At 41.8% G+C, this 60,948-nt stretch overlaps 1 protein-coding gene across 1 annotated transcript; it reads left to right on the top strand.

Annotated features, from left to right (window-relative positions):
* Window positions 1-3,563: 3,563 nt before the first annotated feature.
* cd82b (CD82 molecule b) lies at window positions 3,564-25,403 on the top strand. Its single transcript, XM_070907430.1, has 9 exons — window positions 3,564-3,625; window positions 9,128-9,200; window positions 10,445-10,517; window positions 16,224-16,348; window positions 17,362-17,436; window positions 19,618-19,716; window positions 21,137-21,310; window positions 22,423-22,506; window positions 23,380-25,403. The coding sequence occupies exons 2-9, from the start codon at window positions 9,138-9,140 to the stop codon at window positions 23,455-23,457; spliced, it is 771 nt and encodes a 256-aa protein (XP_070763531.1). The 5' UTR covers window positions 3,564-3,625; window positions 9,128-9,137; the 3' UTR covers window positions 23,458-25,403.
* The last annotated feature ends 35,545 nt before the right edge of the window (window positions 25,404-60,948 follow it).

The raw sequence follows: 60,948 nt of genomic DNA, 5'->3' as shown, positions 1-60,948 counted from the left end.
GATCTTACAGAAAGTATTTAACATTCTGACCTTTACTGTAAAGCTAGTGTCACAAGCTGAGCATGTAAGTGTGCAGCGCAAACAAACCTGAGCTGGTTCCTCTTTAGTGATGTAGCACAGTTTTTTTTTACACCATATCCTTAGCCTTGCCTTAAAACTACTTAAAAGAACAGTCATCAACACTGCATCCTACTTGTATATATGTAAATAAAAGTATTTACTATAATGTGGTGTTCATGTGAACCGAACAGGGAACTTGTTCAGTATTAGTTAAATGATTTTCAAAGGTTGATCTTTCTCTTGGCGTGTCTTATTTTGTTTTTGACGTCATGCATGCAAAATAATCCAGAAAAAAAGAAATGGCTCAAACTGCGTAGCAAGCTGCCACCAACTAGAAGGCAAAGATGATAAATAAAGATGTTAATGGCGGTGATGGCAAAAAGCCTAAAAAGGAAAATTGGATTTATAAGGCAGTTAAACTGTACATGTTTCAAAACAGATGTAACCCAGCGCTTGACAGTTTTCACAAAATTGGTAAGTTCATTTTCTACCTCCCAATACTTGGCACGACTTCAGGTAAACTCTGCTAATCTCTCAACTCTGATCTCCGCAACTCATACTCGTCAGCACCTAAGGCCAGTCAAAAAGACACTCTAAGATAGTTGACGGATTTTGTAATTTAATTTCGAGTCGAACAAGAAACATACCGTAGGTCTCCTCCAAAGGTGGTCCATAGTGTTGCAAATGACCACGTTCAGTCCTGCCCAAGAAGGGAGTGGTCCTGAGGTCAGAGTGATTGAGGGTTTGCAGTTGCGAGTCCAGCACTGTAGGCAGATGTGCTTGTTACTTGGGTGAGCTTTCAGTTCGGATAGGGAACGTCAAACATGGGTGAGGTCTCCCGTACTCCCGAAAAGTTGTAATTATCCTTTTTTCCAGTGTTTAATTAGATGCAGCTCTCCCGAGTGACATTGTGTGCCCCAGCCTACTGCTCTGTCCTGACTAGCATGGTAATTATGGAGTTCAAGAAAAATGTCATTCCATTTCCGTCGATACTACAGGCCTCAAATCATCAGCCTTGTGAAATGTTCAAAGGTCTGTAAAGCAGGTTATTTTGGGAGAGATGGGCAGTTTTTCGGGGGACGGAAAGAAGAGGGGAGGCAAGGAAATCGTTCTTTCATCCTCCTGGTTCTCTGACGTAAATCAGTCAAAATATTACATTTGTAAGTTGAGCTATTCATGCCCTCTGATGTAGATCCAACATACGTATATTTGTACTGTTGTGAATAGCATACCAGGTCAAACTGTTGCAAGTTGTAGCATTGTGTTTTTATGTATATATGTGCTATATTGTACCTCAACAATGAATTGTTATGGATTTCCACTATCTAGTTTGAAATAAAGGACACTATTGTTTATTTTGAAGACTTCAAAAGTAGTCATCTTTGTACCTTGTCCTTTCTGATAGAAATATGTAGGGCTGCTGATTATATTCTCAATTAATCAATTAATTGTTTGGTCTATAAAATGTGAAAATAGTGAAAAATCACAATTTCTCACAATCACAATTTCCTGAAGCCCAATAGGATATCTTAAAGTTGCTTGTTTTTTTTCTGATCAACAGTCTTAAAACCTGAAGATATTTTGTCCCATTTTACATTTTACTGTCACATATGACAAAGAAAAACAGCAAATCCTCACTTTTGAGCTGGAACTAGAGATTCTTTGGCACTTTGTTTGAAAATTGACTAAAACGATCGAATCCATTATAAAAATAGTTGCCGATTAATCCTCTGTTGACCAACTAATCAATGAATTGACTCGTTTCAGCTGTAGAAATATACTGCTACATACCGGTGTGATGGCAATGTAAGGATGTGGTGATTTCTGATGTAAATTGTATCACTTCTGCAGCTACATGGAACCTCAATTTTCTGCTGGAGTGATAATGTATTCATCTCATTTGAAAGGTATTAAACTGACTAAAAAAAAGTTGACAATCAACTACTTGAAACGTACTGAAATAGCAGAAATACTTAACTCACACACTGGAAATGAGGTTAGGAAAAGCTTTACACTCAATCAAACCATCCAGTAAGTCCACCCATGTTTCACCCTGTGAGATGAGTCTGAGTGTGCTTTAAACTTGTTGTATAAGTGATGCCCAGCAGCAAAGGTGAGACTACACACTCAATAATTTGATAGGCGACAGCCTAGAGCAGCCTCGAACAGGATAGCTTCCGCCTACCTGCAGTAACCTTGGAAGTGGTGAGCCTTAAGCAAAATGTCCTATTAAATTCAACAAAACATATCGCTCCACAAAACAGAACCCACAACTTTGTTCTAACATGTCTCAACAAAAAAACAAAAACAAGATCTGTTGTGTAACCTCACCCTTTGTTTAGTGTTTTCTCTTTGGAAGGTGTTGAACATGTCACAGCATGATTATCTCCAGGTCTGCACAAAGATCTTTTCAGTGAATTTAAATGAATCTACCTTGTGTAGCCTACCACATGTGCCTGCTAAACTTTTCCGATCCCCGGTGCTCTCTCTCCTTTTTACGGACATTGGGCAAAGGGTGAAAAGGAGGATTGTGTGACACAGGAAATGTGTGTGGCTCGGGTTGTTTATAGGCAAAAAGCTCCCATGTGTCCCTGTGTATGCATTCTCCCCATACTTTCCACTTAATATACTGAGTCCTGGTTTATTTCGTAAGGCATAGAAGTAAACAGTATTTTACAATGGATCATTTAAAAGGCAAAAGGTTTGTGATCAACATACATGTAAATATATCCAATCAATCATCTTCATATATAATTTGGTAAATCGGACAGGCAATTGGCTATAAATATTTTTATATTGTATTTTCTCATGAGCAAAGAATGATTATTTTGAGCTCTAAAAGGCCTTTGTTTCCTCGCATTTTCAAAGAACTTTTGGATCATCTCAACATAAACCAAACTGTCTTCATGTGATCATCTATAATCAGAGGATATTAGGCAGTCTCTACCTAATGTTGCTGCCCACATTTCACATCAGCTGATAATTGTTATTATAGGCTACTGCAGCTGCAACCACATGAGAAGTCCCTGTCACATCCTGATACGGACCGGGGCTGACTTCCACTAATATTTTATCAACAATAGGTTTACTACACTGAAGAGATATAAAGCAATGTTTGGCAGAAATTGCTCAATGTCTGCTGATTATTTTTCACATCACAATGTCTGTTTTAATGATGAGATGGTGAGGAAAAAGTATGTTTTGTTTAGTTGAGGAAGTCATTTTATTTGAACACAAAAAAACCAGCCGTGACCATGTTGAGATAATGACATTATTATTATTTTCTAAAAGCTTGTCCGAAAATTAAGTGCTCAGTTGTCACAAGAAAATACACCTGTGTGGCCTCTAAGATCTGTACAGTTGTTGGGCTTGGCAGGGAAAGGGTTAAAAAAAAAAAAGTCACCCAGTCTGCCGCACGGTAGGGGTGTGAACATTTGCCCAGACACACACACAGATCGGCACGGACATACACACATCTTGTCTCACCAGAGACAATTTAGTCACTCAGCAAGCAAGACAGAAGACGGTCAACCCCTCAGCAACTCTTACCACCTTTGGAGAAGAAGTAAGTTTTAGCGTTTATCACGTTCACATGTATCTAGCTAGTAATAATGATTACGCCAGAATGTGTAAAGTTTCCTTTGTTAGTTAGTCGCCATCTGCTTTGCCTGTAGAAAACTTTTTGTCTAGCTCCTGGAAAAAAACGTTAATGTAAAAAAATCTCCTTAGTTAGCTAAGTAACAGAAAAGTAGCTAACGAACATGTTACAACAGTTAGCTACGTCAGTTTACGTTGACGTTACGGTAAGCTGACGTTCTTTAACGTTCGAAGTCTTTAACACTATTAACTGAGCAGATTTAGTTTACCTACGACAAATTGTTGAAGTCCCTGAAATAAATAAACGAAATAGTAACTTGTGTAAGTAACAAAGTGTTAACATTTTGTCAAGTTTAGTGTACAGTAGCACCCTGCCTGCTATGGTCACGTCTCAACTTTTTGTGAATTTGTGTACAGTTGTAGCTATCTGTTAACACCGGCGTAACGGCTTAAACTAACGTTAGATATGTTGTGCGGCATTTATAATATGAATTACATTGAGTTATGTCTCTTTAAAGAATCTCACACGAGTAAACCGCAAACGTCAAAGGAGATGTCAAGTGGTCCCTAAAATGAAGGACCTCCAGGATTAGCTTTACTTTCATGGGTCCAGCATATGAAGAAATCGTGAAATGATTTAATTATTAATTGAAGTATTAGCCCACTTAGATAATGTACAGTTCAATTCAGTTCAGGATAACTGTTCTCATCACAGGGTCAAGTGTCTCAACTTTAAAGTGTATTGTAATCTCCTCAGAGACAGTTTTTCCTGAGTGATGGAACCATCAGCTTTGATAAAGTGTATTACTAAAATATGTTATGTATTGTATGCTAAAACAGCATGAAAATAAGAATCACCCCCCCCTACTTTGGACTAGGTTTGATGCAGCTCAGTTATTGCATTCTTTAGCAAAAGCCCTGGTTGTTAAGAGGGTTCTGTGGGACACAAACTTATTTTTGTTGTGTGCGTGTGTGTGTTTAAGAGGGCTTGACAGGAAAAAGGTTGTGAGCTGTACGGAGGCATTTCTGTGGCAAAACTGAAAAGAAGCAATGAGTAAGAGACCTACTCGCCCCACTCGAGGCAACATCCAGTTACCACAGTGCTCTTGCATTAGGTGCAAGCTTTCTTGCAATATTGTAGAAGCAGAAATTCATATCTGAGCAGGCACACGTAGTGGAAAATTTGTTCTCAAATCTGAGTTACTGTCTGCTCTTACAGTTTTATATCTAAGTAGATTGATCAGTTATTCAGTGACAGAATTTGAAATGGTGATTTGTTTGCCTCACGCTATTAGTGACTGAAGCCTCATATTGCTGCTACTGATGATGGCCTTCAAGAGGTTAATTTAGTGGTGTTTGCATCACTTTTGAAGCTGGTTGTGAAGGAAACACAAGTTATTTCTGTGATTTAAATCAGCTGAAAAAGTCCAAAAGATTTACCCTGTTGCTGGGAGCTGATGTTTTCATACTATCACCATCTCTCTGTTTTATATCATAAATAACAAATACTTTTGTGCTTGGTTTTAGCTGCACAACTAAACTCAGAAGTCATTTTGCCTCTGGTAACTTGTAATAGGTGTCATCATGTTTTGTATAGAGACTAAATGATTAAAAACATGACCAGTAATTTTGAAGAGTAGTAGTAGGTCAAAACCAGTTGTGCTCTGTTTAGTTTTGTTGCCACAGATGCTTCATCATTTCCACTTGATGGTGGGAAGTTACCTGCCACTGGACCCCTGTGGGGGATTTCACATCTTTGTGTCACAGTGCAAGAGTCCCATCAATTCTAAATGGGAAATCCCCTCCATCCCACAGAATTTGTTGAGGCTTATCTGATGAAGCAACTCAACTGTTGAAACATTGTCTAGACTACAGATTTTGAATGACCCAGATGAATGAAAACCTTTTATAGACGTAAACAATATTTTGATAGTGAAAATTATCATTACAAGCCGGGCTAATCCTCACCCTTGCAAGCTGCAACATTACTCACAAAACTGAACTTACACCAATAGCTGTTTCTAGAAATCTATGTATGATGAAGCTGTTTCCTCTTACTCAAACAAAAATGCAATTATTTTCAGTTTAGTCACCAAAATGACACTGAACACAATGAGCTACATCCTGTCTGAACAGAGGGATAAACAACATTGATGCAGGATTCTGGCATGGTATTAAGGGCTTTATTACCAGGATGGTGTAGGCAGGTTCATGCCAGCGTGATGGCCTCACAGATGTGTAAATGGGTCATATATGAATATGATAGGAGTTGGTGGTAGATGGAGGTTGGCACATCGCCTGCCTTTTTGTATACAACAGGGCTGCAGTTGATCCATGCTGGGTCCATTACAGACGCAGTCGATGCCATCTGCCACTAATGCTATTTTCATAATCATCTCTGTACCCTATGCTTCTGTACTGGCTCTTTATACAATAACCAAACACTAATTTCAGTTCCTTTAGTGCCCTCCAAAACACTATTTGATGGTGATGATCACACATTATGCTAAACCACAGGGAGGGAAGTGGAGGCTACGATAGGACAAAAAATGGCTGTGTGAGGTCACAGAGTTTGGAAAGTTCAGGTGACTCATTTGCAGCTTTCTTAGAGAAAGTAATTTCTTTTCTGCACGTGGTTTTTGCACCATAAGTCTGATCTTACTCTCCTCTGATTCTGCCGTCCCATTTCAGATAAACTTTGTTGTCTTTTGATGTCGTTGCAGCGTTATGAATACTAACTGTTATACAAGGTTATAATGGCACTGTTTCTTGGAATTACCGCTTGGCTCTGCTTTGAATTTCCATCGCACAGTCCTTATTTTCACCTTGGAACAGATTTGTCATTCGCTTCCAGGGAGTCCAGTGTGATTGGGTTTGTCTAGGTAGGTTCAGCAAAAAATAAACCTATAAAATGGCCCCACAGTTTACAGAATCTGCTCCAAGTGTGAGCTTGCATGGAAGTTCTGCAAAAATGTTTTGAGTGTATTTATGGTTTGGTTTGGCCTCTCTGCCAACCTCAATATGGTCAGTTGGCTACTTCAGAATGAATTGGGTTGGGCCTGTTAGCCTATGTAATTTTTTGTTTGAAAAATATAATAAGTAGCATTGAGGCATTGTTAGGAATTGTTGTCAGATGGACCAGGCTCAGTCAACAAACAATGGTTGTCATAACTAATTCTTTCTTAATCCGCACTGCTGCTCACCATCTAGACATAAAGACCAGCAATCTCCTTTAAGGATTATCTACTTTGCAGGGGTATTTGCTGTGTGGTTTGGGTTTATACTGTGTTCAGTTTTGTAAACATCAACTTGTGTTGGTATTTAGGTTATCAAGTACATTTAATAGACTAGTATAAGTGACTAGTAATAATAATATTAACCTCAGTCGTCTTTTGACAGGCCTACTCTACAGATTGTGTCTTCCAAATAAAGCTGAAACCCAGATATTTACTTGTCCATGTTTGCATTTGGTTACTCTAAATAACTAGCACTCTTGTGATGGTTTCCAGTGGTTCAAATTTTATTACGTGGTGAACCCTAACTTTCAGTGTTTTATTTATCCTACTGACCCCACAAATCTAATTGGGAAAATTAGATTTGACGAAGAAAAACTGAAAATTTTATTACCAGTATTAATAACATGTTACAATAATTGGAACAGTGTGTTGCAATAATACAGTGTCACTTTAATCAGCAGACACAGGTAAAAGTCACACAGTGGTTAAAAAAAAAGACAGGCAAGTAAACAGCATGATGGCATTTTTAGACGAGTGTTGTTCATTTAAAGTATTTCTATTAGGCTATAACTCATTTGCTGTTGCTGTTTTTTTATTGCTCCACTTTTCACTTGAGTGTGCACACAGACACACCACTAACCAACTGAAGGAGAAGATAAAACTGTGACTGAGAGATGTCAGCAAAGTAAATAAGCTTTATTTGCGAGTTATTTGAGTGTTGTTTCCAAGGTAACTCAAAAGTAATTAAACCGGTAATACAACACATTAGTCTCTGTAGAAAGTTTGTTTAATGAAACATTGCAGTTTTTATTTACCCAGCTAGCACTCTGCCATGACACTATATTCATTTTCAGTGCCATATGCTTGTCTTAATCGAATCTCTAAACAAGGAATCCACCTTTATGAAAGTGAATCAAAATAAATGGAACCTTTTTAAAGGATTATAAGTAACTGTATCCTTTTATATAAAAAAATGATACACAACAAACAAGGTCATGGTTTTAGCTTCCAAAAGTAGTATACAATGTTTAAAATAGAACTAAATACACACCATTGTAGGCCCTGGCATTGGGAAGAACCTACAGTTTTGATGTAAAAGAGACAGGGAGAAGAACGGCTTGTCATCTGCTGCACGGGGAGTAGACTCTATAGGATATTTTCAGACTCCTCATATAACCACAATGGCTGGTTATATTTTCAGTGCTGCCAGTGAAGGAAAAGGTCTGGTTGTGGTAAATATTTTCTTTGGACTCGTGGAGCCAGGGCTGAATCACATTGCCAGAGAGTTTCATAAAGTGTCCCTACTGTACTGTATGTGTGATGCTGGCCCGGCCTACAGGTGTTTCCTCAAAGGAGCGTGTTACTCACAGAAAAGTCACTGAATGCAGTTACATGTGTGTAGCCTTGTGCCCTCGAGTATACATCTGTGTACATGGGAAACAGCATAGATGGGTCAGAGGTAAACTTAAACAATGCAGATGTCAGTGTAAAATGCCCAAACTTAAAATGTCATACAGCTACAGAGAGTCTCTTATGTGGTCATGTGAAATCAGCCAGACCTATTGAATATTGCTGGATATGGTTTTAAATAGGCTACTCTTGTTGTGCATTTGGTTTGAAATTGTTTGGAAAATTGACTGTAAAACACTTGTTGTGGCTAGTAAACACAGTTGTAGTTGTAGGCCTAGTTTCCATCTGCTTGTGATGACAATAGCATGCCTAACCACATGCTGTCATGGTCTCCACACAGTCATCATGACTTTACCACTCGTCACTTTGTGGTGGTCTTCCCTCCAATCTATCTCACCAGTATGGTTCTTCGTTTTTGTCGAGAATAAAACTATATTCGTTAACAAACTTGTTTTCAAAAGCATTGAATGCTGTCGTAAAATGTAAAAATATTTTAAGACAACAGGCCAATTGTTGTCTAATAAAAGTGGGGATTAGAGCAGGTTGGGCTGTTTAAGACTGGAGAAACGTGGCTGTTGAAAATGAGTTAGGCTGATGTTGCTTTGAAGATTAAAGCTGTGTTTAACCAGGAACCCAACTGTGCAGATTTTCCTGTGTCCTTGTTCTGTGGCTCATTATTAAAGCAAGGATATCTCAAGGCTAGCTGTCTTTGTTTTGTTACTGTGTCTGTTCTCCATCTTGTGTCTGTCTTCTCTTTTCATTATCATTCATTCCTTTTTTATTACTATCTGATGTTTAATTTAACCAATAAATTCTGTTTACAGAAGCGCAGCCATGGGGAAAGGATGCATCACAGTCACCAAGTACTTTCTATTCCTCTTCAACCTCCTCTTCTTTGTAAGTAATCACATTTCTTCATCACTGCTGCAATAAATGCAAACGCATGCACTGTCAGAATCATGTCACATGACTTCCACTTTGTCAGCAGCTTTATTTACCTAAGATAGAAAGATAGGTATGCTATTCTCCCTCAGCTGAACCAGACGCTCATGACGCACTGAGAGCCGTCTGAAGCCTTTCAGTGTTTTTTTATTTGAGCAAGTGTCCTTATTCAAATAGCACCAGAGATTAGTAGAGATACATAGGGTAATGTTGCTGTGGCTCTGCCTGAGGCGAGAGACTTTACAAAATACCTCAGCACAGCCAGGTCTAAACAACAGCAGATGGTTTCTGTGTGTTTCCTCCTCTCTCACACTGGCCACAACGTGAAGTCCAGTTGATATAACCCTAAAACTGACTCTGCAAGGATGTCCAGACTTTTCCAATGAGAATGCGGCTGTAAACCTGACGCGGACCTATTGATGTGAACACTCAACTGGTGTCTAATGGGAAGCGTGTGTGTCTGTGTCAGTGTTTGTCCATATGGACAGATTAGACTAGTGGAGGCTAGGGGAAGCCAGGAAGTGGTGGGCTAATGATGACTGCCGGGAGCTCAACAGTCCCTCTAAATGAACAGCTCTCAACCAGGGCTCTAATGACTGTTGTGGCGTTGGGGAGGGGTGGCAGTCCAAGGGGGGAAGCTGGTGAATCAACAGAGCCTCTCATCTATGGATTTTGCTGCCACTAGTGCCCCACAATGTCTAAACAAGGCCCCTCTTAATTACATAGAAGTTCTGCACTTCATAACCACATTACAAGGGTACATGAGGTAAAACTGATAATTTTCTGAGGTTTTCAGACGCCAGTGACAAAATGTTCCAGTCTAGAGGTGATGATTCTTCTCATTTCTTATTGCCTTGACCCCTTTATCCTTACTTAATACTGTTCAGTTTGCTGTTCTGACTGGGACATTGAAGACTGAGTATGATGGTAGATCTGTGGCTGGCTGGGTGTTAATTGTGAGAAAAACCTGCAGAGTGGGTCTCTTGATCCTCTCCACATCCTCTTTTCCTTTGCTCGTTGCTGTGAGAGAAAGAGACAATCAGACAGAGAGAAGAGTTAGGATCTGATTAATCCCAGATGTGACAGACTGAGGAAGCTAAAATAATAAGGCCCTCTGTTTATGACACACCAGCACAGATTCTTTGTTTTACTCTCATATGAGATTTGGTGCCTGATTCTCTTCTATTTCCCCTCCACAGGTCTTCGGAGCATTGATCATGGGCTTTGGCCTCTGGGTCCTCTTTGATAACCAAAGCTTCATTGCTGTTCTGCGTAAGTGTTGTAACAGTCACGCACACCCGCAGTCCTGCTGCCACGTCCTTTAGTGATAACACTCGCGTCAGCAACCATTCAGCACTTTTGACCCATGTCAGTTCAGCTGGTCTGAGTGCAGCAAAAGTGGAAATAGAGAATGGAGAGTGTGCTTGTCAAATCCTAAAAACCTCTGGCCTACTCTGCGTAGCTTATGTGGAATTTATCCCATAGGACTCATTCCCAAGGAACCACGAGGGGATGTTCGCACCAAACCAAAACTGTGACTCACAGATGGAACTTCATGACTTCCTCAGCCTCTCAAAAGCTGTCTGCCCTGCAGACATAAAGACACACAGATAAACACATATGTGGAGATCCAGGGGGGTCGGTTAGTCAGGGGAGGTGACAGGCTCACGATCATAAAGGCTTCTCAAGTTATTTTATCTTACGTTGGAAAATACCAAGTTTATTTTCCCCACAGTTTCCACAGAGTTGTACTTTGAACTTGCCGGTTCCCTCAGCTCCCCAGATGGCAGAGGTGCACACATAGAATCTCCCACCCTCGCAGATGTTGTCACAGATCTATTTGTAGACACTGCATTGTGAAAAAGAAATCAAGCCTCCAAATGACATTCTCCTAAGAGGCAAAGTTATTAGCTTTGTCACAAACAACAATGTGTCTAGCTTAGGTTATCTATTGTGAAGACACTAGAGAAAGCATAATGAAACCCAGTTCCAGCCTAGCCTGAAAAGAACAGGGAACCACGGATGGAAACTCTTAGTTGCCGTAAATCTCGTTATAAATGCTTTCAGTGTATTCATCCCAGATGGAGTATTGCCGAGAGCAGCAGTGAAGTTTTCTCCCAGCATCAGTCTATAAAGAAGAATTCTTTCAATTTATTATCTGGCAACATGTGTTGGAAGTCAAATATGGTGTTTCTTTCAATGAGACAGCAATATCGTTTTCCTATAGGAGATGAGCATATGACGTGGGTTGCAAAACTAGGTCTGATGATGAGTGTTAACTCATTCAGATCAACCTCAGATGAGGTTATAACATGTATCACTGTGCCAGATCTTCTGCTCTTATACAGACAATATTTGAACAAGAGTATTACTATTATTGATGAATTGTTTAAGTTATTCTTCAACAAAATGCCAAATGTTGGTTCCAGCATTGCAAATGTGAGGATTTGCTGCTTTTCTCTATTTCATATCACTGTAAACTAAATATATTTTGGTTTTGGACTGTTCGTCTGACAAAAGAAATGATCAGAAGACATCATCTTGAGCTCTGGAATATTGTGGTTGGCAATTTTCTGACATTTTACAGACATAACGATAAACGGATTAAACAAGAAAATCATTGGCAGATTAATCACTGGTGAAAATAATCGTCAATTGCAGCCCTAACTTTTTTTAGCTTCTGTTTGCAGTCTAAGGCCCACCTCTGAGGACTGAGCAGAGCTGGAATAATCTATATTTAGGCTTGGAGGTCTGTGCTGCTTTGACTGATGAGTTGTGAAAAGGCTGGAGTTTTGACGAAGACCAACCAGAACTGCCCTTGTGTCCTAAACTAGTCAAACTGAATCTTGTCTTCCTCTGGCTCATATTTCAGCTCTTGAGGTCACTACTCAGGGAGGACTCTCTCCAAGGTTATTATTGAGCTGAGATTGCTTATCTCCAGTCAGGCATCCAGAAAATACTGTATGCATCATTCCTGCCAGTCCCAGTCCTATTGTTATGGTAATCCATCTGTTCCTCCAGAGATAGCAGAGATCCTGCTTCACTTATACCCTGAGGATATCCCTTCCTATGTGGGGCTTGATGACCTTCTCTCCTCCATGTATTTTTGTGGCCTGTATCCAGGATGGGTCAACCTCAACTCCTCCCTGGATTTCTAACCTCACACTCTCTTACCACCCTGTAGAGGAACAAAAACCAAAGCTGCAGGCAACTCTGTTTGTTGACTCTGTGTGTTCCCCTTAGAAGTTGTACCATTGCCTGACCATAAACAGGATCTGTGTGTTTTCAGTCTCCATTCTTTATGAGTTATATTAATAGAGGCCCCTGCAGCTGTCCCAATGGCTTCAGGCAGGGGAACTTTGTAAATGTTTTGGTTTCAGGCCCCCTACTTTTCAGTTAAAGGACATCTTCCCCTCAGTGTACACTCTTCTATATCAATACAGTTAATAGTTTACCTCAGTGACATGATGCCTTGAGTTTATCTTGCTGGCACGTGCCAAAACACAGCTTGCCTTATGTTTAAACAAAAGTCAGCCCTAGAAAGGAGGTCTGGGAGCCAGAGAGTGGGCCAAAGCACAGTTTGGAAATATGCTGAAGATTAATTCAGAAACTTTCCAAAGTCATGAATAGAGAAAAGAGAACTTGGTTGGGAAATTATTTTGTTTTGGACGGCTTAAACTCTAGAAATTCAGCACAAAGTTGATCTACTTATGTTTACAATTTAAATCTGTACATAATGTCAACCATGACTTTTCTTCAGCTCTATACAAACTAAATGTGTGGCTCTGGTCATGTTTACAGAAGGAACTGCATCAGTCCCCCTCCTCCCTCAGCAGCTTTCTTGAAAGGCCCATCTTGCCCCTTTAAAATGAAAGTTCCATGGAAACCACCCGAGGAACTATTTTTGAAAATGTAGCTGAGACCTACATGGAAACTTGCCATATTACACGACAGAACAGCACAGTAACCAGGCAAACACATGCTGACTTCAGAAAAAGTGCATGTGAAATTACCACAGATTACCGATGCTAGCTCCACAGCAGGAGGACTGTAAAGTACAGTATCTTTGATACACCTGGCAGAGGGTCTGAGAGGATTCTTCTCATTTTAAGACTGAAGGATAGAAATAGCAACTAGAACGTAAATGTCCCCCTGTATATGTTTCATTGTGAGCTACTGACTCCACATGACATTAGAGGAAATAGTCAATCCAAAGATTAGATTTGCTGCCATACCATGCCAAGAATATTATAAAACTGCTTCAATTAAAACTTTAGAAGTGGTCACAGTGGAGAATTGTTTTGAGGTTGCATTAGTGACGTTTCCTCTAACTCCAGGGTGTATTTTTTTACTGGAACAAGTGTTCCTTTAATCACTGGGCTACAGGGAAACCAGACACAAACTTCTATCTCAGTTATACTTTCCACAATTAATAATCATAGAAAACTGGCTTATATTCTACATACTAACTAAATCTCTATTATGTTGATTTAATGTGCCACAAGTGCAGTGAAATAGTTCTGCTCCTTTCAACGAACATTGAGACTAAATTTCTGGCCTACTCGCTAAATAAAAATGAAACTAACTACTAAATCATAGAGTCTAGCAGAAAAACAATGATTGTGTATCATACAGTCCCAGTTCAGCACTGAAACTTGCATCACTGCTTCCTATCTCTAGATATTGATCTGTTATGCCACTAACTAGGCATCCGGAAGTCTCTTGCATGCATTTCTTGACAGTCACTGAGAATTCTGCTTAAACCATTTCATGCATCCTCCCAAATTCTTCAGGTAAATCCTGTTTTTAAGGAAGTTGTGGACATCTGCTCTTTTTGCAGACACTGGTTGTGTGTGTGTTTGAGAGAGAGAGAGAGACTGAAATAACATGCTTCAACAGAGTGCTGGATATAGAACATACAGTATGCTTGTCTGCCTCCCTTTAAATGCTACCCTACAACCACATAACTACTCTGCACATGTTGAGCTAAACGTTGAGTACCTTTAGCTTCCACTTATACTCAAACCACCACAACATGCGCTACTCTGGTAATGCAGAGTCAGAGACGTAAATGCATGTAATGACGTTTCAAGCGTGTGTCTGTATTGTAAATAAGTAGATTTATTATAAGTAACTAAATGTCTCAGTACACTACACAATCTCTGTACATAAATATATATTATATATTAGGGCTGCAACTGATTATTGTCTTCATTGTTGATTAATCTGCTGATCATTTTCCTGATTAACTGATTAAGCTTGGATCTATAAAATGAAAAAAAAAGTAAAATATGTCAATTACAATTCCCCAGAGTCCCAGGTGACGGACCAACAGTCAAAAACACAAAGCTATTCAGTTTAAAGTGATAAGAAAACAAATCCTCATAATTGAGAAGCTTGACTTCAGGATGGTTGTAGGTTTTGCTTCATAAATGTCTGAAATTATTACTCGATTGTCAACATGTTGATTCATTTTCTGTTGATTGATTATTCAAATAATCGTTTCAACTGTAGATTACATATAGAATAGGGTGTCCAATTGGTGGATAAGACACATGTGACTGCAATGTCCCTGGTTCAATTCCAGCGGTCCCCACTATCAACTGTCCATTAAAGGCTAAAATTAATAGGTTTTCAGTCTTGATTCAAACATCTCATTAGTGTTTGTGCATGTAATCGAGTGTAGAGGTTTATCCCAAATAATTGGAAATGATGAGAAAATGCTCTGCTGCCCTACAGATTGCTTTTATATCTTTGGGATGATGACACAGCCTGCATCCTGTAATAATTAGTGTACGTGATGGAATTTAAAGACTGAGGAGGTCTGCAAAGTAAGGTGGTGCCAAATCACAAAGTGTTTTGTAAGCAGCAACTTATAGTCTGACTTGTCTGTTCTATGTGTGGACATATGTTGGCTCAGTGTATGTATAGTCATTAAGTTTTACACAGTAGAGTTGTACTTGGAAAGACAAATTGTTTTTCAAATCTATGGGATAATTGATATGCATGGTGCATCTGCCAGAGGGTATACTGTATATGGTTATTACTGCATGAAGCATCAGCATGTAATATAATAAGGGAATTTGTAATAACTACATCTATTCAGCTTCCTAGTGACCAAGCCAAGAAGCGACATTGCATGATATTCATTGAGCAGCGGTGGAGGAGCTGCTGTGTCTGTCAGCTTCTTCACCAAATGGATGGGAGTGAGTTATCTGATAGCTCTGGCTGGTTCGCTTGGCCCAGGAATCTTTAGGAGTTGGAGCCATTTCACAGAGCTCAGATTCTGGCTCCATCTGCAGACCGAGCAGATGACTCTCTGACTCTCTGGAGCTCCTCCAGCCCAGATAACACACAGCCACATAATGGCTCCAGTTTATCTCCTCTCCAACCTTCCAATCTTCCATTTCAGTCCCTGTTCCCTCCTCCTCCTCCCCCTCCTTCTCCTCCTCCTGGAGCTCTCCCGCTCTACATACCAAAGATGGAAATCAATTAATCTCACCACACATTGACTTGTCTTGGTCCAACTCTCTCTGGTGGCCTATTAAAACAATCTTTTTGTGGGAGAAAGGCACTAGAATGCTCTGGATTCAGAGAAGTAGAAGGTTTGTACTGTGAATCATTTTTGGTTCGCTGTAACCATCTGTATGAGAAAAGTTTTGCATGTGAACAAGGCCTTCCTCTGAGCAGCATTTGTTTGCAGGCAGGCACTGTGGTTAAAGTAGAAAACAAGAGCAGAGATCAGGGTCCTACCTCTGTTACTCCATCATGTAAATTAATGTGTGTCAGTGCATTTTGTCTGCTAAGTGGTTATGTTTTTTGTTTAAAAAAGGAGTTGTGTTTAACTACAAACTGTTGCTGTAAAACTGTTGGAGCAGGTGTGTAGTTACCAGCGCCCATATAGGTTTCAGTGTATTGTTTCTGTGTAAGTTGAATTCTTCCTGTGTTTTTCTTTCTCTATACGTATGTTGTCTCCAGAGGAATCGTCAGACACGGTGAAAGTGGCCTCCTACATCCTCATTGGAGTTGGCTCTTTGTCAATGGCCATGGGCTTCTTCGGCTGCATAGGAGCCATCTACGAAATCCGCTGTCTGCTGGGTCTGGTGAGGAACTACTTTCACTTTAAGCTCCAATGCTAACATGCTAATGTTAACACCCTCCCCATGGCGAGATAAGGCAGTTTGAAAAACATCTGACCACAGTTCAGTCATTACCACACAGGAAACTAAATGTTCTGTTGTATGACAGAGGAAATACATCGGTTTAATTTCCTGTCATCTCTCTAATGTTGAACCTCTAATATAGGCATAAAATGCCCCAAAATAAAGCTTTCTCAGTAGTGTTTCCCTCTCTAGTCAGCTGGAGAAATTCGGTTTGTATTTATAGGACCTGCCAACTATGTATTTAAAGTACACTGTTTTTTGCATGAAACATTCACCTAAATGCACCTGCTGGAGATCTCAAGCTTGGCTAAGAACACATGATAGATTCCTGCTGACAGTAAAGCCCTTTCGCATTTCTGCTTATGTGTGGGCCGGGGGCCTCGCAGCATGTGTGGATTTACAGAGGGGAGGGAGGTGACAGGGATAAAGCCAGTCAGATGTAGGGGGTACAACAAGAGTGGGGATGGGTGCATGACCTCTACAGTGTTAAACCTGTTAGGGGTTAACTGAAGAACTGCTGTGACCTACTTCTCCCAGTGACAGTGACCAGCTGGCAGAGGACCCCCCCCCCCATCACACACACACACACACACACACGCACACACACACACACCACCTTTACACTCAGGGAGGACATAGATGAGGCTGTGGTAAGGATCTTTAAGGAAGGATCTTATATTATTCTTGCAGAAGGCTTTAGAGATTATGTTTAAGACTATAGAGCTCTATGCTCTAAGTCGAGGGGAGATTCTGGTGATTCTGTAGGTTCATCACAAGGAGCGACCTCTTTCATTTTCATATTGTCACTTGATTACAGCAGCTGATTTCCTTATTTTTTTCTTTGAATTTCCATCATTTGTAAAAGGAGACTGATTTCCTGCATTATTGTCAGTGTTTTAGAAGTTCTGATGTAAATGTTGTTATACTGACATTTTCCTTTACCCCCCCAACAGTACTTCACTTGCCTCCTGCTCATCCTCATCGCCCAGGTCACGGCTGGAGTTCTCATTTACTTCCAAAGAGATCGGGTAAGACACAAGCTCTAATGTGCTTAATTAATGTGATTTTCTCCCTTCCCTTTTTCTAAATTTCATTTCTTTATAATTTGTCCTCCCGTCTCTACAGTATTTATTTTTAATATTCTTAGTTGTTTTTTTCTTTTTTCTCTCTGTCCAAATTTCTCATGTCCTCTACCTCCCACCACACTTTCTCTTACTTGCACAGCTGGGGCCTACTGGGTGTTGTGCTCCCCCCCTTCACAGCTGTGACTGGCTGCATTTAGGTCTTAGCTAAACCTGTTAGGGAGCCCCCTGCATCCTGTGATGAAACACAGTTTCCTAACTCGACGAATGGAAAGTGACAGGATGTCGGTTTGTGACTGATGTGACATTTGATGCTGTTAAAAAAGTGAAATGAAGCAGGTGGAATGAAAGAGATGTGTGACGACCGTAGAGGAAGTAGAAAGCAGGCTGTTATACTGACGGTTTCCATTGTCAACTCTGTTCCACCTCTGTTTTTTGTGTTAGAGGGAGAGGGCTAACAAATTAATGGTGAATGAGTTTTGCTAAAGCTGCTGTCATATGCAGACATTTTAAATTGGTATGTCTAACACTGCCCAATCTAATACAGTAATTATCACCCCAGAAACCACTTTCTACTGAAGTCTTTGATGAAACAGTGCCCCCTACAGGCAGGATCACCAACTCACCGGAGTTGACTGAATATGTTTCCGTCTTTGCTGAGTTGAGTGTCAGCCTGAAAAACCAAACTGTAATAATGTTTAAAGGTTTAGTAGAGAGATAAATAAGCCCAGGGGGGAAACTTTAGTCATTAATAAAGAAAGTTAATTGGAAAACAAGTCAGAGAGGTCACAACAAACCACATATCGCCATTCAGTGAAAACCATGTGTCTCAAAGATTGATGCTTTGTCACAAAGCTAAAAGCAAGAATGTTTTTCTGAACTCATAAAAAGTTGACATTTTTGGAGATTTCACGACAGCGACAATATGAAACACGTGTGCTGACACTATAATACTAACACACTTTCGAGGCAACAGTTTGCTCAGCCTAGCCAATAAGTTAAAAGACAAATCACAAGTGGTGCACCTAAAACTAGACCAGATATAGAGACAGAGACATATATAGAGACAGAGACAGAACATATGAAACCAAACCTTAGAAGAAAAATAACATTACAGTCAGATGTCAAAAATACATCCAAATATCACATGTTGTTTGTGAGTTTTACATCAGTGGAGCATTTGGGCATCTTTAACAGGTCACACTTTTTACTGAATACACCATAACTGTGGGTGACCATCAAACAGAGGTCGGGTTTGAGCTACCTCCTGGGTTTTTCCTCTAAAACCTTTTCTATTGAATCAGGGTCAAATCAATAATAGCACTAGCCTAAACAATAGAACCAACCATGTGTGTTTGCAGTGTTTGCAGTGTGTGTGTGTGTGTGTGTGTGTGTAAAGGGAGTGTCGTGTTTGGACACACCAACCTCTACGACCGGTTTCATACTCATGAACATGGCCATTCCCTCCCAGGACAGAAACAGCCTTTCCCTTCACAAACCTCACACCTGCAGGACTCAGGATAGCTGGAGGCTGTTGTTGCTCTTTCAGCTGTTAGCCCTTCAGCATGCATATGTGTGTGTGTATGCACATGTATGTTTGTGTGTCTGTAGCTTTAGACGCCCTCCCTGTGTTTAAGGCTTACCACAGGGCAGGGTGGTGCCCTTTCCCAGAATAGGGTGAGGCTCTCACTCATCTCCTGCAGAGCTCTGAAGATACATCGCTGCTGCCGCCGCTCTGTGGTCTCACACACATAAACACAGAATCATGCTCCTACTGAGCTGTATTTGTGCAATGTTTCAGCCCAGCATGGGACTTCACAGGGCAGTACCATCCGAGGTGTTGGCCTAAGAAACATTAAGTTCAGATGTTGCGAGTAAATTACAGAAAAAGATTTAGTGTGGGTGTGTTTGTTTTCTTTTCTTCAACGCTGTCTCTCTACCGTGCATCAAAGATTGATTGCTATGTAGACAGTGTGTTGACTCTTTGCTTACATACAAACGTGCACCCACATACCATTTATGCACAGCTATTTATAGTATTTTGGAACAACCAAAAACAGTGTTTTCAGTGTTGGCGTGATGCATAAACCTTGCATTGTTGATTAAGATTTCTCATTTCATTTCCAGTTGAAATTTGAGATGTCCAACATCATAAAGGGCATGATAATCAACTACACAGGCCAGAACAGGACCACAGAGCACACCTGGGACTACGTTCAGAGGACGGTGAGTTGACTCTTCAACCTGGTTTGTACAAGATACACAAAAGTTTAATGTAAAGAAGAATTTGAACAGCCATTTCCTAAATGGTTCTTAACTGACATCGTGTCTTTCCATGTCTGTTGTAATAAACTGACAGCCAATAGAATATTTCCATAGGAATATATCCTACATAGATACATGAACAGCACCAGCTTGGCTCAACAGATGCCTTTTGGTCAGAGTTGCTATCTAAAGTGACTCTTACAGTAACTTGAGTGCATATATTTTTAGAATGGGTGTCTCCCATGTGAATTGAACTCTCAACCCTTCAGTGCTGGTCACGTTTGTTTCATTGTAATGCAGCATCCACACAATGTCGGCCGAATGGGAAGAAGAGGAAAACTTCCCATTACTTCCCATTAGTGTTAACCCCCACCACTAGCCTTGTAGTCACGTCAACTCGTAGGCTGGTGTGAATGTTTGTTCCTACTTGGTTGCTTGTAATTACCGTGTTAGTGATATGATGTGAACTCAGCATAATACACAGGGCCACGTTACAATGTCACTTCACCAAAATTAGACTTTTTATCAAGGATCCATTGTGGTATTTAGCCTTGCAGGTAGTTTTGGTTTTATGTGCCCAGATTGTGAAATTAGTCTCATAAGTTTTCTGCCTCCAGCACAATACAATAGAGGTGATTGGAATTTTGTTAAGGGTGCTCAAGACATTTGAAAGTGGCATTTAAATAGCTCAACAGAAACTTTGTCCCTCACTTTGGATAACCCACAGACCTCACAGTGAGCGGTTTTCTTCTCTACTGAAGAAATAGTATGTAAACTTCTGACTGTGAGGTCTGTGGGTTATCCTGAATAACTGAGGCATTGTTCCTGTTGAGAATTTCAGATTTAAAGTTTCAATGCTTTGCGGAGAACAAACAAAGCTCCATATTTTCTGGCTGGCAGCTGAAGTTTCAGAGAAGGATATCTCAGAATCTCAGCACATAAAACTGAAACTATTTGAAACTATGACTTTAAGAGTAAGTGAGAAAAGTTTTTTTGTACTTTGGATGAACTGACTCATTAAACTAATCAGCCCATATCAAACAAAAACAGGTCTGAAGCAAGCTGAAGTCAGATTGTCCCATGCTCTGATCAAGCCTTTTCTTCACTATCTCCTTCCTCCTCCTCTCTCTCTCTTTCCTGCCAAGCCTCTTTCCCCCTGATCTTTCTGAAGAAAACAGCAGCCAAGAAGAGATTGGTCTCCACAATAGAAATGCTCATTCACTGAGCCAGTGGATTTGCTTGTTTTGTCTTCATCTCATTTATTTTACCATTAATTTGTCTCTCTCTTTGTTTCATGTCCTTTTTTTCACTCCATCCTCTTCTCTTTCTCTTTGTCTCCTAATCTTTTTACTCACATCCTCCCTCTCTTTCATACCGCCAGATGAAGTGCTGTGGATGGACTGGTCCGGGCAACTGGTCTGAAAACATTTTGATCAAGAACAGCTCCCAGAACCTCTACCCATGTTCCTGTCACAATGTGTCCATGCATGGCACAGACGTCCAGCCAGTCGGCCTGTGTGAGCACCTGTCCACAGAACAACCCGTCTTTGAGAAGGTACATAACGCTAAAATCTGCCATGCTGTTTCTGCGCTAAGGTTGAAAATCAATTTGAAAATCATAATTGTGGATTTACTGAGGAAGCCAACAGCTGTTTATACACATTTTCTCATTTCAGTATCAAGGCTGTCACAGCAGACATTACTCAAACGGTATATGTGAATACACTTCAGTTAAAGAGAAGCATAATTCTGCGATTGGTTGTAAAATCCTTCTAACTGTGCCTCCGTGGTTCATAATTCTTGTGGTCACTCGCTCTCTCAGGCACCGTGTGAAACTGCTGTGTTGGAGCAGCTGCAGCTTCAGCCTGCCAGTCTGCCTCGCTGTGCTGAACCAAACTCTTCCATCAATGCATGTTTCGACTCTGTTGCCAGCGTTTAAATTTCGCCTGATGATCAGCAGTGATTCATTCACTACACCGACATGTTGGATATCACTTAGTTCAGATGTTTTTGGGTTAATTCACAATATCTTTAAGTGATACCACAAAGGCGAACATAACGTGCATTTTTATGTATTTTAATCTTTTGTTGGCATAACATTAAGTCTCTATGATGGGGTTTGCAACATCAGACAGTAAGTGAGTGCTGAAACATTTTGACAGTCTTACCTTTCACAATGTGTATTGTCTTCTGTAAATGCTACCCAGCCCCTCTGAGCTTTACGCTCAGTGTTACTTCAGCTCGCCTGCATTGTTCTCAAAGACCTTTTACTCATTACGTAAGTAGGTTTGACTCGTGTTGTGTAACTCTGCCAGCTCGGCGTGGCACTGCAGTCGAACTCAATCGGCACGGTGAATACCGACTGCTGAGGCGTGTTGTTTGTGCTGTGTGATTTGTTCAAACACCAGGGAAGCTCTATTGTTCTGTTGTTTGGTCTGCGTGTTTCAGAAACTTTACTCTCTCTCCACCGTTTTCCTCTGCTCAGCTAAGCCGTGTTATTCTTCCCCTCTCTGACTCAGTCCAAAGCCAACAGTTGTGTTTTGAAAAGGCTCTGTTCATGTCCGGCTGGGATCACATAGCCATTCATCTCTCCTGTGTATGTCGGCCAGCATCCCCCCTTTTTCCGTGTCTTTCTTAACCTCTCTCTCTTTCTCTTCTCTCCTCTAGGGCTGTATGTCCAGCGTGGAGAAATGGCTCCTGGACAACTGTGGAGTTATTCTGGGAATCTGTGTCGGTGTAGCAGTCGTGGAGGTATCTATCTATCCCCCTGTCAAGCCTTAAAGGATGAGTTTTTTTTAAGGACTATCTTAATACCATACTCTCATGCCATATGTACTGTACAAAAAGAGTCACTGCTATCATTCCTCCTGTTCATACTGGCCATGAATCAATCTCTCCCTGACGCAACTCCATCGCAAAAGATAGGCGACTAAATCCCCCCGAAACTTGAAAATTCTTAGTGTAGCCAAAGCTAATATGAGTTTGAAGCCTGAGTTAAAGGAATATTTTACCATTTTGAGAAATGTGTCTATTTGCTTTTTTGCCGAGGGTTAGTTGAGAAGGTCAATGCCACTTTCATGTCTGTTAAACATGAAGCTGCAGCCAGTAAGGGGAAACGGCGAACCTGACTCTGTACATAACCTCCCCGTTACACTTAAAGATGTATAACGTATTGATCAGTGAGCTTTAGAGGTGCTGGTAGACAGATTCCAGTCTTCCAGCCTTTATGCTAAGCTAAGCTAACCGTCTCCTGGCTCCAGCTTCATATTTAACGAAAAGACATGAGAGTGGTATCTCATTTCATTTCTGTCATGTCTTTAAGCTCTTGGCTTTCTCGCTTAGAGCATTTAACTCTCTGCAAGCTACATCATCTTGTTGAGCCCTCTTCTTCTGCAGTGGTTTAATGGCACTCAATTGGAGATTTAGCGCCACTGTTTGTCTCGCTGAACCAATTCCTAACATTCGCATAACTGTAGTGTATGGAAACACACATTAATTCACATTTTCTTTTGCCAATTTTCTGGAAATTGGGTTAGAATTTGCCTGGGAACCTGTCCTCCACATGTATATGTTTCTGGTCAGTTTCAACTCCGATAACTAAGCTGACAACTCCATTTTCTGCAGCTTCTTGGGATGATCCTCTCCATGTGTCTGTGCAAAAGTGTCGTCCAGGAGGATTATACCAAAGTACCGAAGTACTGAGCTGAAGACAGAGCCAGCTTCACACCACACACAGATGGATGGACTCTTTTCCTCTCTCTTTTTCTCTCTCTCCTTGTCTCACATTCTTATGAACACACACACAAATTAAGACAGCTGTCTCCACCATTTGAGCATCTCCTGCCTTGACAGCTGTGTAAATTTCTCACGCCCCATATGTCCCTCTCACAAACACACACACACACACACACACACACACACACACACACACACACACACACACACACACCTCTCAATCAAGCTTGACACACTTGTTGGACTCAAGTCCACAAGTTACCATTGTTGTCTTATTGTTTTGTGTTTTTTTAAGGAGACATTTATGATGTTTTGGTGGAATTTTTGTGGTTTGATACTATGCAAATGTTCATTTATGTGTTGTTTTGTTTTTCCTTGGCTGACCTCAATGAAGCGCTTAACATAGTAGAGAGAGCACTTTAGTGACATTTTGTGAGCTGAGAGCCAGGGCATCTTGTGACTCTGGGGCAAGAGAGATGAGAGGGAGACGGCAGGGTGTGGGTGGGTGCGTGGTAGACGCTCTCAAGGATTAATGCCACTATGTGATCCTGCAGGTGGTATTTTTGGTGCAGAGGGTGGAGGAGAGGCCCAGGGCTGAGTCAGGGCAGGGCTGCTGTGGTGGAGGTTTTGGCTTCTTTCATCAGCTGCTTGTACCCAGTAGCCCTGATATTAACCTCCGTTTACACGCACCGCCTCCTCCTCCCTCCCGCTATCCATCATCTGTTTGCGTCTCTAAATCACATCTCTGTCCTTCTCTCGGGTGTGTCTGACTGGTAACCAGTAGCTTTCCAAAATGGCTAGTTTTGCATGAAGTAAGTGTGTGTATGATGTGTTGAGTGAGTATTTTATTTCTTTTTGTTCTTTTTTTTTTTTATATATATTCTCATGTCATTTCTGTTTTTTTACAACTGCACATATGACTTTGGTAAGGGATTATAGCACTTCAGTGCTTGGTCAGCGTTTTATATGGGAAAGCTGTCACCCACATGCTCTTGTTTTAAGAGTCCTATTGTTCCTTGTTTCCTGTCTATTGTTTATGATGTACAGAATGTGGCCGCAGCAGCAGCAGCTCGTCAGCACTATTTTGGTCTGAATCAGAGAAATTGGATCCCTTAGAGTGAATCTGTCGTCACTCTCAAAGCTGTATTTTCACTTCTTTAGCATAGCGTGAGTTTATGAACAGACAAGCTACTGTAGTGCTTGCGCCGAACATCTTTATTTAAGCTCCTCACACCTGCCTCCATTTTGAAGGAATCATAGCAATAACATATGAAAACAGCAGCTGTGTGACCACAGTGTATTTTCCCCTCTCTGCATGATGGTTTGTTTGCCCAGAAGTAATTTTTCCGGGTGTATATTATTGGTAACAAGAGCAGAGAAAGCGTTGGGAGCTGACATTTATTATTATAATATTGCATATTTCAGAAGCCGCTATGACCAGAAAATGACTGTTCATCAACTCGTGCTATCTTTGCTAAAAATGTTTCACAAAAATGTTGCTTTGAGTGTCCTCATCCATCTCATCATCTCAGTCCTTCCACTTCATTTCAAACACACTATTACGGCTGAATTTATGGTTAATTTAGTGGATAGATTGCACTTTTATGTGGTTGGTAGTTTTTCATGCCATCACACACGAGTCATTTCAAATCTTGTTCATCATGCTGCAATTATACACGAGGGCGGAAACTGGTCATTTAGAAAAAAAACAGCTGTGTTTGTCAGAATTACAGTCAGCCTCTATTTAATGACCTGTCAAATTGAAACATTAATTTAACTTAATGAGAGATGAAGGCTTTTTATTGTGTGTTTAAGATATTTTTACACTTTTACACTTTGTTTAGTAGAAAAAATATTTGTGGACCTGTAAGCCATGTTTAAACAAATGTTTCTTTTTATTATTGAGAACTATTAATAAACCTGAACCCACTAGAATCCGTTGAGCTCTTCTTTCATTTTGTGTTCTTTAGATTTAAACAGTGGTCACAGACATGTAGACAGGTTACTATTTGAGCTTTCCTTTGGTCGGTTGTCATTTTGTACCTAGAGCAACCAGAAGATGGCAGTATATGTTCAACAGTGTCACAGTTTCAGACAGAAATGCATTTGGACGAGATGAGCAAAATTAGTCTGTTATGGCGTTTTAAGTGTAAAATGGAAGATTCCTCATCAATGAATTAATTATGTTTTAAAAACCTGATTTGTAGAAGCTGCAGGTTTAATTATGGGCTTCATGCAGATTCTTAAGAAACGCTTATTTCACTACCTTCCCTGCCCTACACCTCTAAGCTAATTAATTTCATTTTTTTATTCTTTTTTATTTCCCAATTTAGCCTTTGTATTTTCTTGTTAATTCAGTCTGACTACCCTGTGGCTGAACAGAACAAAGAGCTCCACATCCATTCATTCCACTTTGATAACAGGATTTTTGCTGCAGTAAATACAAAAGAGCTCCTCTTGTAAGATTTAAGTACAATGACTCTTATCAAGGAAAGGGAGCCTCATGATGTCATGTCATGCCACAAGCTAATATCTCTCCACTGACTCACCAGCACTGCTTTTAAACAAAACAACACAATCGCAGCACGGAACCTTTCTGCTCTAATCCACTATTGTCTAAGACACTTAACCTCAGTATAATGAGTACAGTTTAGTGTTCTCTCAGGAGACTGTTTTCAAGTTACTCAACAGAGCCACATCTCATCAGGGAGCTCAGTCCACGCTGAGAGCCTGAAGCACCAAACTTCACCTTCTCTGTTGAAACACAATGTTGGACTTCAGAACAATGCCTGTGGACTACAAGAAGGAAGGAATCCACAAACTGGATTAAAGCAAAACATTGTGGATTAAAAGAAAGGCAACATTTCGACACGACCGGATCTTCATCAGGCAAATGACCGACATGACAAAGTTTATATTGGCACAAAACTGATTACATCCTGTTGACATCATGGTCAAGTCATAGTTAAATATAGTCACAATCAACAACACTTACAGTGTAACCCTCCAAACATATTATCAGCTGCATAGCTGCAAAAAGGTTACAGAAATCACAAAAAACAATTGTAATAATTGCTAATTTCCAATAAAGCTTACTGTCTTCTGTTTCTTGATAAGTCAACTCTCTTACTGCAGCATTGTTTCACCACTAGATATTGTATTTTGTGTGGATTACAGAGCTGCAATGATCACTCAATTCATCAAGTATAGCTATATTGATAATTGAATAATCGTTTTAGTCATTTTCTCCAGCTTCTGAAATGTAAGGATTTGATGCTTTTCTTTGTCATACGTGATAGTAAACTGAACATGTTTGGATTTTAGACAAAACAAGACATTTGAAAACGTCACCTTGGACTCTAAGGTATTGTGATGGTCATTTTTCACTATTTTCTGAGACTTTATAGACTAAACTAGTAATAGAGATAATAATTGACAGATTAATTCGCAATGAAAAAAATTGTTGCAGCCCTGATAGAAAACAATAGATGCAGTTGGTGTACATGGTATGGATTTTTTTTATTTATATGCAGGCTGTGGAAAACTAAGTGGGCCTATAGGCAGGATAGTGTGCTGCTGGGCTCATCAGAGCTCTCTCTCACACACACACACACACACACACATTGCCTGGGCCAAACACAACGAGGAAGGAAAGCTTCCTCTGTTTTTTTTTTCCACATAACTGTCAGTCAGTGAGTCCAGGGCCGAGGAAGTGGGACAGATGATGATCCCACTGAGACCAAATGAAATAAAAGGATGAATAATGAAAAGTCCTCCTGTTCAAGACGCACTAAGCAACCTGGAGTGATTTAAAAGAATACGCTGATTTGAAAAAAATAATCATTCTCTTCTTGAGAATATGTGACAGGCAGGTAAAACTTTTGTCTTTCCTTATTACGGATCATAAATGCATTTTACACCACTGCATAGAGCTCATGTGTACAAATGAGACGTATGTTTAGCAGGATGTTCTCTCTGTAACCATTAATGTGTGTTTTTAGTTATCTCTCATCAGCTCAGATGATGGAGGGGGTCTCTCTGCGGCTGCCCCACTGCCCGCTGTGCTCTTCTTCTCAGCATCCTGTTCACATTGTGTCATGAACATGTCTGGGCAGCAACCCCCACATGCCCCTCAGTCACCCCACAATGGACCCCCACCTCCACCTGCAGACTGACCCATCTGCTGGGTCCCTTCCTCCTGCACAGATACTCACCAGCTTTTCCTGTTTTTAATCTCTCTCAGGGATCACACATAAACAAACGGCGTGCACTCACTCCCTTACACATATCCGTCTGATAGGTATATGCATAATAACATAACTAGCTGGGTCTCTCCTCTGTCTGGTGCAGATTACTTTTAAGCCTGAGGAGCTCTAATCAGAAACGAGCAGTATGAGTCACAGTGCCCCTGTATGAGATGGAAAGAGGATCAACCCAGTTCCATTAGCTGTTTAAATTGTTTCTGTGATAGGCTGAGAGGCAGCAAGTGGCTGCAGGTCAGTGGGTGTCCTCCGCCTCATTTCCTGCCCAGCGGCTTGTAGAATCCAGCACCGGTGGAAGAATGATATACTGACTCGCATTCAGAGCCACCTTCCTTTCTCTCTCTTCCTCTTGATACCTCTCTCTCTCTCATGGGCTAATCCAGTGTGATAAGGGCAAGCTCTCCTCTCCATGTGGCCTCTTTGGCCCGCGGAGAGAAAAGACCCTCTGAAATCACTCTGCTGCAGCTCTACTGCCCCCAAACACCAGTGAGCATCAGCAATATGAGTCTGTGAAAACACACTGTTTCCACTCCTGTACAGTGAGATGGAGGTGAGAGAGAGAGCGAGAGAGACACACAGACACGAAGAGAGACTCTTCATATTCCACAAAAACATCACACAAGCAGCAACTTGCAAAGAAAGCCTATTTCCAGTGGTAGAAAGTATCATAGTATATTTACTCTGTGCTTACTGTAGGTACAAAATAAAGGAACTTATTGAAATGTTTGATTCGTTTGGATAGATACTTTATTGATCCCGAGGGAAATTTAATTTAATTCCAGTAGCTTAAATGACACAAACAAAACACCAATACTCAGAATATAAGAATAAAACAAACAAAAACGCACCAGAGCTACTACAGAGAGCTGTCACCATGAAAATGTCTGATCTAACGGAGGTAATGAATGCAGAACTTGTAATGGGCTGTTTTTACAGTGTAGTATGACTACTTGTGTTAAAGTACCTGAAAACCTTTAAACTAAAAGAATATTCATGACTAAACAAGCAACACAATCAAAGATGAAGTTTGAGAGAGCTGAAACGATTAGTAGATTAACCAGTTAGTTGATGGACAGAAAACTATTTTGAAAATCAATTCATTGTTTAAGTCTTCCAGCCTGTCAAATGTGAATAATGCCTCATCTCCCTGGCAACATAAGCAACAACCTAGCAACCGTCATCACATTCTAATTCCAATTCTTATATTGCTTAATGCTGATTGGTGCATGGAAATATGTGACCTCACCTTTTTCCATCAAACCTGAGCAAAGAGACAAAACACATTCAAATCTCTCATGTGAAAACCGATTGTTTGGCTGACGATAGTGTTTTCATGTAGCCCATAATAAGAATCTGATTGAGAAGAAAATGCTTTCAGGGCCTTTAAGTGAAGAATACTTCACCGCTGTCTGTTTCTACAGAGATCAGAGATATGCAGCACCAGCTGTAGTTAACATCCTCTGATGTTCACACCTGAGGGCTGTGCTTCAGGTGCTAATTATCTCTCATTGTGTCCATAAATATCTCATAATCACACTGAAATCTTTTGTACCAAATTGTGTCCACAATATTGTTGTATCAGTGTACCTCACGTGCTATAATGAGCTATCTCTGCACTGAATACTTGTGGGTGTTTGTGTGTCTGTATGTGCTGGACTACTGTATATACCTGTGTGTGCTTGTGAGTGTGTGTTTTGGTGCTTGAGTGTCTGATCTGATTGATGGAGGTGGTAGTGGAGGCAGCGCTCCCCTGATTGAAGCTACAGGCAGCACTAGGCTTCTCATTAACCTATGATAATACACCTGTCACCCTGATACGAAAGCCTGGCAGCACATTTGTTGCGGTTGGCTGTCCTCGCTTCTTTTTCTTCTTCTTCTTCTTCTTCTTCGCTTTTTTTCCCCTCCCTGCTCCATCTATCTCCTTCTGTTTCTCTCAGTTCCTTCTGCACTCTTATACATTAACACATAAAGTAAGCTCTGCCGTTTGGAGAGTCTTGCTGACTCTGTGCCAAAGCTGACCATAGCAGATGGAGGTTTTGTGCATGTGTCCCCCCCCTCCTTCCTCTGCTGAATGCAGCAGCTACAGTATTTAATAGGATCTGTGTTCACTAACCCACCGGGACCAGGGTTGATAGGGGATCAACTGTTCCACCTTTCATGGCTGCGATTGTGTGTGCACTACAAATGCAGCTGCCTCTCCAAAATGGCTAACAACAGTGTGCGCACACAACATACGCCCTCTGTGATCTCTCCCTCTGGTCAGTGGTTCATTTTATCTCACATTGAGAAGACTGTTTAAGCTTTCTTTCAACTTAAAACACCAGGATTGGGTTGTACCAGCCACAGTATTTAGCATATAGCTAGTAAAGTCAATTGATTGCTAGGATAAATCTCTTGCAAATTCCAATCAAAAGCTATCAACTATGTGACAAAAATGACGGCTAAGGTTGAGGCGGTGTAACTGGCTCCTGTAGTCGGTGTCCTATCATAATGTTTTTCTATAAGTCATTTTCTCCTCACTAGAAAGGCTCCAGCTCCTCCGCCAGATGTCTTCTTTATTCCCTGTAGTCCGTTCCAGTCAGTTTCTCTGCTCTCCAGAGGGCCTGTGTGTGATTTATTTATCCTATCTGCACATTCAGTGCCAGGAACACACCCTGCGAGCTCACAGGACTATGGGAACGCTGCCTGGAGCCGCTGGAGAGTGTCTAGAAAAGGGAGAGGACTTAGAGGACAGATCACTAAATCAGTCTGGACCTAAAGGATGTGTGTCAGAACTGTTGCATGTAAGGTCGAGGCTGCTTCAGAAGACGTAAAGGGAGAGACTTTGAGTCTATGAGTGCATTGAGGGTGTTTAGGTTTGGGGTTTTGGGGGGAGTGAAGCTTCAGTAGCTCCCATTAGTCACTCTGTCAGATGTTAGAGAGATAGACGAGGCTGCGCTGGTCCCATTTGATGCCGAACAGCCTTTGGAATTCAGATTTCCCAATATTGGCAGGACTTGATCATGATTAAAGAATGAGCATGTGTGGTGTTGGGAATGTCTCTGGCATGACTCTTCCCTTCCAACCTCTAATCTCCTCTGATTCATCTTATGCCATGCAAATCTCTCAGAGGACAATCAAATATTACTGTTTTGATGTCTGTCGACAATAACCGGAGTTTGTTTGCATTGGATACCAGCTGCTCTCATTAAGGAAAAGCACAGGGCAAATAAAAAAAAAAAAAGATGAACATCCCTTCATGGGGTCAGACCTTCCTGTTTAACAACCAGCCAGCTTCCCGTCGGGGCCCAGTCATGTGTCACATGTGACCACTGACACCTCTTTGTCCCTGAGAGTTCGTCCTCGACTTTTATGGGGGAAAACCTGCTCTACATTTCAGAAATGCAAACATCCTGCTATCCTTTTGCTTCTCATCCCCACATAAACAGATCACAAAAATTTGAAAGAATTCACAAGCAACGCCATCCAACAAGTGATGTCAACAAATCTAAAAAGATAAAAGCAAGAGGACTCTTGTCAGCATCTCAGAAATTAGTTGCCATGTTCAAGCAACCCCAAATTTTTTAGTGTCACTGTGAGCAACATTTGGAAGTAATTTGACTGTATTTATCTATTGAGCTGTCATTTGGAACAGACAGGCTTTCAGCATGAGTGCCCATTTATTTCCACAACTTATTGAGTGGGGCTGAAATAGTGGGAAAACAAGCCTCTCCTGATGTGACGAGGGCAGAGTGGATATCCTCAACATGGCAGCCTGCTGTGTTTTACATGTAAGGACAGGCCACTGGACATAATGGAAGCAGAGAAAAAACAAACGCTGCCTTCTCAAGGGCTCTAAATTGGGCTCCTTTTAATGAAAAAGAGAAAAAAACAGTAATGGCGAATTTATGCATCAGTGTAATCAAAATGAGAGGAAGGAGGTGGGGAGCCGAGCGGACGGCCTTCAGTGGAATATTCTCGGATGCAGATTAGAGAAGCCATGTTAATGAGATTCATTGACAGTCTAATTCGGAGAACAGCATGCCCCCTGCTGTGGCTGTCTGTGCCGTCCCTTTCTCCCCTTCCCCTTCCTCGGCTCATATTTTGCTCTTTTTCTCACTTTCTTCTGCTCGGTCTGTCTTTTCTTTTCGCAGAGGGAACCATGTTTACGCTGGACTGAGACGGCAGGGGATCTGGCCTTTTCCACCAAAACCCTGCGATGATCACAGTTGTGGAGTCGTACCTTTAACATCGCACGCTTCTCTCCTGTCTCTTTTTCCTGAGGGGCTTTAAGCAGGAGGAGCAGCCAGCCAAGACACACACACACACACACACACACACACACATACACAAAGCACGTTGGGATTTGGGTACGGGTGGCGCCACGTGACAGGCAGGCAGCTGGGCCACATTAACAGGAGTAATGACAAACGGGCCACTGCTGTTGGTTTTTGCACTTATAAGCAGTGCATCATAGCCTGTCAGGTGCTGTCACTCAACAGAGCGCTTCAGTATGTGTGTCTTAAGTGTGTGTGTGTGTACACTGTATATGTGTGTTGCCCACCAGCCAAATCCTGAAGGATCCATCTCCGGGCTCAGGGGAAAGCTGTGCAGGGAAAGTAGGGGGCCCAGATGTTTTAGCTCAATAAGCTTAAGGATGAGTTCATGGGGAGAACATCTGAGGCTTTTAGCTCTGTTGACCCCAGAAAGAAACTCTTAATCCAGCCAGTTTGAGGACATGTGTGTACATATCCTTTTCATAAAAGAGAAAGCTGGAGATGCAGCCATTGTGCAAGTACTTTTGTTCAGATAAACTGCAACCTAATTACTTTTTTCGGCATGAGAGCGCCTGAAAAACAAAGATGGAAGAGTAAAACATTGGCCAGATGCAGAAACAGAAACAAATGTGTTGGAATGCCTGTGGGTGTGTATGTAAAAGGTTGTGTGTGTGTGTGAGAGAGAGAGAGGGCGAGATAGAGAGGGAGAGTCAGGGGGAGGAGACTGTGATTGAGGACAGCAGGAAGGGAGGCTGGAGGTGTTTGCAGCCAGACTAAAGTGGCCCCTGTTAAGCCGAAGTGTGTCTGTGAGTATAGGTGATCCTGTTTCAGTACAAAAAGAAAAAGTCAGGCGGGTGCTAATAGCCTCCCCCAGGCCACACACTTCCTCAGTCATGGAAGTTAAGCGGCTGCAGCCTTAATGTCGTGACAAATAGGGGGAGGTCAGCAGGGGTCAGATGGAGGGATGGATCCCGGGGGGCTGCGTTTGCACTCTGGTCACAACACCGAAACTTCCCCCAGCTGAGGAAAAACAAAAAAGGCTAAACCACAAGCAAACATCCAGGGAAAAGTCCCCCACATGTTACTGGACACAGCTCCTGTCCAGACTGTACTGCTGCAGACTCTCTCTCATTTGGACGATCCCACAACAGTTGATATAAGCCATCATTTAACCCTTCGTTATAAAAAACCTTCTATAACAAACCATTAAAGCAATCCACAGTCCATGTGTGGCTGTTTTGTTTGAAGTTCTTTACTTATTTTTTGTTTTAATTCATTATTGGTTTGTAATTTCTATTTTGTATACAGTCTGATGTGCCTGATGTCTGTTTAGACGTGCCTGCTTTTGCAGTGCTGCGAGCCAAATTTCCCACTTGGGACAATAAATAACTGAACTGAACTGGAATCAACTCAACTCAACTCAAAATAGAGGTTTGTTGTTCCATGATGGGTAACCCAAGGTTTGCCCAAGTATACTTAGTGTGACTGGGTCCTTGCCTACAGGGGAAGCTATATAAGAGTCATTAAAGATTAGTAGCAGGTAATAAGCAGAGCAAAGGAAATGTAAACAGGTCCTCATCACTATGTACAATGCCCTTCTCCTTACTCACTTAGATTACTGTCTAATAATGACCTACAAATGTCTGGTGTCTGCAGCATTCAGGACAGAATTAAAGTAACTGTACTGACAGTAGTCTTCAAATCCAAACATCACATTGTTTTATTGTTTTTTAATAGATGCACTGGAAAGCAATATTGATGCTGTTACGGCTATATGCGTTCTCTGTGCTGTTTGTCCCTTGTCCCCTGTAGCTCTGCCCAGGTGTGCTACATCATGATCTGCCGATGAGGTGCACCTGGCCTGGGAAGGAAGTGCTTAAAAGCGCCTACAGCAGCATCAGAAGGGAAAGGCTTCTGGCCTGGAGACTGCTGGTAGTCTCGAGTTAGTGTCTTGATTGTTTGTATGTCTTTGTTGATTAATCCCATGGCTTTGGTTGTTTTAAAGGTGTTTACTCTGTGGTTGATTGAGGTCAGCGGCGGAGTGTTTCTTCATCCCATAGACCCACCTTAAGGGTGGCAATTCTGAGTTGATTATCCTCAGATAGCAATGCAAAGTTTATTTATTGCAGTTTCCTGTGAGTTTACACATATCACACTATTTGAAATATCCATGCAGTAAACCCCACCTATATGGATTTGACACATCAAAGTATGTTTACAGGTCTTGGGGAGAACATCATATGTGAAAAAAGTAGCATAAAATGCTGTTTGTGTCTCCAGAAGGAGCTGCGTGTTGTCACTTATAGGAGGTGCAATGCTAAATCGGCGGAGTTGTCTCAAGATTTTTGAGACCATGAACAACATTTCTTAGTAATATTTCAACCTTTGTCTCCCACGTCTGAGGCCCAGCTGATGTTTGCTATCACAGAGGAAGGGGGCCCCCTTCAGACTGACGAGACAGCAGGGCAGGATGAGCTCACCTGGTCCTTTTTTAAAGCCGTCCAATCCCGGCACTTGCTTCTGAGGATCCAGCCAACCACTGCACCAGTGGACATGGAAGGGTCATGTGAGACCAGTTAAGTCTTTTATGAGTCTATACCAGACAGACAGGGGGGAATGGGACAGAGGAACACTGTCTTTTATGGGCTATTGGGGATGTGTGCTTCCATCTCAAGGCCATTAAAGGTCTCCCCCAGCATGGAGACTCTCACAGCCTGGGGGTGGGACATGGTGCACCTGGGCTCTGGATGGAGAAAGAAGCTTAACCCCTTCTCTCCTCAACCCTGCCTTTCCCATACTTCATGTTCATCTCACCACTTATATATGCATTAGTGCTCAGAGGCTCTTGTATTCTGGCGACCTGTTGCCTTCATGGGTGTGATGGTTCTTCTAGAGGCAGCAGCGAAGGCGAGCTGTGTGTATATATAGAGATTACTGTACCCTCTTGAGGTTAGCTTGTGGTTCTGGTTAGTTTTATACTCAACAGGCAGCTGCAGGGATAAGTGAACTCACTCGACTTTTACTGACCTTCCCTGTCTCCGCTGACAAGCCTTTATGATGCACATGTGCACCCACAAAAAGTGAAAGCCAGCATCACTGGGGAGAATACTAGTCCCATAAACCAGGACGTGATTAACTCCACCGCAGGGTATAAGAGGTGGGGTTGTGGAGGTTGCACACCTAAATGAATTCTACTTTTTAAATTTAAATCACAATTTCTCCAGCTTGTATCCAACCATCCAGAGAGCCGAGCAGTTTCCTGCCAGCAAGAGAGAATTTTTCGCAAGATTGGCTTTGTCATTTTGATTCATGTGGGGCTCGCTAGTGAGTGTGTTATTGTGCGGTCCTGAGCCTGTTCTCCTGCCGCACCGTGCTCTCCTCCCAGTGTTATTAACGTGTGCCTTGTACGAAATGAGTTGTCACGCGGGGGGGGGGGACTTGAGGGGGAAATGATAAACTGTTAGAGGAAAGTTTCTTTTTTTTTCTCACTTCCTAAATCTAACTGCTGATTGAACCTTCACTATCTTCACTTACTGTACCCTCTGCTGTGAGCTGAAGGCGGCGAGAATGAAGGGGGTAACACAAGAGAGGAGGAAGAGTGTGAGGGAGGGGGTACATGGGAGAATATCGAAAAGGCTTGATTTGGCAAGCAGGGCATGATTGTGGATGTAACAGCCTCCTTTTCACCTTTTCTGATGTCAGATCATCGGCTGCCACAGGGATCCTCTCACCCACCAACAATTAGTCAATTAAAATGATTTTGTCAGTATAAGATGTCCATCATTTCTGATAATTTGTCAACTGTTTGGTAATTTATCCTGCAAAAATACCAAACATTCACTAATTCCAGACTCTTAAATGGGAGGATTTCATGTTTTCTCTGTTTTATATCATCGTAAATTGAATATCTTTGAGTTTTAGGATTTTAGGTTGAAGACATGATTTGAAGACACCATCTTTTTTAGCATTGTTTGACCTGACAACGGTGAAACAAATAACATAGATAGATTAACTGATAATAGATTACTGATATATAGATAGATATTATGCGTTAATTAGTGAGCTTTAGGGGTGCTGGTAAGCGGATTTCTTTACCTTTGGAATGAGCCAGGATAGTTATATCCCTTGTGTACAGTCTTTATGCTAAGTTAAGCTGCTGGCAGTCTTTTACACTGCTAGGCTGCTGGTGGTAACTTCATATTTATTGTACACACATGAGTGGTATTCCTCATCTCATTGAACTCTCGCAAGAAAGCAAATAAGCATATTTTCCCAATGATGCCTGTCAGATAAATGTTGAATCAAAAACTCTGTCATTGAAAAAAAGTTCTCAGCTATCTCCGGCCTTCTGCCAAGTGTCCAGTTTATCTTTTTCCCTTTCTTTCCCTTCTCTCTCTCCCTCTGCCTCACTGCAGTCTGGACTCATATGCCATGTGGATAACAGAGTAAAAGTGACAGGGCGGGACGGCAGCCGTCCCCAGAGGGACGTGATGTCCTTCTGCCTGAGCAGTGAGCGAGAGTCAGCCAGTCCTAAATGAAAGCCTCAGCCCAAACTCACCATGACAGAGAGGATGGAGCCTCAGCTCAACCCTGATGGCGACTGGACACTTCGTCTGGTCTGATTGGGAGCCACGTTTACATGCAACACCGCCCCCACATGATCTGAAAAGTAGCTTTAGGATCCTAAATTTGTTGCAAGTCCAAATCCACTCATAAAAACAGAACATTATGTAAGACGGCTTTGATACTTCTGAACAGGTGCCGTGAGTCTGGCTCCGAGCCACTGCCCAACAGTCTGTGGCGAGGAGACAGAAGATTACAGCAGCAAAGCCATCGAGTGTCATTATAAATCACTCATAGAGGAGTTTTACTGGCTCGTCTGCTGTAGTGCATATGCAGACGTGCTGGTAAACCTCAGAAGTCTGCCCTGTGATTGGAGAGAGAAATGACGGGCCTCTTGGTTAATGGGGAAAGCAACCGGCGGAGGAAGCCTGTGTTTTTCTAGCTCATCTGGCTTAGATTAGAGCACGCCTGCACTCCACTGTCACAGTGAGAGTGGAGAGGAGATAGAAGCATTAAGATATGAGAGAGCAGAGAGCGAGGAGGGAGGAGGGAGGGGGCTGAGGGGAGTGGGGGAGAGAGAGAGAGAGGAGGGGGGTGGGGTAGTAAGAAACAATAATAAAGACAGAAAGCAGCGAGAAGGAGAAAAGGCATTTGCAGAGGGTTTTAGGATTTGTGATGAGCTCTGGCTCTGTCACCCCGAGTGCTTAGCACAAGTCAGAAGCATAAACCCTTTAGACAGGCCTTGTGTGACAATGGAGGAGGAAAATGCTCTTAAGACAAGACCATGAATGAAAGCAGAGGGTCTGGGTTCAGGGAACAGAGCCAAACACGACTGCTTGCCCCTGGCACGTCCTTGCCAGCGAACTGAGATCACATGCCTGGCACAGGAGGACAACTTTGCACCATCCTCACCTTCAGAACATCCTTCTGTCTCAACAGCCGCCCCCTCCCCCTCTGCTAATGCACTCAACATGGCCCCAAAAAGACTCCCTGCACTCTAGATGAAGGAAAGAAAAACACAAGAGACAAAAAGGTGAGAGTATCCATATCACTCACTGCAGGTTAGTGTTGTTTACACGCTTTGCCAGCTTCCACGCAACACGCTGTACCTGCAGAGTCACAGAAACAAGTTACTGACATGCTGGAACTAATTGTCTCTTCTGTTGACAACTGCACAGAAAGCTATTTCAAAGGCATTAGATTAGTTGCCTAATTTCAGTGTTGGCACTCCTCCCATGTCTGTTTTTTTGTCCTCCTATATGCAGTGTTTACGTGTCTCTCTGCATTTTACTGCATCTGGAAATAAGTTTTGGGGTTGAAGAGGTTTTTTTTTTTAAGTGGCATTTTCTGTCTGTATGTTTTTTGTCTAATAAACGCGTGTGTTTATACGTGTGTGTGAGTTAATCCAGGCTTTTAGACAGTGAGCTGAGTGGAGGGATTTGGAGTGTTTTCAGCCCCGTCAGTCTGTTTCAGCTTGTTGTGTAGCCTTCGTGCAGACAGGCTTTCTAGGTCAGGCCTAATTGACGACCTGTATTAATAACAGTGAGTGGCATGCAAGTGTGTGTGTGTATGTGTTCCTGTCCTGGATTTTGCTGTCTCACTGTCCTCAGGCACAACTGAGACCCCCCCACACACAAAAACTCCACCCTCCCCTCCTGCTCCCTGGGGTTCCTGCTGTTTTTGGGGATATCAGTGAGACACTGAAGGTTGGTTTGTGTGTGTGTGTGTGTGTGTGTGTGTGTGTATGGGAACGTCCTGCTGTCACTGCAGGCAGGCCAGTCTTTCTCCACACCCTCGTCTATTTTATCTCTACATGGGGTCTCTCTCTCTCGCTCTCTCCCACTCAGATAGAAGTGGGGGATGTTGGGGGTCTCAGTCTGAACAAATAACATCACCTCTAATGGGCAGGCAGTATGAAGCAGTGTCTAATGGCAGCTGAGTTTTCCAGTGGACACTGGTTATGAATATGAAGGAACAGATGGAAAAATTATGAGAGGTTTCATGTTTGTTCATACAAACTCCTTCACGCCTTCATCTCCACCTCCGCTGCATTAAAACCTGAGCCTTATTTTTATAGTTTTGACCATCACTTCTTTCACTTGTAATATCATTGTGCTCAGCAGAGATCTGGGAACACAGAGACATTGCTAAAAAGGAGTCAGATGGGGCAAACAAAGCACAAGTAGTTAGATGAACAGACAGGTTTTAAACCTGGTTATTTAGAAGAGAGAAAAAGGCAAACTGTTATAGCGGTCTGTTACAAACTTCCATCAGTTCCTGGTTCAACTTTGACCTACTGTAATTGTGCACACAGTCTTCCTGTGGAATGAGGGACTGTTACAGACATTACAAGTGCGCTGGCCTTTGATTTTACCTCCCAAATAAAGTGGTTTAGATAATCTGGCTGAACAGTTTATAACCTGTGTGATTGTCCTGTGGACTGCATTGTAGTGATGTGGTTGTGATCCTACTTTCCACAATCTAGACAACTTCGGTGTGAAAAGACGTCCAGAACTATGAAAATAAAACCCAAGTTGTAAGACGCGTATCGTAATGTGCTCAGTTCTCCTGGTTGTTGTTATCTCTTCTGAGGGTGCTGCAGTTGTCTATTGGTCATTTTTTGGGAAGATAATTTTTGGGAAGCTGTAATAAACTGGAATTATCCTTTAAATCTTTACACTGGCTTCCATGTAGCCCATGGAACAGATTTTAAAGAGCTGCTGCCAGTTTATAAATCATTCTTGGTCTAGGGCCAAAACACATTTCTAATTAGCTTGAAGAATATAAACCATTATGTAAAGGCCTTTTACATCTTTAGGAAGCAGTCAACTAGAAGAGCTCCAAGTTTAAACCACAAACACAATCAAGTTATATTTAATTACTACACTACACCCAAATGGAAACAACTTCCTAATGATATTAAATGTGCCCGACTTTAACCACTTTAAAACCTAAATTAAAAAGCCTTTTGTTTACTTTACTTTAATTGATTTTCTCTTCCTCTTCATTGTGTTTTTCAGTGCACTTCTTCTTCGTATGTAAAAGTACTTCCAGTTGCCTCTGCATTTGAAAGGCGCTACGCAATTAAACTTGCTTCAACTCTCTCAGAAGGTGATCTCTCTGCTGGAAAGTGAAAGTCTTTGAGGACATCTTGAGGGACAGACCCTTGTCATTACAGAGGAACTCTCTCATCATGGGGAAAATGACTAACTGTATGATGTAAACCCTCATCTCACAAACTTTTTTTCATCAGGAAACAAACTCAACTTTTCCAGCTCTGTCTTCTGGCGGAAGATATTACCTCTTTTCTTCACACAATGAGCAAACTTCCTTGTTAATCTTGCAGGATGCACTTTGAGCCAGCGCCTGCATGCATGCTGAGTCTGGAAGTGAAAGCTGTGTTACCTTGAAAGCAGAAAGTCAGTAAGCTGTTCTCTCTGGAGCAAATCGCTCCTGCTGCTCGGCCTCCTAATCCCTCATGGAGCCGCTGTGTTCAACACACACTCCAATAACCCTCCGCTTCTGTTTTTCTGACACACGCCTCAACTTTATCTGTGCTTCCTGTCTTTCATTTGTTTCTCATCCGCTGCCGGTCTCTGAAAAGACCCCCCTCCACCCCCACCTTCATTCTCCATCCGTCTTCTATCCCAGAACCGTCGCTACTCCCAAAGGAGATGTCAGTGCAAAGAGAAATCATGTCCGTGATCACAAAACTTCAACGCTCTGACAGGCTAAAGCCCAGAGCACCAGGAGCAGCACGTGTGCGTGAGAGAGAGAGATGGAAAGAAGTGAAGTAAGGGCAAAATTATTTGTTTGTTTATATGAGCAAATGTGTTCATATGTATAATTTCAAAATTCCCCCAACGAGTAACATCTGACAGCAGGAGGACAATAAATCTCTGGCTCCTTGTTAAGACAATATTTTGGACTTGGACTCAGGCGCACATTGGTCTGAGGAATGTGAATGTGATAGCTTGTAATTCCTCACATCTGCTTTCCTCGTAAGTGTCCACATCTTTATATGGTCAAAGTATTCTGTGGCTCCTGCTATTTGGTAACAATGTCTAGAAAGGGCCTGAGATCATCTAATCATGTCCATATCCACATTTTGACATCTGTGGTGTAGTCTATTCACAGGGGTAGTGTTGGAGCGCGTTGGAGCGCGTTGGAGCGCGTTGGAGCACGTTGTGCACACTCTCTCTTGCTAAAACTTGTGTCCTTGTAGTGTTTAAGTAACTACAAGTTAGCATTAACATGCATATTGCTGCTGGAGCACACTCAACGTGCACATTGTTTCTCCTCTCTATGAGAATCATGCTACTTTTGTCTGAGCAGACTGACGGGGCCAAGTCCTGCTTGGCTCGCTCGCTGAACTCTGTTGTCATGGAGACAGAGACGTCGTGGCAGTTGGAGTGCATCTCCATCGAAAACAAGACCAGTACAGAGCATTATGCATCTACTCCTGCTGCCTCTTTACTATTAATGGACATAAATATTTATATGGTTTGGAAGATATTTTCACGGTGGAGGAGAAACGGTGGCCTGTGGCGAGCAGGGACATGAGCTGATGAAGTGGTCTGTGTCAGACATTTGTGACTGTGTGCTCATGTGTAGATGCACAAGTGCATCTCTCAGTGCCCTTTAATCTCACATGGTTATAAGAATAATAATGTAACACAGAATCTGGGCTTTTATAGTGTTTTACATTCATTTAAATTTCTCTCATCTCCCGCGATCCTCTTAATTTGAATCATTAATCTCTGTTGCAGAGCCCTGATACTGCAGAATACTTTAACACTTGCTCTAACAATTTGTTGATTACAATGATAAATCAGCCAAGAAAAAACAATTTGGACAATTTGTTAGTTAGGTTATTTGTCCAGCAAAAACATTCACTGAATCGAGCTTCTCATGTCTGAGGATTTGGGTTTTAAGTCAGACAAATCAAGCATGTGAAGACACCAGCTTATGGTTATAAATGTTTTCATTGTTGTTTGACATGAAAACGAATAATTGATTGATCCAAAAATAGCTGATAGATTAACTGACAATGAATTAAATCATTAGTTGACACAGACTCCAAATGTTTATTACATTTTCATTTGTTACTGAAAGCAGTTTTAAACAGCAATACTGCATATTTAATAAAAGAAATAATCTGTTGAATATGAGCTGGAGCCAAGAGATGGTTGGCTTAGCATAAAGACTGGACAAAAGATAGCCTGATGAGGAAGACTCGAGGAAATCACTGCACCCGGCCAAGAAATAGTCCGGCACATAATCCCTCAAATACCTTGTAAAATCATCAAACATATTGTTTTTAAACTTTTGTTTTTGTACAGATAAAAGAAAACAAGACATAACGTGTTAATTAGTGAGTTTTAGAGGTGCTGGTAGGTGGATTTTGTTACCTTTGGACAGGGCCAGGCTAGCTTTTTCCCTCTGCTTTCAGTCTTTATGCTAAGCTAAGCTAACAGTCTGCTGGCTCTAGCTGCATATCTATTGTACAGATGTGAGAGTGGTATTAAACTTCTTATCTAATTCTTGGTAAGAAAGTGAATAGGTGTATTTCCCCAAACAATTCCTTCAACATAAACCTGGATAAACCTGGCTGGCATTTACACTGGTACTGTTTTCAAAACCTGACAGGAGAGAACATTTTTGCTCTCATTGTGACAGGGATTTTGCAGCGTCTGGATAAAGTCCAGCCACCTTGCAAAATTAAACCAAACAATGTTGAGATGGAGTGAGAGAGCAGGACGAGTAATGCAGGCTTACATTAAATAAATACAGTCCAACCTAACTGTGTTTGCTTTTCCTTTTGCTTTTCTTAGTTTTTCATAAGTGGCACTGTCCGGCTACAAGGTCACACTGTCACTTCAATGTGATGTTTGACATCTATATTTTATTGGCTTCTGTGCCGCCTGTATTTTACACTCGCCTCCATTTCTCTCTCCAGCTTTCTTCTCTCACACACACGTCCTCTTTTGTCTCTCATCTTTCTCTTAGGATTCTCTTGAATCTGTAACATTATTTCTGGTAAAAATGTGGGATAGAGGCTCCTCCCCGAGGCCTTCCCACAGTTCGGCTCAGCTTTATAGCAGATTAAATCATAAGTAGAGCCTGTGGAATCTACAGGGAGAGCGAAAAATCATCCTTTTTTATATTTCATTTGCATGCTTTCCTTGTATTTCCTCCAGGCCTTTTGGTTAACGTGACCCACCTCCCATGGCTTGTCTCACAATCTATCCACTCCATGATGACTAATTTAAATGGCTTTGATAATCCGTTAGTACTATGAATTAAATTGCCATTAGAAGAGGGTTCACAGGGAATGAGGTGAATGGAGGAAGTGCTCTGAGACTCCCTCTCCATCTCGCCTCTCACTCTGCATTAAAGTATTTTTCACTTATTAAAAGCATTAGTTAAAAACAAAAGGAGCTCTGCCAAAAGGCTCAAATATTGTCCTCCCATTCAAAGCTGGACTCAGCCTCCAGTTTAATTTCAATTAATTCTTTGAAGACAGAGTTAATATATCACTATTTTTAACAATCATTGAGATTGAGAAGTCTTTTCAAACATAACAACACAATCCTTATTTTCAGACGGTCATAGCCTCAGGCACAGTATGACTGGAGTCCAACTGGAGCTTTCATACTGTATGGTCCATTGTCTAGACTTGTGCAACTAGTACATGTAAAATATATATTTGGTCTGCTTTGTTTACAACTTTTGGATTGGTGGGATTTTCATTCTATTTAGCCTCCTCTTGAATGGTCTCATGTCATTCCACGTTAAAATCCTAAATTTCAACTCTTTTCACACATCACTGTTCCTTTGTGACAACCTGCAGATAAATCTTCCCTCATCTTGTCCTCAATAATTTTGTTCACTAAGTTCCCACTTTTCTTTAACATGGAAAGTATCAGCTAATAACATTGAAATATGAAACATATAATTTTTAACTAGGTGTTTAAAGAAAAGCTAAATTTTGGGAAACAGCCTGTTTTATTCACTTTGTTGCCGAGAGTTAGATGAAACGATAGACAGAAGTCATGAATAAAGACACACTGTAGTCATGATATTATATATGATATTATATTTTCACTCCTGAGTTTGACTCATGGGTGGTATCTTTTGACCAGCGCTGGCCTTAAAGAAAACAAGCAGTTTGAACATTTGTTCCAGTCTACCAGCAGTGTACAGGCTGTCACATCGCTGCCAGGAGAGAGGAAAATGCTTTCATTATTAAACAAGGCCCTCCGGTGCTGAACATCTGCATCGTTAGCGGTAATTAACAATGCACTTTCCTTCAGGATAAACAGTTTAATAAAGAAATGAAAAGCAGCTGAGTTGGAAGCTCTTGACACGAGGTGAGTGGTCGGAGCAGATTTACAACAAGCGCAAACGAGAAAAACTGATGGAGGAGGCTTGTGCTTTTATATGAGCAGTATTCCCTGAATCCACATCTCACGTGAAAGTTTCATGTATCTGTCACTTTCTGAGGGGTATCGCGGAGTCGGAGCAAATTGAACATTCATCCAGAGGGAATATAAATATCACATCAAAGGATCGGACCCTTTTTATTAAGAGTATGTACACTGCCAACCGACAAAGGCATCACTTCTCCCTTGATGGACTTGGGCTCTTGGATTTATGATTTAAAAATGAGCTTTTATATGAAACCCGGCAGTCAGGTGTTTCCCCTGAAACCGCCTGCTGAGTTTTGACATGAAGAGGAAAATAAGAGCAGAACCTGTGCTGCTTTGCTTTTCCTGTTTGCTTTTTCCCCTCTCATTGGTTTCCCTTTTCATTAAGTTCTCCATCTCATATGGTATGTGACATGTTTGCCATTTATTCTTTGATGCTGCAGCACATGGATGTTGAAGTAGGACTTTGATGTGACAGTATTTCACAACTGGAACCTTGAGCTCATTTGCTGAGCTTTGAATCACTGCTGACAGTGATCCAAGGTTAAATTTTCAATCAGACTCTCCACCTTCACCTTTTCTTGTCCTTGTGTAGAAATAATTACACCAATGTGCCTCAGGTTCTCATGATAAACCGTTCCAATCAATCACCTGGATTATCTTTGCATGCCGATCACATCTTCAAATAATGAGACTGAGATCCATCTGTAAATTACATGTCACATCACTCTGACATGATGGGGGTCATCTTTGCCCTGGTGGACAAATAACTGTCCATTTCTTGTCCATCGCTCCACTTTCTTTGACAGACTTGTTGGCAACATGACCTTTCCAGCCAAAGTAGGTGACCAAGTCATAATTATTATCATATACTACCATTTCAGTTGAACTAATTTCAATAATCTTAAAATGATTATCTATTATACATAATTCTTTTTAATGTGTTATTTATTGGGCATAAAGAATGGTGTGCATGTAGCTGGATGTTGTTGTGAGCAGAATACTGGATTTAACTCCACTGGAGGCAAGAGGCGTTTGGGGGCTACAGTGTCCTGATCTCCCACAGCAAACACATAGCAAGCAATTCAATTCAATTTACTTTCTTTACTTTAAGTCATGGGTACAGATATTCAAACCTGTGAGTTTTTGGCCCAGTGGCCGCAGCAGAAACAAGTAAACATAACACTGACATATCATTGCCTTTTAAGTTGATAGGTCAAACATGGTAGCAAATAGTTGCCTATTTACACATCCAGCAGTTACAGAGCAACATTAGCATTTACTTGGAGTCATGTTTGTGTCTACATGACGAATCTAAATCCAATATTCACTCCCTTTCTCCACCAATTTCTAAGGTAAATATCTGGCTCTTCAGCTGCTAAATGCTCCACTATGTTCACCAGCTAGTCTCTAACTCTGTCTGCTGATTGGTGCTGAGCAGGAAGTGTACTGTGGGTTTTTAGAGCTTTTTCACTGAATACAGCTGCCTGCTTTGGCCGAAAAGAGTGCTATAAGAGCAGTGAGACCAAACCAGACAGTAATGCTTCGGACCATAAAACCAAAGATACTAAAATGCTCTGTAGAACTTGGTCTGGTGTTAATTATCTGTGGATTCATCACTACAAGCGACATTTATTCCACTTTTAATATAAAATGTTAATCATAGCAGCTTTAAACAAAACTATTAAAACATATGCGTCGACCTGTCCAGCTGATTCCAGATGGCACAGTAATGCTGTTATTGAACGCAATGTTTTTGGCTGCAGAGATTTTCTGCAGATGAAAGTCTGTGCTGCTGACCTTGTGTGACCATTAGGGACTGGTGGTGGAGCCCACTTACACTAAGTCCTGTATGGGGAGGGTGATCAATAAAGAAATACAGTGTTTATGTTGCTGCTTTCTCCTCCAAGATCACCTGTGACGTTAAAGGCATCCTCTGATGTTTTTTGCAGCTAGTTGGTTTAACAAGAACTGCAATTTGTTGTCTGGTGAACAAAAATATTCAAATAAAACATAAAACGTCAAGATGTCTCTTTTATCATGACATCACGTGTTCTCCAGCCTGAGGTGTTTATTCTTTTATCCATGGAAACAGGACCAAAATAAACCATCAGCGCAAGTAGGTTTTGTTTTGGACTCTGATTTTTGGGTATTCTCTGTCTTATGTGTTTGTCAGTGGAAGCATGGCTGCATCTCCTGTGCATGTAGGAACAGGTTAGCAAACCCTGCTGTCACAGGAATAGCACCTGATTTGTGTTTTATGATCTCAAATGAAATTATGCATGTGACTTCTGGCACTTTGAACTTGTTTGAGCAATTTTCATTTTTCTCAGGGAGTTGTGTTTACATCCACATCTGATGACATCTGGAGTGTGACGAGGAAAAGATCCTTTGTTTGTATGCTCAGATATCTGTTCAGAGTATTGGACAGGTGTTTCCAAGGAACAGGCTTGTTCTCCTTATTGGCCACACTGTGCACACACGCATGTAAGTCCCTGATGGTTGTCCTCAGGCCTGGTGAATCTCACATAGAGCAGACAGTAATGAGAAAAAGGATAACTGTGCTCCATCAACAGCTGAGCCCTGCAGCTCCTGTCAGCATTAAATGCACATATATAGCCGCTGGCCATGCAGTTGCCAAGGAAGTGTTGGTATCCAAGCAGGAGTTGGCAGGGAAACATCCCCAAAGTTGATTCAAGAGATTGGATGCCGCTGGAGTTGATTTCGAGAAGCATCCATATTTCATTTATGTATACTAGTTTTCTGAAGGGAAGGAGGAAAATTACCTGGGCATCTGTAAAAAGGCTGCAGTGTTAAGTGCAGCAGGTCCAAAATAAACTCTGGGAACGCCATTATTGGCTTGTGGACATGAAAAAACAACGTTAGTGGTGGGATAGGACAGTAGCAAGAGTTATGGTTCTGAAAGCCCCCAGCTCAAACTGTATTAACAGGTCTCCACATTAATCTTGGTGAGAGGGGTCTTCAACAGGTCGGAGGCAGCAAAAAATAGTGACCACCATGGCATTGTTTCCACACCTGGTTACTTCTCTCCAGTTGAAAGCTCTCAAAACCAGACATCCAGGCCTCTGCAGACATGCCACAAAGGTACACTGTAAAACATCATCCAGGAATACTGTTAAATATGAACTCATCTGACATTATTGAAATTCAATAAGCTCAATAAACATCAAATCAAGTTTGTTTAGAGACATGATCAGCATATTAGCAGAGTTCCCATAATGCGTTTTTTGGGGGTTAATGCTTCAGAGACAGAAAGCAATGTGTTGTTTTACAATGGTGTAAATCAGATTTGTAAGCTTGGTGTGCCTCAAGGTTCTCCTTCAGGACCACTTCTGTTTTTTATTTCTATTCTTCTTTTAGCTTCATTTAAAATGTTTTACTCACAATCACTGATTGCCTCCCTATGGATTGATCATTTTTCTTATGACAGTGTTTATTCTGAGGTTATAATAGATAGGTCTCTTTTATTTTTCTCATTGAGTCAATTGTTTTATTTTTCTTTTGTATCGTTGTGTTATGTGTTGTCTTTCTGTTTGTTCTTGTGAGTGCATATTTTGGGGATTCCTTGAAAACAAATGATAAAATGATACATCTCAAGGGGTTTATCGTGATAGAATAAATCTGACTATAGAGACCCTTATTTCTTGTAATTGTAAGAAAACATACATGATGGGGGCTTACTTAAATTATGTCATGGTTGTTTCCTTCGATAATAATGAAACCAATGCTAACCTTGATGAGGTTCAGTAGAGCCCCTAACCCCATACACTTCTAAGTTACCAAAGGCCGTGGGAGCAACCTCACATGTTGTCTTTATTCTAGCACTGGTATAAAAGTGGCTCCAACAGGAACAGCCAAAGATGTAAGGACTTTGTGGCAAATGAAGAACAGACCCTTCGTACTGAGAGTATGTTCATGGAAACCAAATGTCACTATAATGTATGTAAGTGTGACAAAACAAATGTTGACTGAAGGTTTATTCAACATGTTTAGCTCATTGAAGCTTATTAAGCTTTCTTTAGAGGTGGAAATTACATCTATCTCTGCTGATTTTAACCATTCTGTTCAGTTCAGTACTAAGATTCAAAGTCACTGAATATGTAGTTTGTTCACTTTTTTTTCTACGCCACACAATCGCACTACCAAATGTAGGTACGTCAGTAAGTGAACGCATCACTGTTGATGCGGCTGCAGCGTTCAACACTGGTTCTTCAGTTCAGTTGTAATGTTCAGCCTGTTGCTGGTTCAAGCTGTTACGTTCAGTTCAGGACAAAGATAGGCCTATAGAAGTAAAGCAGGTTTCAGACAGAAAGAAGTTGCCACAGTGACTGCAGCAGATCGCAACACTGCCCCAACAGCTCCTGGCTACCTCCGATCCTACCAGCCTTTACTATACCAAAGGCCACTTTTATCCACATAGTATAATCTCATCACGGAGATAAATAGGGCGAGTTACAGCTTAAATAGAGGTAATTGCTGGAAATATGACATAATACAGGAAGTTTTGCTAACAAATATCATGAACATTGGTTATTGGCCCAGACCGGATAAACAAACTTACAATAATTACTCCAAGACCATTTTTCTTCTCTGCTGGTGAAGAGATGTGTGATTCAGGTATCAGTAAAATTGGCTCCTGTATTATTTCCCACACTGTCGTTATTGTGGTTGCCATGGTCACACAGCAAGCTGTAGCGGCAATGTGAAAAAGTTGAACCATCATCAGCTTTGATGGCATTACACTGGAAACAATGGAGGCGGCAGCTGAAACCGCTCACTGTCTAAAAACACCTTTAGGTTAATGGCTCAGCAGCATGGTGACAGAGTTATCACATCATCATTGTTTCTGTGGCTTTTGCAGTCTTTTATTAAGCTTTTAGCCTGGATGTAATGTACTTTGTATCACAGCTGAGTTCACAATGGTGATTTGAGTCACCAGTGAGGGGAACTCCACTGCTAAAAGCTACTGATTTATTCAGTGATAAAGGTGATTCAGTATAGTCACTATAGTTTGAAGATTTGTTGTCAAAGACTCCTTTGTACATCTACTGAACATCTCTGTTTCTCTTATGTTTTTAAGTTTAACCAGCTTACAGCGTTTTACAGTGCACCAGGCCACAACACCTCAATCCACATATCATAATTCATTTTTAAAAAATATTTCATATCCCACAGTTCCACCTTCCAAGACTCCCAGACCAGAAAATGTGTCTGGGCTGGACCAGTAACCACAGAGCTCCATAGCTGTGCTGCACACACAACCACAGTCCCCTAACAGAAGAAGTGGCTCAGACCTGTTTGAATTAAACTAAACCGTGACGTCTTGTCACAACACACAATGTATAGCACACCTACAGCAACTGAGTGAATATAAGAAATAAATTGGAGTTGAACATGCATGTTCTAAGGTAAAACAAGATCCCCAAATGAAACTGAGGAGGAGAGAAATTCTGTGTGACAGACAAATGGATCTTTCCCTCCCAGTGAATCAGATTTCTGGAGGAGGAGGGGGATGCAGTGGTAGCTCCTTTGGCCTACTTTCCTCTGTTCACCAGCCAGTTCCTCCTCCTGGGAACACTGGAGGTACAGTATATGGAGGCAGTTCAGCCACGCTTGGCCTGTCACCGCAAGACAGCAATGAAATGGCTGCACTCTAGGGGGAAGGGAGGGATGGGGGGGGGGGGGGGGGGGGGGGGGGGGGCAGTCAGCACACTTACTGTACTTAAAGAGGGAACAAGGGCAAAAATGGTCCAGTCATTCCTTGTTTCCATCTTTACACTCTCCATTTCCTCTCGCTCTACAGCCTCGGTGCCTCGTGTGCTTGGCTAAGCTCAGACCCAGCAGATGTTTCTGTCGTGCGAATTCCTGAAAGTATAGGTGTATGAAATATCTGGGCAGATTGACATACATCTCTACACTCTTCCCCAAACTTCCCTCCCACTCTTCCTCCCTCACACTCTCTTGTATCCTCAGGCTCCTGTCACCGACTGAGCTACAGCAGGTAGACATCCGTAATTATTAAGGTGGAGGAAAGCATCACACTAGAGCGCCTACAGGTGTTTTTTAATGCAGAGGAATGCACATAGAAACAGAAAAAAAAAAAAAAGTAAACACAGTGCAGAGCGGCCTCAATGCAGAAAGCATTAAAGATACCTCTAAAATCTTCAGATTCAGGGTGTTAATATTCTAATTTTCTTCTTAACGTCTCTACGTGTTCGTTCAATTACTCCTCCAAACAGCATTGGGGGCTTGTTGCTAGGTTACAGCCAGGTAACATGCATAACCATAGGAGTTGTTGAGATGAAGGTGTTTCCAAATAAAGATGATTCATTACCTTCCAGCTTAAGAGTGAAACTGTCTCTTTCTATTGTCAGCTTCCTCTACCCCTTCTCCGTCAGCTTGGCTATGTGACAGACACAGACAGGCTCACTAAGCCAGATGGAGATGCATGAATTCACAGATGATTTCATGTGAAAGCACACTGATTTTGAATGGTGTCTCAGACAAATTCTCGGGGGGGTGGGGATGTTTGGCACTTTCCTCATGAGGACGAGTTCTGCTTAAATATCTAGGTTGAGGAGAGTTATTTTCCAAAAGGTTCGCCTCAAGACAACTCTGGAAAACCAAATTCTCACTCAATGAAATGGAAAATTAAGCTTCTTCAGCAGTAACAAGTGTGTGTGGATCCCCTAAAGGGAATCCAGGAGATGAGTCTTGCCTGTCCTCACCCCGTCTCACAGTTTGATCCTGGTCCCAGAGTCATAGAAGGGGCAGGAACCCGTGAGGTATGGCACGTTTCCCCTGGGCGCTGGCTGATGCCCCCTGACAGATTGAGGCTGCAAGGGTGTGTTCAAAGTCTTCATGTGTGTATTTCTGTTCATGTATTTCCGTGTGTGTCTCTGGGATGTTACATTTAACAGAATAATGGGAGGCAAACTGCACAGTTGGGGACAAGGCCTCCATGCCTTTGTTTGTTTGTTCAAGCAAATTAAAAATGAATCATAAAAGCAGTCATCAGTGTTGTGTGACTCATCATCCTACTGTGATACTGCTCTATTGTTACTTTGAAGTTACCAGATTACTTTTCATTGCCTAAACAGTTTATGTTCAAACACTGAGTCTGTTTCTGATGCCCACACTAAATTTACATTTTAGAGGAATAGTTTGACATAAAACTGTAATAAGGAAAAGTTATGGTTTACGTGGTGGAACTATGTCTTGCCAGAGACTGGACACAGTAACTTGTCATCATGAGGTTGCCAGGCAACCAGTAGTGACGCCAAGAAGTAACTGCGTCTGTCCGATTGTCCCCAAGAAATAGTTCTAGCACGTACCTCCCTGTAAAACCACATCTTCATTTTTACATTTCTGTTAGTGTATGGATTATACAAGTTAATTTTCCACTTTGGAGGGAACCAGGCTAGCCGTGTCCCCATGCTTTCTATCTTTATGCTAACCTAAGCTAATCACCCTCTGGCTCCACCTACATACTTAACAGTAGAGCAGAAACAACTAGTTGACAGACAGAAAATGAATTACTATTGTATTATTATCACTATTTTGATTATCACTTCATAAGTCATTTTTCAAGGCACAGCAGCTTATCCAATGTGAGGATTTGCTGCTTTCACTGGTTTTTATCATTGTAAATTTAACATTTTATGGTTTGGAACTGTTGGTCAGTCAAAGAAAGCACTATGAAGATATCACCCAGGGCTCTGGGAAATTGTGACAGGCATTTTTCACTATTTTCTGACATTTTATAGACTAAATGATTAATTGGTTAATCAAGAAAAAATCGAAGATGAATTGATTATGTGTGATTATTTGTTTTTAGCAGCTGTACACACACATGAGAGTGGTATCAATCTTTTCATATACACACCAGCAAGATAGCATATCTCCTAAAAAATGTCAGACTTTTACTTTTTGCACCACACACAAACAGCTTTTATGCCATTTTCAACCTGCACAACATAAACCGCTTTTCAACATGGGGGAGAGACAGTCTCATCTCTGTGCAAAAACACACAAACACAATACAGAATGGTGAAATCACATCCTGTCTTTAGAGGAACTCAATATGTACATATTAAAAAAAACATTTAAAAACACAACCATCCAGCATCACATTACCACAAAATGCAATAATAAATTTCTCCTATGCTGTTGCCGGGGAAATTCCTTAAGACTACATCCCCTGTGTGCATCTGTGGGTGTGTGTTATGCACAACAATAAGGCCTACTTTGTGAGAGCTTGTGAAGCATGTCCACTGCCTGTTTAATGAGATAGCATGTGGTATGATGCTATGTGTGTAAAATTGAAGCGCAGGCTGTGTAAATTGAATTAAATGGGTTTGTGTGTGATAAGAATGTGCATGTGAGGAACGGCCTGTAAGCTATCATAGTCCGCCTATCAGTGTGTGCGTGTGTTATGTGATAAACATGGACACAAGAGTAAATTTTATTGCCAGCAGCTTGGATGTAGGAGGAACAAGTAGACTGTACACCAAATCATGGCAGAAAAATTGGGTTTTTAATGATTTTTGCACACATAACGAACACAGCATGCAATCCAAATTCCCTATGGTTTAACATCCACATGGCTTCATTGGAAGCTTTCACTGAAATAAATAGTTTGTGCTACTTGTTCCCTGCAGCAGCTTTGGAGAGTAAATTGCATCCTGGGTTATATTTTGTATCAGTCGCCACTTTTGTAAAATCCTTTCTTTAATGAGTATAAGATCTGAGTCACTTTAAAATGTTCACTTGAATTCACGCAAAGTGACTTAGACCCTCACTGAAAGGTCAAAACCTGAGACTGTAAGCTGACTTTGGAGCTGTGTATTAACTGGTGGACTATGTCCTGAGGGCCACAGATCACTACATTTGTTGATCAATCACAGATTAGCTAAGAAAAACAAATAATCACTGAACTGAACAGTGTCAGGGCCTGAAGAGAGGACTTCTCCCCAACACCAGTGATCCATGTGAGCACTCAAAGGCGGGGGGGGGGGTTTCGTCAGTGATTCACCTCAGCCTTTCTTTACTCTCTGAGCCCTCTGAAAATACCCAAGGAGCCAAAAAGAAAATACCTCACAGCTGTTCTCTCTGCAGCCAAGCCATTCCTGTGATACTTTTCTTACACAGGCGGAGGCCCTGCATCTGAACCAAGCTCCTGACGAGTCTTTGAATCCGACCTTTCCACAAGCTAATCTCTGCCTTGTCTTAAACTTCACTTTGAGCCGCTGGTTGTCGTTTCTTCTTGACTTCAGAAATGCTCTTAAAATAGTAGAATTCCTAAGGGCCAATAAGAAAGGGATCAGGAGAAAACACGAGGATTGGGGGTTGTACGTATCACGTATGCCACTGGGAATGTCAGTGTCACGACCTTAGAGGAGAAGGCAAAAAGATCAGTCTCTGGAGCGCTTATCTTGCTCTCCATCTGTAGTAGATTTTGTGACACAAGGAGCACAGAGGGATAGAAAACACTTCAGGCCCCCCTCTCACCCCCTCCAAACCCCAAGCAAAAGCACTCTTGTTTTCTGGCTTTGCGAGAGGCACACAGCATGAATAATTAACAAGGGACAAACAATAACTATCAGCTGCCTATCTGAGAGTTGTCACTTATCTGTTGCTGGAATCAAAAACAGTGTTGAGCTCGCTTCTCAACAAAGCAATACTCATTACTCTCATAAACACGATACTACTTTGTCCCTTAGGATACTCTCTAGAAGCAGTAATTTGTTTTGTGCTGCAAAACTTTTTCATTACTTTCCCCACAAGTGATGAGCAATAGTTTTGGGAATAAGCGTATTCACCTTTCTCGCCCAGAGTTAAATGAGAGCATCGATAGCACTCTATTATTAATTACAATGCTAGAGCCAACAGCTGGTTAGCTTAGCTTAGCACAAACACTGGAAACAGGGGGAAACAGCTAGCTTGGTTCTGTGCCTCCCGGCCTCTAAAGCTCGCTAATTAACAAGTTATATCTCGTTTATTTAATCGATATGAAAACAGGGGGTTGTGAAGGCTATTTTTTTTACCCAGGGTGCAGTGACTAACTGAAGTCTCTGCTGGTTGCCTGGCAACCTCACAAGCGATGACAAGACTTCAGGAAGTTACTGCAAGAAATAGTCCCGTAACAAGCTACATAAACCCTGGTAAAACTGCAATTTGTGTTTTTTTCCACTTCGGGATAGATGTGTTGGTGAGATTAAAAAGTGCTAGTAGGTAGATGTTGTTATTGTTGGACAGAGCTAGGCTAATTAGGTGTGTCCCCTTACCAGTCTTTATGCTTTACTAAGCTAACTAGCTAGCTGCTAATACTACGGTGGTATGAATCTTCTCACAGGTCTCACAAAGAAAGCGAATACGCGTTTTTTAATTATCTGAAAACCCATTTAATGTGGCCCTAGAGTTAAGGAAACTGGTAAAATAAGCTTTTTGGATAAATTAACTTTAATTCGGCCGTTTTACACGTAATTTTGACAGGTGATTCACTGCTGATGGTGCAGATGGTAAAAGGCAAAATGTGCACCGAGTTTGTGTTTCCCACTCCAGATCACTGTGACAATAGAGAAGGTAAACCGGAGGCGTGTATGTCGGAGGAGAGTCTCCGCCCTCCGGAGCAGAGCAGGCTGCTGGATGAGCCGCTCAGCTTTCAGTGACTTCAGAAAACTGTTTGCATACCTATCTCCCCTCAACACTGCATGCTTGTCCAAATTGGGATCGCTGATCTCGGAGCGGTGGATTTTATTAGTTGGACGCTGCTGGGAACACTTCACCTCCGTGGACATCCCAGCTGATTTTTTTGTTTGTTTGTTTTATTTGAAGACTTACCTCCAGCAGTCCTTCTCAAATCGGCTGTTTAGTGACATTTTCGCCGGGAAGCAGCTTGTCACAGACAGAGGTTTCAGCACTAAGCTGCGCTGGGAGGTAAGAAACGTGCCGCTTCTCTACAAAAGTGTCTCCAACTTAAATGCTGTGTGTTGAAATGAAAGCTAAACGATCGCATTTTGAATCCCTCGCTTGATGTTGAACAGGCTCATTATTTACAACAGCGTGTCTAACGGGCGATGTTGTGCGCAGTGTTTGATTTCTGCTCACTTTGTTGCTGCAAGTTACATTTTCTCCTCAGACGGGCTGCAGAAACCAAAGTGTACATCTTGAAAGGGAGATGAAATGAATAATCCTGATTGTTTGAGTCGTTTATTAGGCTGTTACACCATGTCGAGTTGAGTTAACAGGTCAGCTCGGGGTTTTCCTTTCCATTTAGGAATAAAACGGACTCGTGCACAAACACTAAACACCCTCTGGTGACTAGCTGCCATGTCTGTGAAATGTGGTGTAATATGCAGTCTTCAGATAATAGTGGGATGTAGTATGAGAAACCTGACATCAGGGGGGAATCCGGAGCGATGTGTGTCAGTCTTCAAGCTGGCATCCTTCCCACGGGGGTCCAGCCATAACCGCGGTGGAGGCTGTCTGCAGGGATGTACGGGGTCACCAGATGGATGTCTCTGACGGCGCTACCTTTGCTGTAGGGCAGGAGTTCGCTGTCAGTTTGCATTAATCACAGGGATACATCATCCAAAACCACCTCATCCCTCTCTCTCTCTCTGTCTGGTCTCCACTGGAGCGAACATGACACATTCGGGAGCTCTGGAAAAAAGAAAACTCAATACCTCTGAGGACACTGTTAACATGCTTTATTATAAAGCCCTGAGCGCGTGACCTTTTTAACTGAATTCAGGGTGGTTTCATGATTGGTTCACTCAAAAGTTTGGACACAAACAGATTAAAAAGTGAAGTTTCTACTCACACAGACAAGACTCAAACATTGGTCTAGTTACAGTAACAGCTGAGGTTATGATCAGATTTCGCCTGAGGAGATTGGCTCCAAGGGACCCATTAACACACCCCAGTGTCCAGGTGAGTGTGCTATGCTGGGGTTTCTTGCCTCAAGTTAAAGTCACAACCACTCGCTCTGGCTCGCCGTCTCCCCGAGGCTGTGACAGTGTGTCAGGAAAGAGGAGAGAAGAATCATATCTCACCTCAGCAGCTTGGACAGACTGACAAATCAGCTCCTGTCATGATTAATGAGCTGGCCTACCATGCTGCTGCATCATGTAAAGAGTTCTCTCTTGTCTCTTGTTTCTTCCACCCTCTTTTTTTCTTTCTCCTCAACCTAAATGATTGGGAGTTAACAATTTGTAGAGAAAGAAAGAGAGAGGCACACAAACAGAGAGAAAACAGAGGCGTGTTTGTTCACCATGTTGTGGGTGAACATTTGCCTTGTCAAAAAAAAAGAAAAAAAGAAAAAGAAACAGTAGTATTGATGCTTTTGGAGCAGCTGCCAACATGGATGACTAAACTCCGCCTGAAGCCTCTCTCTCCTTGGCTCGATTCACACGAGTGTTGGGAAATAGTTTTGTTGCTCAGACGCACAAGTGATGTCTGCAGGATAAGTACAAATGCAAACAACAGGGTTTGTAAACCTACAGTGTAATTTACACGGGGAATAAAGGTTAGCAGCAACAATGCAGAGGATAGCAATTAGGAGGGATCATGTTTGAGTGGATTCAAATCTCCACCGAGCCAAGCTGGTATTTATTCCGCCTCCAGACACAGAACACCTGGTGTGAGACTTGCCACTGGTGATCAGTGCACTCATTTTAATAGTGCCTCTGATAATGTGTTGCTCTTAATCACACATTCACAGTGCCAGCGATGAAACGAACAGCAAAAACAAATGAATAGGGAAGGAAGTGTGAGATAGAGGCAGTTTGTGTGTGTGTGTGTGTGTGTGGTGAGTTCACTGCTGCCACTCAGTCCTTGGCAGAAAAGTGTGAATTACAGTGTATGGCAGCTCCTGCTGAGAGGGACAGGGTGACTGACTTGATGCTGCCTGGGCTGGCAGAGCGCCGCTCATTAAAGGCCTAAAATTAATCAATCTGCGGTTCCACATGGTTGGGTGCCTCCGATTTCTGTCTCTCTCCTGCCTTCCTTCTCACACTCACGCTTTCACTCTTTCGCTCTTTCCATGATATCGGCTGTATGTGCCTGCAAATGAGGCCGCTGCCTTTTTGGCCAGTCATTTGATCACTGGCCCTGATTCATCCCACCTCACCACAACCTCCTTCCACCTCCTCTTTTTTTTCCCTCTGTATCGTCTCATCTATTATTCTTTCTTCCTCTTGTCCCCATCATTTCTCATCTTCCCTTTCTTCATTCCCTCCCTCAGCCAGCCGGCGAAGCACGTCTGTATCCATATCGATGGGTTCAGAGCAGCAAGGCAGAGGGAAAACGAGGCTGGCTCATCACTCTACACTCGCTTTCCCCTGTATCAGCCCCACTACGGCAGCAGCGGTCCGTAGAGAGCCCGGAACTAAATGGAGTATCTATTGGCTCAATGAGAAAATTGCTTTTTTCGATTGCTAGAGGACCCTTCATTTAATGTGTGTGATGCACAGGCCTCAGCCAGTAATGGGTTCAGCATCTTTGTTGTCAGGAGACATGAGAAAATGAAATTTGCTTTTCAGCTGGCAGAAATAATTTACTCTCGGAAAGGTGTGTTTTTCATCAGCTGTTTAAAAGCCATGAAGGTGTGTGTTGTTATATATGTCTGTGTTTTGTCTGCGCTGAATGTCCAAACCCTGTGGTATGATGTCGTCTGCTGAGGGCAGTTTTAGTGTTATGGTCATGTGATATCAAACCTCTGCTGCCATATGAAGCAGCCTGGTTTGGCGTCTTCCTAAAGATGGATTTTGTAGTTGTTCGTTATGGAGTTATGGTGTAGCTACAAAGCCCACGCACACCATAGCTGACATGCGTTACCTCAAAAATATAACTACATGTCGGGTCTTTTACTGATTTTCTGGGAACTTGGTTAAAATGTGGGCTAAATTTGAGCAGAAACTTGACTTGTGATTGGTCAGCTTGGGTTGATTATGTTTGTTTTTTTTTTTTTTTTTAAACCATCTATAATTGTTTTATACGGCTTATAAATGCTAAATCAGGGCAGGTTAAAATAAAATGTTCTGAAATTATAAATGTAAACCTAAGCTCTATCTATGCTTCTGTTAACGCCTTGTGTCAAGTATAAACCCATCTTTAGATTAGTTTTAGATTAGTTCTACAGGAACACAAGAGAAAATGCTGCATAATCCAGTAATATTCACACATTTATGCATTCCTTTGGCCCTTGCGTGTCTCCGTATGGGCCAGGAAGTAGTGAATGACCTAAGCGTCGGGCAGCTGGCAGCCCTGAAGTTCACAGAGAGCAGGAAGCTGAGGGGCCTCTCTCTGCTGACGCTTCCTTTTTATCAGGAGGAAGCAGGCCGGCTGTTTGTGCTCAACCCAAGAATTATTTTGCTTATCTTGCGTTCACCCTATTTCCCTTAATAATGGCTGTGCTGAGCAGGTAATGAGGTAAAAGGTATGTATTTGACAAGCTGGGCTCAGCAGATAGCGGGCTCTCCAATGGACTCACGGCTTGGTAGCTGCTTAGTTGAGGGTACACTCAGCCCTGTCTCGGGATGTTCAAATCTCATCTATCTCAAAATCCCCCCCAGCCATCTTTCCCTCCGCATAATGTTTTTCAGAACTAATAAACCGTGTCACTCAGGTGTCTTTTAAAGGCTGCTGGTGAGGACCCGCTGGTCATTACACAGAGCGAGCACACTCAGTAAATCCCTGTGCCTTCGCCGGAAGGTTTCTTCATCACCTTGTGCTCTTTTCATCCCCCAGGTGTAGTCAAAGCTCAGAGAGGGGCTTAGGCTGGCCGGTGAGTCTGGCACTGATAGGTATGTGACACAGGGCTAACGTGTGGGGAGATTACCTGCCAGGCTTCAGAGAGACTGTAGCACAACTCTGATCCACTGAATGATGCTGAAGTTTAAGCACATTTCTGCCTGAAAGAACACTGAACAAAAGAAATGGCAGAACACCACACAACTTTACGCTTCATGTGTATAAGAAGGAGGTATTTGTTTTTTTGTCTGCCGGATGAACAACCAGCTCTTTACTAAGTTCACACAATAGTGCTGGGTTGACTCACATTGGGTTCAGTGTGGGCACACTGGGCAGGAGGAAGCTGGGTGCTAATCAAGTCGCACCAGGGAGGAAGAGCTCATTTTATGGCTGTGTGATTGTTTTCCACACTCACTGCCTTACACTGGAGCTTTTCACTATAGATGGTATTTGGTGCCAATTTGATAATTTCTTAGAAAGTCTTGTGAGACTCACTTCTTGTTTCTTGCATTAATTGCTTGGTTCCTGTTAAGGATTTTCAGAGGGATCATTGATCAATACAAACGAAGGATTGTCCATTTTGAATCACTGTAAGTGTGGTAGATAAAGAAAATGTATTTTCGGAGTACATACTTTGAATAGACTCCATGTTAGGGCTGGAATATGCTTCTCCGCCTGCATGCAAGCAAAGAGGTGTCTTTCAGAGTTATGCTTGTACAGATTTTGGTTACAGTGTTAATATGTCCACTACTGTTTCAGTGTTGTGTTTTGAACTGGCTTCGCTGTTTTGTTTGACTCTCAGCACAGTAAAATTAAAGTCAATTTTAAAGCAAAAAAATGTCCTCGATCCAGCTTGCAAAGACGAGATGTTACATTGGGCTTTAGGAAACTGCGATCATCAATTTTCACTATTTTCCAACATTTTGGATCAAACAATGAATTGTACTATTTCAGAAGTCTATATATAACAACAGTCTTCACTGATGAGGAGACGCACTACTGGGCATAAAAAACATTTAACCTCATTTTGGACCACGGTCCTGCTTGTCTTTTTTCGGGGATGGTACTGCGAGTCGAGCTCAGCCCAGATCTGTTTTTACAGCCTCTCCCTGTGACTCATTGGGCCTAATGGTTCTCTCGTCTCCTGACTCAGGCATTTTTCTGATGAAATGGGACTCGCTCCCAGCTTCTGGTCTTTCTCTTTTTCTGTTGCCCCAGCCACAACTGTGTCCCAACTCTCCCCTACTCCACCCCTCTCTCCTCTCCCTTCTTCTCTATTTGCTGGTCCTCTTCCTCGAGTGCTCCTGCTCTTTCCATCCAGGTTTCTGGAGTAAGAGAATATAGCGTTACAAGAATGCCCTCATTAGACATCTGGGACTTTTTTAATGTGCCCTATTTTATTACATGTTCAGCTCTGCATTTTTATTTCCTCTGCCTAAAGGGGATCTGAGCCCCTGTAAACATCCTGTTTATTTTTAATCACTGACGATGGGCTACACAGTATAATGTGATATGATAATTGTTACTCACAAATACAAACACACACTTGCTCCCACCACAAATTGATTTGGTAATTTAGTGTGCACAAATTATGGGAGGGATGGACAGTAGGTTGTTAATGATGACCCAGATAATTAGCCTATTATCATTTTAAACAAATTAAATGCATGTGTGATGTTGGAGCTGGATGTTCGCTCATTAACTCACTTTCGCTTGTTTAGATTATGATTGGAAGATGCGGCATGAAGCAGAGATGGCGCAGTTAAGATTCATGGACACATGGAGGACTGTTAGTTGGTACATATGACGTAGTCTTGTTTGCTGTCTCGTCTTTTCCAGTGTGGCTGAATTACAGAGTGCCTCTAAGAGATTTATTTTGAGCGTGATTTGGGTTTGCATCCCAGTCTGCTAATAACACTTTGCCGTTCCAGTCAGTGATAACCGTACAAACCTCAAATACACAAATGTACATGAAGCTCTCCCACACACTCAACACACTCAACACACACACACACACCCCTACAGCCTGGTTGCTGCCGGCAGAACTCAACTGGAAATGGAGTTGTTTTATATTTACTGTATATGGATCTCATATCTGCTTGAATCTAGGCTAAATGTTTTGCATTCAACTCATAAACATGGCACAGAAAAACCTTAGCTAAGCAGGGATTT

The sequence above is a fragment of the Enoplosus armatus genome, chromosome 6 (genome assembly GCF_043641665.1).
Source record: "Enoplosus armatus isolate fEnoArm2 chromosome 6, fEnoArm2.hap1, whole genome shotgun sequence".
Taxonomy (NCBI): Eukaryota; Metazoa; Chordata; class Actinopteri; order Centrarchiformes; family Enoplosidae; genus Enoplosus; species Enoplosus armatus.
Note: the sequence above shows the minus strand (reverse complement) of the source record. Positions and strands in the feature narration are given on the sequence as shown.

Bases quoted from the DNA above. Each gene is read 5' to 3' on its own strand.
- cd82b (XM_070907430.1), top strand. From the start codon at position 9,138: ATGGGGAAAGGATGCATCACAGTCACCAAGTACTTTCTATTCCTCTTC. The intron at 9,201-10,444 runs GTAAGTAATCAC...TCCCCTCCACAG, and splicing joins TCTTCAACCTCCTCTTCTTT to GTCTTCGGAGCATTGATCAT. The intron at 21,311-22,422 runs GTACATAACGCT...TCTCTCCTCTAG, and splicing joins AACAACCCGTCTTTGAGAAG to GGCTGTATGTCCAGCGTGGA.